This window comes from Beta vulgaris, chromosome 1 (assembly GCF_026745355.1).
Source record: "Beta vulgaris subsp. vulgaris cultivar EL10 chromosome 1, EL10.2, whole genome shotgun sequence".
NCBI lineage: Eukaryota > Viridiplantae > Streptophyta > Magnoliopsida > Caryophyllales > Amaranthaceae > Beta > Beta vulgaris.
The window spans coordinates 20,104,267-20,176,355 of NC_079202.1; the positions used below are offsets into that span (position 1 = coordinate 20,104,267).

Consider the following 72,089-nt stretch of genomic DNA (forward strand, 5'->3'; position numbering starts at 1 on the left):
TTGCTTTCTAAAGTCTCAACATTATGAGCAAATAGTTACTCTAAGAGACTTTGGCATGTAAATGACACTAGCAATCATAACAACTAAATCTGAGTTGCAATGAGTAAATGGCTATAAAGCCAGAGTAAGCATACAAAATCAATATTCTACTATCATCCATAGAACAAACAATATTCTACTATCATCCCCATATCCAAGAGACAGTAAACTACACTAAATATTTATAATGTGTGCTACCATTTGTTCACGTTCTAATCAAATGTCTAACCCTAACATAGTTATATTCACCTTATACTTTGTCACTTTAGCAATCCTAGCCAACATCATTTTTAGAGGGCCCATACAAAAGCGACAGTAGGGAGTGGATCCATATTTCACCTTCAGCATGAGCAATATGAACTGGAGTTTTTGTTGTTGTCAGAGTTATATTTTGACTATGTTCAATGTCTATGAACATCAAATCATATTGCAGTGTTCAAACAAGACTTAATCGAATCCATCAATTATGACACGAAAAATAAAATCGACATCAAGAGATCGAAAAAAGCACAAAACAAAAATCGATGGATAAAAGAACTTAACAGGAATCAAAATGTTGTTTCAAAAAATTCTTCGCAAGCGCCGAGTCGACAAGCGAGTAAATCCATTTTGAAGAATCCATTCGTAATTTGAGAGCTTGAACCTCCATTCACGACGCTGTGATTCTTAAATCTTGTCATACCAACCCCAAAATCATCATATACGTTGAATGTTTCAAGTTGTGAATTGCGAGAAGAGAGAGAGAAAAACACAATTGAATTTGGCATCTCTTGTGTTTTCGGGGATGGAGATGAAAACCCAAGAATTTGAGATTAGGGCTTTTTTTCAAAAGTGAAATTGAAAAATCAAGAGCGTAAAGAAAAAGAAGAGTTGCCAGGAGGTGTTGATGGTGGTGAAGAAAGGAGGACATGATGAATTTTGCCATTTTGGGGAACTGTTGTGTTGAGGAGAGAGAGAGTGAGAGGAGGGGGGCCTGATAGTGGTAGGGTAAAAGAGACAGGGAGTGTTAGGAAAGCGGGATTTTTTTTGGGCAATGTCATTAATCTTTTCCGGATGCGTTCCAAAGAGCCGCATAAGGTTGCTAAAAAGCCGCATCTGTTTTATAATCTAATGCGGTTGTCTTGTGGACCGCATCAAATTATTCTGTCAACTTTCCCTCTTATTTTTTATCTTGATTTTCGGATGCGGTTTTACAAAAAACGCATCTGTTACTAAGTGACATATAAGGTTTTTTATATAACTAAACTTTAGAATTTAAATATAATAAATAAGTAAAGTAACTTTAAAATCAAACACCATTGTTAACTTTACTTCACACCAAACTTAAATATAAATGTATCTACTATAAAATAATAAATAGATCAATCTGTTACACAAGCTCTCCATTCCTGAATTCCCATAATGCAACATCTACACAGCTGTAGAAATCAATACACTAAAGAATCTGCTCACCAAGAATGGGTCATCACAGGATCAATAGGATAAATCCATGATCAACACATACAAATAAGACACGTAATCAGCAAAGCTGAGTACTACATAATACTAAATGAACATTCCTAATATGATACTAATAAATATAAGCAGGGATAAATAACATCAAAACAATCTACAGATAATTTTTACTAAACTAAACTTTAACAGTCTTTTTATTACATTAATGGAATAGTTATTAGACCGAGTTGTCTCATCTAAAACCAACCTTCCCTTCAGAAGACGAAATAAGGGCACGACTCCGTATTTCATAATGAACTACGATATCGAGGAACCTTTTAATAAAAATAGGAACGTTGGTCAATATAATTCCCAGAAAAAGTCATGGCACGACCACCATAAACCCCAACTCCTAATTGTCTAACTTCAGACGTGCACCAATCTAAAGATTATATACTAGCCAAGTTTCACTTTACATGATTTACCAATTATTACTTGTTATGACACCCAAACAATACATATAATATATAATCAATCATTCACAACTTTATTCCTTTTTATATTAGGATTAAATAAGTGATCATACAACTTACAATCCAAGATTAATTCCTTATTTATTTCAATCCATCTTATTTGTTGAACCTTGCCAATAACCAACTTACCTTTCAAAGATATAATTTTTCAACTTACCAAATGAGGCCCACAATCCTCATAGAGTAGTGAAAATAATAATATAAGGGAACACATGATTCAATCATGATCCAAATGATAAATATATTAATTTCCCCATATGAATTGATAAATAAAGTTCCTAACCAACATGCTATCATCAATATTCCATACAAAAATGATATTCATCTCATAATTAAATCTCATACTTAACATATTTGCACATAGGCATAAAACATGTAAAATACAATCATAATATAAATCATATATGAAGTCACAAAGTTCCTATACATGATACTATATAACTTTTCCTTCCTAAAATTATGATACTACATCAAACAATGCATAGGTATGTACGTACCTTGTGTAGACAAAATGAAAGGCCATTTTAACAACATTAGAAGTCACCTACGGTGAAATCTCTGCCTAAAACAACCAATAGAATTTATAATCAATACTCCAACTAAATTCCAGCAACTTTAAAAGTACTTTAAATTCCGTTTAAAAAATATTTAAAAGTTGATTTTATTTGTAAAACTTTAACTCTTATTCCCTAGCATAGTAGTACTATACTAGTCATGAAAACCCATAAGACTCCAATTAATAACCTTTCTAAAATTCCAAGAACTTATAAATTATTGAAACTCCCTTTAAACATACTTAAACATGGTTAAATTCAAAAGTTAAACCACACTAGTAGAAAAATGATAATTTGCGTCGTATGCATGAAGAAGTGGCGCAAATCGCCAAAAGCAGAGGATTTGCGTCGGATTATAATCAACGTGCGACGCAAATTTTCCGACAGCAAATAAATGGCAGGAGGATTTACGTCGCGTGGCCCTAGACATCCGACGCACATGAGTAAAGCATATTTGCGTCGAACGCGCCTATTGTGCGATGCAAATACTTGTATCACGCTATTTGCATCGGACATAGAGGCCCATAAGTCGCAAATGAGTTGGGCCAATAAGAATTAAATAACCAACAAAAAACTATAAAGTGCATCGGATGAGCCTCTATGTGCGACGCAGATGACCTTATAATATTTAAAACCCACTTTCTCCTATTTCTCTTTAACTTCTCTAACCTAGATCTCTCATTCTCAGTCACCGGTTCATCCCCATCTTTCTCTCATCTCTCATTTCTCATCTTCATCTCTTTCTTTCATGCATCTTCATCTCTTTCTCTCACCTGTGAAATCTTCATCTCAAACAACAAACTTTGTGAATCTCCTTCATTCTCTCTCTGTCGCGCTTTGGTGAAGTTTTCGAAAAGCATGAAATGTTCTGGATTTGAATCAAGTCGGTTATGGGTCGACCATTTGGACCCACATTCTTCATTTCACACACCAACGTTAACGCAGATGGTTGTGCGTACGGTGCTCCGTCGCTACCGCTTACATTGACGCAATTTGCACTTCCTCTGTTTCGTTTCCTTATTTGTGTTTTAGATATGTTTTTAATTGGCTTTTGGTTTTCAGAGTAATTATTTCTATTTCTATTTCCGAGAAGAATTGTTTTGGTTGTTTGATGGATATGAAATGAGAAAAATGGCTTCGATTGGAAATCCGAATCAACAACAGCAATAGCAACAACAAGGTCTTGATTGAATAAGTTGTTTAAACCCGCAAATTTAGCATCACCTCCATTAGCTCAAACACCACAAAACCCTAGCAATTAAGGTCCGTTTCATCTCTCCTTATTTTTTTATTTTTCAATTTATTTAATTTGAGTTTCATGACTAATTTGGGAGCGATTTCGATGAAAAGGAAGATTATTTATTCAATTCATTTTATTTTGTTTCACTTTTTTCCATCCCTGTTCTTAAGATCTAAATTACTAGCTCTATTGTTCCATCTTCATCAATGAAGGTTTAGCATCCAATTTTTCAGATTTTCCTCATTCAAATTCTTGTTAATTTGAGCCAGAAATTACATTATTTGTTGCGTAATTTATCAATATTTTTTATTCCATTATTGGTATTCCAATATTTCAGAAGATACAGTGAATCTCATGGCGCATTGATTGAAGATCGAGATCCTCCAAAGCTTAACTTCCAACGTAATTTTTATTTTTATTTTTAGGTTATTGAACAATTGCACTCTTGCTGATTTCTTTATTTTTGATTTTCTGTAATTTATGTATTTTTTTGTAATTGGGGTTTGTAAAAATACCAACTTCTATTGTAGAAATTCAATATCGTTCGCTATAAATTATTTGTTGTATTTCATTGTTTTGGTTTTTATTGTTGTGGGTTGTGCTAGTCTGATAGTTCATGAAATAGTTTTTTGATGAAAAGCAGTAATTTGCGTCGGATGTTGAGACATGTCCGACGCAAATCACTTCTTAATGTGAAAAACAAGGCGTAATGTCTGGCATCATGAGGTGTGACATCTGCATCGGATAGGTCCCAACCTCCGACGCAGATGGATTAATCTTGACCCTGATGGAATGGTGGCATGTGCGTCGAACATCCCTAAACATCCTACACAAATGGTATATTAATTGCGTCGCATCCATGTCCGACGCAGATCCTACTTGGGTTATTTGCATCGAGGCCTGTGGCGTTGGACCCAGATCCGACGCAAATGATGGTCTGGGATCCGACGCAAATCATGGTTTTTGTACTAGTGCCAATTTCATAGTTTATAACATGCTACTATGATTTTTCAATCTTTAACACCCTAAAAATCCATGCTTTGATAATTAAAAATCCAATTTAAACATGATAATCAAATATGAATTTTTATTCTTTCGATACATAATTTATATAACATAAATTCATCATTAAAAAAGTAAATTAAAGCTTTTAATCATAATTAGTACTAAAACAAATCATAAATATATAATCTTTAATTAAAACTTGTAGAAGAAGGAAAAGAAATCAAACCAACACACGAAAAGAGAGGAAGAGAGGATCATCGGACAAGGCCACGACAGTGGCGACAGCGGCAACAGCCGGAAGGTCGACGGTGGTGGTGGTGGTGTTTCTTGTAGAGGAAGAAAGTGTTTCTTGAAGAAGAAGAAAGAAAGAAGAATAGTGAAAAAATCACGTGGAAGGGAACAAAGAGAATTTTTTTTCGATAAAATATTTGGGCTTAATGATATTTATAGGCAAACTTTCCTTTTGGGCTTAGGAAAATATAATTGGATCCTAATTAGGATAGGATAATGAATAGGATTGATGAATAAACTCCTAACAGTACTAGAAGTTTCTTTTCTTAGTCCAATTAGTATTTGGATTCCTCAAGCCCATTTGAAATCATTTTTGATTCAAACCCAATTAGTATTTCATTTATTTTTCAAAGCAGGCCTTAACAAAATATTTTAACTTCCTTAAATCTTTAGCATAATTCCTTTGACTTTCAAAATAGTCAACCTTTTAAATAAATAAATAAATTATTTTAAACTAAATTATATTTAATATATATATATATATATATATATATACTAAAATTTATTTATAAAATTTATAAATTTACGCGGGATTACACAGGGTATGGAGGTCAGGGTAGACAGGGTAGATCTTCAACAGGAGCAAATTCTAGCAACTTTCAAGAGAGGAATAGCTGATGTGAGAGAGAAGATTGACGTTGTTGTCTCTTCTGTCTCTATTCGCCCTGAACCCTAATTCCCTTTCATTCCATTCAATTTGTTCGAACAATGATCTTTTTTTTATCTCTCTTTTATCTCTTCCTATATCTTTTCTATTTTTCATCTTATTGTTTTCTTTGCTTCCTTCCTTCATTTTTCTTGAACTCATCTTGTGCATAACTCATGTCTTAGTGCATTTATCTTGCTTATGTCCGCTCATTAAAATGTCTGGATGGCGAGTATTATTAGATAAAATTTTTGAGCTCCTTTTCATTGATATTGTTAGTATTTGATGCACTCTTAGCATACATCTAGTTTCTTAGCTATTTTTGATGATGACAAAAGGGGGAAGTAGAGTGGCACATATAAAAGGATTCTAGTCTCCTTAGTTTATGTAGTGATGCTTTTTTATTTTTCTTTTCTTCTCTTGTTTTCAAAAACTAATTTATATTTAGTATTCGATAGATAGTTATAGATAGTTCTAGGTTTTATTTTGTCTTAGCAATCTTAGCTCTAATTCTTTTGCTTTACTTTATTTCCTTTTGTTATTTTTTATTGATTTTATATTTTTATATGGCTTATATTTGACATCATCAAAAAGGGAAAATATTATTGTATTCCATGTTTTGATGATGCCAAATAATTAGGTCTTCTATAGTTTTATTTTGAAAGAATATAAAATCACAAAAATATTGTTTTGTTAACTGTTATATATCTTGTAGATAAAGTTTAATAGATTAATCTAGTCAAGATAGTATACACTTTGAATTTTAGTACATGATATGTTTTATAAAATCTATTAACTTAGAATCTTTGAGTAAAAAATTCTTAAGTTATTGGAGATATTTTTGTTGTTATTATTGTGCGAAATAAGTTGGAGTAAGCGTGGCAAAAAAATTGGAACTAACCGCTTTAAGTTCTCTAACTACCTAAGTCCATCTGTTGTATTTGCGCCCACTAATGGATAATGGAATCTGTTTGTTACCGTTGCAATGATCATGGAGAATGTCCAGCGTAAATGAGCCATGATTCCCATAACTCAGGAAGCGCACAATATGGAGAACGTGGACTGAAGAAAAAGTGCAACAACTATTTAAAGAGGAAGAATTGCTTGAAGAAAATTAACGACTTTCTAAAGTTTATCTTTAATATTCTTTAATTTTCTTCTTCTCCGACAATACATATCATTGTAATATTCTTAGTATTTTAGTGAGAGAAAAGTTCAGAATAACCTTGTAATCAAGTGAGAGAAAGAAAGAGAGAAAAAGAGAAGACTTCGAGTGAAGTCAAGTGAGTGTCATCAGTTCAAAGGAAACTAAGTGACTGGGAATAATTTCCTAGAGGAACATAGAAGGGTCCAGTAATAGGTTTTAAAGGGAGTCCTTTATTGGCATATTATAATAAAGAGTGTATCGAGTCAAAATCCCTTGGGGTCAAGGTTTTTCTACCTATTAGTCATAGGAAGTTTTCCTTGTAGGTTGAATCTTGTGTGCTATATTCCGCAATTAAAATCGAAAATTTCCCCTCATCTACAATTGACCCCTCCCCCCTTGTAGTTTGTCTAGTATTCATACTAGAATAACATAGAGAATTCACATAAAGAACAACTAAATAAATTTCATAAAATAGAGTATGCATCTCATATATCTTCATATTACTCTTCGTTTGCTTTGTAAGAAAGCGTGAGTTAAGAGAAATCGTTTGTATTGAATGTCTAACAAATGGGTTAGAGATTGGGTAGCGTTTCTGAGTTCAATTGCGAGTGCTTGTGAGTTCAAGTGCAAAATAGCACACTGGAGTTAGTGTAGGGTGTGTTGTTTCTCTAAACTGAGAAAAAACAGGAAAGTGTGAATGTATTCTTGTTTCTCAGAGTTAATGAATAAGAAAACTAGCATAGGAGAACGTAGGCCCTTGTTTGGTTAAACCTCATTAAGTTTGGTGTGTTCATTATTACTTTCCGGCTTAAGTGTTTCCGTTTCCAAGAAGCAACACAACTGGTTCCCCATTAAATCGACAAAATTTAAATCTGTTACTAGATCGGTTGCTCAATTTACTCCCCCCTCCTGAGTACCTAATAAACCTTCATTGGTATCAGATTGGGTTCTTCTTAATAGGGTAACACCTAAAGAATTAGATCATTAGTACTTAAGAAATGAATGTTATGAGATTCGACCACAAGACTCCTAAAGTCAATGGGCAAACTATGTTTGGTGGAACAATAGATTGAAGAACATCATCATTAGCATTGAATATGAATGTTGGCTAGTTGTCAGACCATTAGAGATCACTAAGGAGGCTAATGATTCCTTAGTAACAAAGAAGTAAAGCGAATACACTTTTACTGATTACAAGAAATTGGAGAAGAATGCCAAAGCCATGTCCATATTGCAACAGGTTATTGGGGAGAATGAGAAAAACATAATCTCTGCTCTGATCTCCGCCAAAGCGATATGGAATACACTCTAACTTACGTATGATCGAACCAACGAGGTAAAAAGGTCTAAAACCGATTTACTGATGTATGAATACAAAGCTTTTAATATGAATATATATGAAAAAAAAAAAAGATTGCTTTCGTAGATTTATGACTATAGTAAATGATTTAAAATCTCTTGGTAAAAAGTTTTTCTGACGAAGATTGGGTTAGAAAAATGTTGAGAAGTTTAATAGATGTAGAGACGACTAAGGTAACAACTATCTATGAAGTAAAAGATCTCACAGATATGGAACATCAAATGGGCTTCCTTAGCTTATGACTTATGAGATGCTGGTAGAGTCTAAGAGTGACAATGGACCAGTCACATGTGTTCCTTGAAGGGAACAGTTCAAGAAGAAGATGATATAGCCATGATGGCTAAGCATTTTGAGAGGCATTTGAGATATCAACGTAAGAATTTCAATGGTAAGAACTTTAAGAAGACTATCCCTTCTAATGTAGGTTGCTTTAAATGTAGAGATTTTGGTCATATGATTCGTGATTGTCCAAAGTTGAAGACTAACCTTTCCATCTATTTTGTCATGGTATCAAAACTAAATCGGATCTTGGAGTCGTTTACAAAATTTCTTCCTTGCCGGTTGTTAAATAAATTAAACCCACTGACAGGATTCACGAGCCTTTATGTAGAACCATACGTTTTTTATTATAATCCCTTTTCAATGATATAGTTTACGCTATCGGAAACTGGTGACTATGGTGTACAATACTTTTTGATGTTGCAACAAATTTAGTTTGTTCCACCGTTGCAAACAAAAAAAAAGGAACTTTAGCTTCAGTCATATCTTATTGCTAATGCGTGAACTCCAACAATTTTTGTTGGATGATATTGGAACTTTTAGAGAAGAAGGAAATATATACGGGTCTTGAGGTCTACTCAATTTTTTTTTTTTTTTTAAAAAAAAAGAATCGGCTCTCCTTGTGTTGTGAGACAGGGATTATCACCTTGTGATATGAGACAAGTTTTGGTTCTGCTTATGCCATTAGATAGAGTTTAATGTGTTGTGAATGTTGTTTTTGCTCAGAAAAAAAAGAATCGGCTCTCCTTGTGTTGTGAGAGCTAGACTTTCCTCAAGAAAACTCAATATCTAATGTGAGCATCATATGCTCAAGAAAAAACATAAACATTGCGGGTTCCAAGAAAATGATGTTCTTGTTTTGTTAAAATATTTGGGGTGTTCGTAAAGAATGATTTGCATCAAGAAGAAAAAAAATTGGTGGATTCGAAAATAATGACGTTCCTAACAATATATTTGTTTAATTTGATTTTACTTAATTTATTTGGATGTCCAATCGTAACATTCGTGTTACTATCATCGTGATTGAGTGGGGGTGTTTGAATAGATTTAGGATCTATCTACCTAGAAGAGTTTACCTAGATATATATCTAGAAATGTTTATTTAGAGATAGTATTTATTAGTATTATATTTAGTTTAGGATATATCTTTCTAATTCTACCTAAGTTAGGTTTGATATGATATACTATAAATACCTTTTGGGTTAGTAATAATTTCTGCTTTTTTCCATCCATCTACTTTGTCAAACTTTCTACTTTATGATAGAGATTACAAGTTTACTTTTTGATAAAAGATTGTCTTTCTATATTTTTGTTTGATCAAAAAGTTTTTCTAGACAAAAAAGTTAACCTTGTTTTAAAAAAAAAATCATTGTTAATTAGTTAGCAACATACTAGTACACCACTAACTATTATTCTTGAAGGAGAACATACCAATGATCAAGAAATAAGATAAAGTGTGTAATCTTAAAAAATCCACTTAACAATGAATAAAAATAAGATTATGGATTGATTGGGATGAAAAAATTTCATAGGGTGAGTGAAATCATGAATAACATTGTGGGATGAGTGATTCCAAATGTCACTTTTTGACTGGGTTTTATAATATAGTTCTTGTTGTAAAATTTTCAATAAAAAATACAAAGTGAAAAAAAAAACCAATGGCTCTAATTTTCCGAGCTCTATAAATATAGACCAATTTTGCTATATTCTGGACATTTTTTTTCCAGATATTTTCTAATTTTCTTTAATTTTGCTTATTATATACTTCCTCCGTTTCACAATGATTAAACATAGAAAAAATACACGCATACCAAGGAATGTACAGAAAGAAAGTTGGGACCACAATAAAGTAGAGTGATGAAACAAATAGTTTGTGATTTACTCTTACACAATAAAGTAGAGTGATGAAACAAATAGTTTGTGATTTCCTCTTACTTTTTGGTGGCATATTAGAGTGATATTTGTTTTTACTATTTAGAGCTTTATTTCACTTATTGTGAATATGCAAATAAGCGAAGTGTTTCACTTATTGTGAAACGGAGAAAGTGTGAAATATCATCTATTTTTACACTTCAAAAAAATAAAAGTAAAGAGTACTCCCTCCGTTTCCTAAAGATCTTCCCTCTTTTCGTTTAAGTGCGTTTCCAAAAGATCTTCCCTCTTTTACTTTATTCTTTATTTGGAATTTTATTTCCTTTTTAACCTCTCATGTCCGTATCATATAGTCCATCATTACATTATTAATTCAATTTTATTCCCTTTCTCTCTCCTACTTTAACATCTTTTTATTTGTTTATTTATTTTAACCCCTTTCTCTCTCCTACTTTACCCACCCCATACCCCAATAGATCCTCCTTGGTATCTGTAGGAACAGTAACAAAAAAGATCTTTAGGAAACGGAGGGAGTAAGAAAGAAAAGTAAATGAATGAAATCAAAAAATAAAATAGAGAGGAAAGAGTAGTTGGAATGATTTTTTTGTCATTTATAATTAAGAGGATCGGTAGGAAAAAATTGTATGTAATTTTTTTGGGAGATAAAAAAAAATGGGACAATCTTTAATTCTTTATTTAAATGATGAATAATAGTGCTCTTAAAATTTTATGGAAAATGATATATGTAGCCCTTAGGGCTATGTATAAGGTGCTTAAAATGGAAATAAAATATTGAATCAAACATTTATTACCTCAATTGATGTGAAAATGTGTTTTGAATTTTTAAACTGTTTCTATTTCAAAAAATGTATTTAATGCTTATATGTAGCCTTTAACATTACCCAAATTTTATAACCGCCCAAAAAAAAAAAGTTACTGATAGAGTGGTAGTGGCATTTTACCCCGTAGGGGAACCCTTTTCAAATTTGTCTGTGTTTTACATATATCTGGCTACTGTCAAACTACCCTACGCTCTCTACACAACTATGACTTGTCGTGTCGCATACGGCTCAATTCAATTGAAAGCCTCCATCGCACGTGTGCTTTATTACCATTTCTCTCTACCACTTTTACTCATGCATAATGCATTAATGAATTAATAGGATTATCATTTTTGTTTTCTTTTTCTTCTGGTACATGACTAGAGTTATTTCTCTGTCTTCAGTGTTTACTCATTTGCTTTTGATTAATTGAAAACGTCATTAACCATACTCTCAAAGGCGTCAACTAATCAGAAGAAGATATTCCTTTTTTTTCTGGCTCAGAATCTACTTTTACTTTTTCATATTAAAGACTTCCTCGAAGATTGTAGAGTACCGTGACATAAAAATTCAATAAAATCTTTCTCTTTAATTAAAAAAAAAAAAAGAAAAAAACTCAAATGAACCCGGTGTATACTAATTTAGTGTACACCGCCACACCGAGTTGGTAAAATATTTACTTCATATAGTGAATTCTACAGAGATATAGTTAACTTATATACCATATAGTATATTTTATTAATGAAAAAACATAATGTGAAATTATATGCAATATAATAGAGGAATTAACTAAAATATTTTAACATACACGAAGTTCTAAGTTACGTAGTATATATAGCATGACATGTGTTCTAACATATGGAATGATTTAGTTTCTCCATGATATAGTTAGTGTCTAAATGGTATAGTGAGTTTCTGCTTGATATAGTGTATGTTTGAATGATATAGTGAGTTTCTGCATGATATAATGTGTATCTGAATGATATAGGCTATGTTTAGTTCACTTGAAATTTTCTGATCTGAACTTATCTGATCTGATCTGAACTTATCTGATCTGATCTGATATGCTCTGATCTGATCTGAACTGATCTGATCTGATCTCATCTGATCTGATCTGATTACAAGATCTTATCTTTTAGATTTTTCTCAATATATAAGAAAAAATATAGTCATGTAGGGTCTTGTTTGATTCATCTCAATGAGTACTTTATTAATAATCAATTATTATAATTTTTACTAATATGTAATGAAAGATATTTAATAGTATAATGATTTTTAAATATAAGCATGATCTGATCTGATCTGAACTTATTTTTTCTGATCTGATTAGCTCTGAAATAAGCAAAAATAAGGTGAACTGAACATAGCCATAGTGAGTTTATGTATGATATTGTGTGTGTTTGAATGATATAGTAAGTGTGTCTGAATAATATAATGGGTTTTTGGATGATATAGTGTGGGTGTGAATGATATAGTGGATTTCTACATAATATAGTGGGTTTCGCATAATATAGTGGATTGTTTAGTAATGATATGTTGTTTTGCCTGGTGCACACTAATGTTAACGTGAATCGGGTCCACACAAGTCAGATTGCTCTTTAATTAATTTATCGATATTTTTTGTAAGATATCGCTTTTGATTCTATTTTTAGAATGGACTCACTAACTTTCCATGACACACAAATTTACCTTTAATATAAATTAATCTTTTTTCTTTCTTTCTATTTATCACAAAACTATTTCTCCTAAAATTTTATACAAAATAAACGGGTAAACTAATAAAAATTGGAGGAAGTATATTGTTACATAAACATTATCAATATTATAGTATCCAAATTTTTAACATCTTTCACTAGGGGAAAAAAAAGGAAGGATTGCGCAGGAAGGGATGCGCTTTTTCTAAAAGCGCAGCCCTACTAGTGAAGGGCTGCGCTTTTGGAAAAAGCGCAGCCCTTCTGTATGTAAGAAGGGTTGCGCTTTTTCTAAAAGCGCAACCCTACTTAGTGAAGGGCTACGCTTTTTAAAAAAAAGCGCAGCCCTTCTTAAAAAAATTTGAAATAAAAAACTTGCGGGCTTCAATTATTAAGCGGGCTTCGTCAAATGATTTGCACGAATCATGCCGACGGAGCCCGATTGCCTATTGTGATACCTTTTCGGAAGCGGAACGGGCCAACGAGTCAAACTCACGGCTAATCCGTGATGTTTAGGCTTTTTAAGCCATCCGAGTTCGTTTAAGGCTCCAAATAGGCATTTTAAGTTTTTCTGAATTTTTTTTTCCTTAATTATGTATTAGGGTTTTATTTTATGTATTTAAACATTATTAGGTTAATGTTTGGAGGTAGTTCTTGCATTTTCAGATTTATAATTTCTTAATCTTTGTTTTGATTAATGTTCTTGTATTTTTCAGATCTATAATTTCTTCTCTTCTGTATATTAGTTTTTGTTCCTTTTCGTTTCTTTTTTTTTTGTTTTGGGTTTAATTGCATTGTAGATCTATAATTTCTTCTCTTCTGTATATTTGGGTGTAGTTGCATTGTAGATCTATAATTTCTTCTCATCTGTATATTTGGGTTTAGTTGCATTGTAGATCTGTAATTTCTTCTCTTCTGGATTTGGATGGTTTACTATAAAGTTTAATGCAAATGTTAAAATTCAGAAAATGTAAGATTAATAGTAAAAAAATGTCGAACAAAAATTATTATTTTTTATTATTTTTTTTTGGTAGGAAGAGCTGCGCTTTTTAGGTAAAAGCGCAGCCCTTCTAGCTTAGAAGGGCTGCTCTTTTACCTAAAAAGCGCAGCCCTTCAAAGAGTGAAGGGCTGCGCTTTTCTAGCGCAGCCCTACTTAAAAAGTGAAGGGCTGCTATTGAAAGGGTTGCTGTAAAAAAAGCGCAGCCCTACAGGTCTTTTTCAGCGCAGCCCTACAGGCCTTTTTCAGCGCAATCCTTCTTCATTTTTCCACTAGTGTTTTCAAAACTAATGTTTTAGCTTAGCCAATGCATTGCAGCGTTTAGATATGGCGAATCAAGTCAAACGTTTCTAATATATATTGGTATCACGTGCCAAATCTAAGGATTATCCTTTTTAAAACTCAATAATGCTCACCACTCACCAACTTACTATGATTCTATGAGATGTAAGAGAAGAGGCGTAATTCCTTGTTTTCTGGTGATTAAGTTTTACTAATATTAAGTTTTATAAATTAGAGTGGATGTCAATAAGTTCAGTTGGTTTAAATTATAAGTGGTTATAAAAAACAAAAGACATACTAGTTTTATTAGAGTGGACTTGAAATTGTACCGCATCCTGCAGATGAGGATGTTTTTAAGCAAAAAATAAAAAGAGTAAGATCAATTTTTTAGTAATGGACCTTTTCAAGCCTAAACTTAAGCCTGAACATTGCATCAGATGCAAATCTTAACTTTAGATCGACCTGCATACTATTTCTTGCCTATTTGACATTATTGATTGTTTGTTTGCTATGTTCGACGTGATTTCCCTTCGCATTCCCCTCGAATTAGGCTAGAAACATTAAAAAATGACACCAATTAACTGTTGAAATTATACAAAGAAATCGCTCTGTGAAGGCCATGTGCCAAACGCACAATTCTTACATTACACGCAAAGAATGTGCACCTAGCGCATCACGTTGCATGGCACACAAGCCCTTTGTGTATGACACAAGCTATACATCGTCTTCACGGTTCAATTTCGATGGTTTATTCATCGATTTTCAAACTGTCTTTACATTATCACTCATGATCGCTTTTAGGTCATCTTTTCAAACAGAAGTCACCTAATTCAAGGATAAAATTTGATATTTTCCATGCATATCATCTAAAATTGAGCCAATCTTTAAAATTTCATCTATATTAGTGGTCATGATAGAGTTTGATTCGTCATGCATCTCAGTCCACCTCATCTTATCCCTTCTTATCATAACTAACTTTTGAAGCTGAGATTATTTTGATAAACAGAATTTATTAACATACTAATAAGTACTTAAGCAATTGCGTATTATAGGAATAATAAAACTGTGAATATTCCCTGTATGAAGTTTGTATGTGTAGACGTGTTTTTATTTCGCCTACGGGGGGATGAGCGCGCATTTCACTACGTCATTGTAAAGGTTTTTATTGAAAATATTTTGAAGTCGCCAACAACTCTTTAAAACAAGACTCATAAACATAATTATATATTGGGAAATCGCAGGGACAAATTAGGGAGCTATCCAATGTAGATTTTCCCGTCCCGACTCCAAAGATTGTGTTTGAGTGTCAGAATACGAACATGGTCAGTGGCCCATTGCTCGCCTCTACTTAATATCGATTTATGTCAATTTTTATGCAAAAGAATAACAAAATAATGTTTTCATGAACCCAAAAAAAAATAGTGTAGGTTGGTTTACAAAACACATAACAGACTATAATGGTAATTTACTAAGCAATCAATATTACAGGGAACCTAACATGTTTTTCATACTATCTGATTAATATTAGAATAGCTCTTTGGGTCTTTGATTAGAAAAAAAACATGTGGGGTGATGAAAACATTAAATCATATAATCATAACAGAATGCATGTATATGTACAATACATGAATTAAAAGAGAAAAAAGGATGAACAAAGAACAATTTTTTTTTATCAAAGATCTACATCATGAAATAAATAGTTCGTAACTTCAATATCAAGATAGAGAATTTATTCAAGGGCCCTCCGAATTATACCGAGGCTTAGTCTGACAGATTGACAACCTTCAGGACGAGCAATCGTAAAGCCTTCAGATCGAAACGTGTGTATGTGAATGTCTGAATGTGTTTGTTTGTATGTATTTGTAGATTTCAAAAGTATGAAAATATGAGTTTTGTAAGAGGTTTTGTAGAGTGTTTCTATAAAGTGTATATTCGTAATGTGTAAGTGTGCAAGTCATATGAAAAACCCGTGTAAAACAGTGGGAAATCAAGGCTTATTTATAGAAAAACAGAATCTGCACATCAGACTCAGATGTGTTAGGCTAACATTAGTGCGCCTGATGCAACACGCCTAATCATCTGCGTACACGTGGCATACACTTTAAAAAAGATTGAAAAAAAATAAAATTGCACAGATGAGTGCGCCAAGCGCACGATTCTTTGTGACATATAGTGCCACGTATCAGTCGCACATTGGTGTGCCTGAGATAGTTGCAAAATGGTGTGCTTAGCGCACGATAAAATGCCTTGCTTTCTGACACTTTTTGCGGCTTTTTTTTTTAAAACGCGTTTTAATGATTTTCTTTTATCTTTTATCCTTTGAAAATATTTTTTATTAAAATAAAACAATTAATTATCATGAATAATTAATTATTGGACAATTTAAAATAATTGCGTCGAAAATGCAATTAATTATCATGAATAATTTATTGGGCTTTAAAATAGGACTTTAACACTTTAGAAATAGTTTCGGAATGGGTTTTCCAACTTCTCCCCCCTTGGGTTGGACCAATTAAGATCATAGTATGTTTTATCATCGGATCCTTAAATGGGAAGATACGATTATGTGTCTACAGAAGCCCCCACTTTAACCGAGGTTCTGGAAACTCGAGTCAAAGTATACGGTGTTGGGACGGATAAAGATTCTAAACGCCATGCAGTTTTCATGCGATTTTTCGTCCATATCAGTTTCCTTTTTCCTCGATTTAACCTCCTTTTCTATCTACCTTCTTTTTAGCAAATATGTATATGCATCCCCTTCCCCAACTCTTCCATTTGATCTTTAATGTGTAGGAACTCAAGCATTTATTACAAGCTTAGAGGGGCGCAAAAAGGGAAGCAAGCTAGAAGGAGACACGTTCAGAGCCCGCTCGAGCTCCCAGCAGCCAGCCCGGACCAGGAATCTTGTCCAAGCTACCAGCAGCCCGCCCGGGCGCTTCATTGAGACAACATTCTGCCTCCTCTAGGAATTTCAGTGCACGCTCGGGATTGCAGCGCGAGCCCACCTACCCTGCACCTCCTGGGCCACCTCGTAGCGTGCCCGACATCCTCTCCCTCACCCGCCCGGGCAACTGGACATTGGGCATTTTTCCGGATTTCTTTTCTTTTACGACTTTTGTAATTAGAGGGGGTATAAATAATCTACCCTATTTTGGAAAAGGATCCAAGATTTTGAGAATCCTAATCTTACTTACAACTGTAGGAGAGAGAAAACATTGCTCAAGAGGTGTAATTTGGAGATTGAAAATCGATGAAAAAGTGACAATTTCTTTGAAGTTTCTTATTTGCTTAGTAATCCTCTCAATCCTTTAATTCTTTCTCATTGTTTTTATGCATTTCTACTTTGTTAGTTTCATAGCAAGTCGAGCGAATCAAGCCCAGCCCAGCAGCGTCTTAGGCCCACCCGATTTGTGCCGAGCCATCCCGGGATCCACAGCCCGTTCGAGCGCATACCAATCCCGCCCAGGCTCGCGACGAGTCAAGGCACTGCTTCCTCGCAAGCTGCAGCCATGACCTGAGGAAATAGCTCCCCGAGTTGCGCCCATCTTACGCGAGCTTCTGAATTAGCCTGCCCAAGCAGAGGCCCAGCCTGCTCAGGCTCTTTTTGATAGAGCTTTATGCCCATTTCACCGAACAACGCTTCTCGCCCATTGATGATTCATGGGTCCGAGTATCCTGCACCGTCTGGGCCTTGCCTAGCCTGCCCGGATTGTTGTTGTTTGCAAAAAAAAAAATAGGCTCGTTTTATTTTAAAACCCTATAATTAGGAGGATAAATGCCCTCTTTGGACCATTTTGAAGAGAATCTAGATTATTAGAACTCTAATCTTACTTACTATTTAGGAGAGAGAAAACTTGAATGAAGAGGTGTAATTTCGATATTGAAAATCAATGAAAAAGTGACAATTTCTTTGAAGTTTCTTGTTTCCTTAGTAATCCTCTCAATCCTTTATTACTTTCTGATTGTTTTTATGCATTTTTACTTTATTAGTTTCATGTTTTCATTGTTTAATCTGCATGCTTAATAGTTAATCTAGATTAAAGTTTTCATCTTTTCCTAGTTTCTTCTTTTTTGTTCGCTAAGTCTTGATTTTTGGGTTTTGCTATTTTTAGATTGGTGATTTAATGCTAGTTTTTTTCCACGTCGAAGCCCGGCACTTAACGTGAACAAAATCTGAAAATTTCAAGCCCGATCCGCCACTACAAACTTGGGCCCAGATCGTCAATTCCTCAAACCCGTAGGCCAAGCTCGTGAAAAAGCATACCCGGCCATGCCCAGGTCTACCTGGAAGGAAGTATAAAAAGTAAGTGCAAAAATTTAATAATCTATATATATATATATATATATAAACCTAGAAAAAATTGCTGAGTTGTCATCTATTTAAGCAATCAATGTCATTTGTCATCAACACTCATTGCCTCCCATCACTTCACTTCCATGTGTCAAAGGTTCCTTAGCCCAAGCTGATGTGTCGCCTCCTGTTGCCTTCCATCTAATTTGCCTTACAAGTAGCTCTTTGCTTTTATATAAACATTATATTTTAGGAAACTTTATAAAACATTTCTTGATGTATATATATCCTGATCAAATGCAATCAATTAAGATCGATTATATTGGCAAACTTCTTTGGTATAAAAAACGCTCATATACACATGTTACTTCCTTTCTCTCACAAATCTCCCACAAAATTCATTACTCATATCTCTTTATATTAGTTTGTAGTGAAACCCAAAATTTCATGTTCGATTATTTTCAACTCATCATTTTCGTTATATTTTGAATTATCTTTCATCATTTCTTTCTATTCTATTATAATGTTAATGGAGATTCAGCACCACACAGAACAACGTAGAGGAGAGATTATGTGAGGCAGCAGGAACTTAAAAACCAAAAAAGACATTTGCGGTTCCTCTCATTGTGGAGTTTCTAAAACCTTTGAAAGGTAGTAATGGAGTTTTAGTTGAGCAATGATTTAATATTTGATGGGTGATTCTTGATTTCAAAAGAGAAAAACGTTAACACCATCATTTGCTAAAAAAAAGAAAAAAGAAAAAAGAAAATGAGGGGAACAGGGGAGATGAAGACGAGTGGAAGAGGAGGAGGATTTGGGATTCTTTTTGGGTTTGGTGATCTTATGGAAAATGATGATCAAGGTCTCTGATCTTATTTGATGGAGCATGATTTCTTGACAGCAAGATCTTAATATGTCACAACTCATGACTCATGTGTAGATAGATCCACGACAGAAAGAATAAAAAAATTGAATAGGTTTCTTTTTCTTTTTTTTTCCTAATTGGGGCAAAATTATATGTAATAAATTCATTTTAGATCAATAAAGTATATTTTGATTATGTTCCTCATAAGATGTAATTGTCTTTATATTTTTAAGTAAGTTTTACACTAAGTTCTTCTATTTTGATTATATTATTTTGTTTGGCATGGGATATTATAAGGTTTTCAAGCTTTCTTTTAGTTTTTAATGCTATCAAATATCTTATAGTTTGTCTCAAAATATGACTTTAGTGTGTTTTTATTAAATTTTAGGGAAGGTTTCAGTTTCGAATTTGCTCAACTCATTTAGATTGTTTATGAATAAGGATATTCTAGAACATAACACATTCAAAGAGATGTTTTTGTTTATGTATCTATAAAAAAAAATTAAATTTAAAGATACACTACTATCTATATCTATCTATCTATATCTATATATAAAGCTAAGTTTATTATGCCTACCTGTCAAGCTAATATACATTATGCCAAATATCGTCTTCTCATGTGGCTTCAAAATTAAACTGCCACGTGTAGATTGATAAAAAGCTAATGCTTATGTGTTGATTGCATACCACTCTAACGTGATATGATTACTAAACTATGAAGTCTAATAATCAGTTTATGAACACCAAAACTTTCGAACCAAACTCAAAGAACTCGAACAAGGGATATGAATTTAGTCAAGAACACTCCTGAACCTTGATTAAAGACTCTAAACACTCTTAAAATCACTCCTGAAATTAAGATGTTTAACACTAAGTATTCAACACTCCTGAAGAATAATTAATGGTTTCAATTGTAAGCACTAAGCACACAATCAAGAAGAAGAATTAACTCTAAAATCTGTAAGTTTATTGATGAATTTCGGCCCTTATATATAGGCTACAACTATTCTACTTCAACTAGGAAAACATAAAGAAAGTTATCCTACTCCTACTCTGATTTAGACTCCTAATAGCTCTAAAGATAACATGTACAAGTCACATGTTTATCTTTTTAACAACTTTACTACTTAATTATAAAACAATAAAGATAAACATAGCAATCCTAATTCAACTAGGATTCTATGTAGCAAGCAAGGAGTAATCCTAATTAGAGTAGGACTCCTCTTCACTTCCCTTCCACACGCCAAAGCTAATCCTAATTAGATTAGGATTCTTCTTTGCCTCCTTTCCACACGCCTATACTAATCCTAATTAGATTAGGATTCCTCTTCATCTAGCTTCCATGTTAGCACACAAGCTAAGCTTGATTTTTGTTCTTGACTTGGAACCCTAAAGTCTCCATGTCAAGTCAATAGGCTCATGGTTGACCAATGCCTTTGCATCCATATCATTCTCCCCCTCCACAAAAGAATTTGCCCTCAAATTCTCATCATCATAGTAAGGAGATAGATCACCCACATTGAAAGTAGCACTTACACTTCCATACTCATCTGGTAAATCAATCTTGTAAGCACTATCTCCAATGACTCCAACCACCTCAAATGGTCCATCAGCTCGAGGCATTAGCTTGTTTTTCCTTTTGCTAGGAAACCTTTCCTTCCTTAAGTGTATCCATACAAGATCACCAACCTTGAAGCTAGGTTGTTTGCGCCCCTTGTTTGCTCTAGTCTTGTATTGGATGTTCATCTTTTCAATCCTTGTTTAACTTGCTCACAAGTTTTGTTGAATGCTTCCAATCTCTTCTTTGCATCCATTGTATCTCATGTTTAGGAATGCAACAAAATCAATAGGAAGTAAAGGATTAATACCATACACTACCTCAAATGGTGAATGAGAAGTAGTAGAAGAATGTGCCCTATTATAAGCAAATTCAGCATGAGCAAGCTTGATATCCCAATCCTTTTGAGTCTTACTCACCAATCCCCTTAGCAAAGTCCCCAAAGTTCGATTAGTTACCTCAGTTTGGCCATCTGTTTGAGGATGATGACTTGTACTAAAGAGTAACTTAGTCCCTAGCATGCGCCATAAGCACCTCCAAAAATGACTTAGGAATTTAGAATCCCTATCAGAAACAATACTCCTTGGAATGCCATGTAGTTTGATGATCTCTCTAAAGTATAAATCAGCTACATGTGAGGCATCATCAGTTTTATGCATAGGAACAAAGTGAGCCATCTTAGAGAAACGATCTACTACTACCATAATAGCATCTTTCCCTCTTTGAGTGCGTGGCAATCCCACTATAAAATCCATGCTCACACTATCCCATGGTTGATTAGGCACAGGCAAAGGTGTATAGAGACCTTTATGGAATGTACTCTTAGATTTATGACAAGTAGCACAATGAGTAACTACTAAGTGAACATCCTTAACCATATGTGGCCAATAGAAGTTTTCTTGGAGTGTATCAAGTCTTTTGAACTCCAAAATGTCCAGCAACTCCTCCACTATGAACCTCCCTTACTAGAAGTCTTCTTACACCACATTTAGGTATACATAACTTGTTTCCTTTGAAAAGAAACCCTTCATGTAAGACATAAGCACCATCTGGTCGAATCATTTTCTCCTTGAAGTCTTCATCTTCTTTGTATAACTCCTTCAAATGTTCGAACCCTAGCACTTGTGCATCCACAATAGTTAACAAATAGAACGCCTAGACAAGGCATCTGCTACTATGTTGGCTTACCTCTTTATACCTTGAAGAAAAAGTGAATGATTGGAGAAACTCCACCCACTTAGCATGCCTATGATTTAGCTTTTGTTGTCCATGAATGTACTTCAATGCCTCATGATCAGAATGAAGTATGAAAGGTTTTGGTCTAAGATAATGAGACCAATGATCTAATGCACGAACAATAGCATAAAATTCTCTATCATAGTTAGAAAATTGAGTTTAGCTCCACTCAATTTCTCACTAAAGTATGAAATTGGCCTTTTCTCTTGCAATAGAACAGCTCCAATTCCTACTCCACTTGCATCACATCTACTTCAAAGAGTTTATGGAAATCAGGTAAAGCTAAAACAGGTGCACAACATAACTTACCTTTTATATCTTCAAACGCCTTTTGTGCTAAAGAAGTCCATGTAAACTCTCCTTTCTTCATCAATTCTGTGATAGGTACCATGATAGTAGAGAAATCTCGAATGAACCTTCTATAAAATGATGCCAAACCATGAAAGCTTCGACATTCAGAGACATTCTTAGGTGCTATCCATGTTGAAATTGCTTTGACTTTCTCAGGATCAACATGTACTCCTTCTTGTGACACAATGTATCCCAAAAACGCCACCTTGCTCACAAGAAACTCACACTTCTCTAGCTTTCCATAAAGTTTTTGCTCCCTTAATTTGCTGAATAGTTGGCGCAAATGATCCAAGTGTTCTTCCACACTCTTGCTATAGATTAGGATATCATCCAAATAAACAACTACAAATTTATTAAGGAAAGGACGAAGTACCTCAGTCATTAATCTCATAAAGGAGCTAGGTGCATTGCATAAGCCAAAGGGCATGACCATCCACTCATACAACCCTTGCTTTGTCTTGAAAGCTGTTTTCCACTCATCTCCTTCCCTAATCCTCATTTGATGATAACCACTTCTTAGATCAATTTTTGAAAAGATGGAGGCGCCATGTAGTTCATCCAACATTCTTCCAATCTAGGCATAGGAAACCTATACTTTACTGTGATGTTGTTTACTGCCCTACTATCTATGCACATCCTCCATGTTCCATCTTTCTTAGGTACTAACAAAGCTGGCACAGCACATGGACTCATACTTTCCCTTACATAACCCCTTTCAATTAGCTCTTCAATTTGTTTTTGCAACTCTCTAGAGGCCATTGGATCACATCTATAGGCAGGTTTGTTTGGTAATGGTGCGCCTGGAACAAGGTCAATAGCATGTTCAATCCCTCTTAAAGGTGGAAGTCCTTGTGGTAACTCTTCAGGGAAACATCTTTGAACTCATGCATCAAAGCTTCAAGTTGATCATTCTTATGTGCTTTTATACTTGTATTCACCTGCTTCACAACCAAAGCATAAGCAATACCTCCCTTTTCTATCTCATGGTCGAACTCCTTAGCATTTAGGAACAAACTTGGTGCTTTAGGTGGTTGTTTAGGCGCCACTTGAGTAGGGTTTAGAGGATGTAATCTAACCCTTTTTGATCCAACCAACACAGAATAAACATTAGTGTCCCCTTCATGAATAACCTTCCTATCAAATTGCCATGGTCTTCCAAGTAGAAGATGGCATGCACTCATAGGTAAAACATCACACCATAAATCATCCTTATAGCTTCCAATAGAGAATGATATAAGTGCTTGTTTCTTCACTCTCATCCAGTGCTATCATCTAACCAACTCAATTTGTAGGGTTTAGGGTGTGCCCTTGTGATTAGATTGAGTTTAGACACCACATGATCTGCAATAACATTAGTGCAAGAACCACTATCTATTATCACATTACAAGTATACTCACCTACCTTGCATCTAGTATGGAAAAGATTCTCCCTTTGTGCCATGTTAGGTGTGTGATCCATGTGTAAGGTGCGCCTAAGCACTCCAAGTAACCTTGAATCATCTTCTGCAAAAGCATCCTCTTCTTCATCACCTTCCTCCATGCTTTGCTCCTCTTCAGGGATGAATTCATACTTCTCTTCCTCCTCTTGTAAAGCTAAGTAATGCTCATGGTAAGAGCTTTCTTGGTAGGACAATTACTTGCTATGTGTCCTCTCCCTTGACACTTAAAACACTTTCTTAGTTCCTCAAACTTTCCTTAGGTACGGCTACCTTAGGCTTCTCCATGGTAGTGTCTTCCTTAGGTGGAAAACTAGGCTTATTAGGTTCGGACCACTTAGTGTAGGAAGTGGTTGCTTTGCCCTTTGCATTAGAATCAAACCTAGGTGTGTATGCTCCCTTAGGTTTCTCCTCCATGTCATGTTCTTCAAACTTCATAGCTAGTTTGGTTACTTCCTCAAAAGTGTGGTAGGAAGAAACTTCAACTCTCTTAGCTATGCTTCTATTCAATCCTTTAATGTATCTTGCTATCTTATGCTTATCTTTCTCCACTATATCACATATGAGAGCTAGTTTTTCGAACTCCATAGTGTAATCATGTACACTTTGGCTACCTTGGCTCATTGATGTAAGCTTTATGAATTGCCTTTGTTCATAATCATCTGGCAAAAACTTATCTTTGAGCTTCTCCCAACTACATAGCTTAGGTTTGTTTTTCTTGGCTCTTTGTGCTGTAAGCCTTCAAGCCAAATCCCAGCATACTTTGTGAGTCTTATGGCAGCAACTTTGAATGTTTTTCGATCATCAAAGCCCCTATACTCACTTATCTTCTCTAGTTGGCGGATCCACTCTAGTAAATCCTCAGGTTTGCCCTCACCTGTGTAATCTTCAAGCTTTAACCCTTTATCATCTGGGTATGAGGATCTTGGTGGGTGTGATTCAGCTTCATCCCTTTCATCCTCTGAGTGTGCGCCTATGTATGACACACTATTGGGGTTTAGCCTCTTGTTGATGATGTCTGCCATAGCATCTACTTGTGCATCCTTCTTGTTGAGGTGTAATGTTATAGAATCTAGGCGTGCACTTATCTCTTTTATGGCCTTAGCTAGGTCAAGTGAGTCGGACATGGTTAAAGATTGGATCTTTGAATCTATCCCCCCTAGTAGGCAAAAATTTTCGGCCCTTCAAAGGATGTGTAACCTTTGCTCTTGATACCACTTGATATGATTATTAAACTATGAAGTCTAATAATCAGTTTATGAACACCAAACTTTCGAACCAAACTCAAAGAACTCGAACAAGGGATATGAATTTAATCAAGAACACTCCTGAACTTGATTAAAGACTCTAAACACTCTTAAAACACTCCTGAAATTAAGATGTTTAACACTAAGTATTCAACACTCCTGAAGAATAATTAATGGTTTCAATTGTAAGCACTAAGCACACAATCAAGAAGAAGAATTAACTCTAGAAATCTGTAAGTTTATTGATAATTTCGGCCCCTATATATATAGGGTACAAACTATTCTACTTCAACTAGGAAAACATAAAGAAATTATCCTACTCCTACTCTGATTTAGACTCCTAATTAGACTCCTAAAGATAACATGTACAAGTCACATGTTTATCTTTTTAACAACTTTACTACTTAATTATAAAATAATAAAGATAAACATAGCAATCCTAATTCAACTAGGATTCTATGTAGCAAGCAAGGAGTAATCCTAATTAGAGTAGGACTCCTCTTCACTTCCCTTCCACACGCCAAAGCTAATCCTAATTAGATTAGGATTCTTCTTTGCCTCCTTTCCACACGCCTATGCTAATCCTAATTAGATTAGGATTCCTCTTCATCTAGCTTCCATGTTAGCACACAAGCTAAGACTTGATTTTTGTTCTTGACTTGTAACCCTAAAGTCTCCATGGTCAAGTCAATAGGCTCATGGTTGACCAATGCCTTTGCATCCATATCATAACGCATCTCATAATCTTTATAATTAAGCAACAAGATTCAGTAAATCAATTTTAATATTTCGAACTAGGAAATATTGTTATAATGTTCCTTAAATCAAGCAAAGAATCATGTACTGAATTTATGGCTTAGAACAAATTGTCGTATATCATTCAAAATTAACAGCCTTGATTGGAATCAATCATAATAGTATTTTGCCTACTATATAATAGAATCCTCCAAAATTATTACAATACATCTCCTTTTTTTTCTTAATATTTGCAATGTAATTTAGGACTTTCGTGAGTTATGGCATGTTCTCTTCGGCATAAAACAGCTGGATTGAACTGAACTGAACTGAATGAAACTGAACTGAATTGAACTGAACTGAAATGAAGTGATATGTGAAAGTAAAAGTATTGTCCAGAGCTGAACTGAACTGAACTAGATTGAACTAAAAATAAGTTGAAGAGAACAGGCCCTTAGACTGTTTGTTTAGGAATTCGCCATTGACAAATATAACAAGTAAAGTTAGAGAGTTTGTACCCAATATCAGTTCATCATTATCAGTTTAATTTCTTGATAAGCATCCAGTTAGGTCTAAAATAATAACAATAATAAATTATCTGATAAATAAATTAGGATCTGTACTGAAGTGAATTGATTGCAATCGAATTGAATTCAACTGAACTGATTGCAATTAAACTAAACTGAATTGAACTGAACTAAAAATAAGCTGAGGAGAACATGCCCTTCCTCCAATTTTGTGTTATAATATGTGTGGTGAAGAATGTGATTGAATAATATGGTTACTCTGTTCGGTTGTTGTTGTAGCCTCATAAATAAAAAAGGGTTCTAATGATGTGAAATTGAAGGTTATACTTAGGTTCTTGAATGAAAGATTAGTTTTTTTATGTTTCTTTAATGATTTTGATTCGAAAAACCTATGCCTCACGCACAAGAATTTCAATGATATGAAATTACCAACTCCTAACCAAGGGTGATAATAACTGGGTTTGCATTCACTGCTTAAACTTGGATTCACTCCTAAAACTTTAATCCCACAAGGAATAGGTTAAACTCAAAAACATCAACTAACTTTATTATGATGGCCGAACCATGTATTTATAATACAAGATTTCCTAATCCTAATTGAATTAGTAAAACAAATAAACTTATTTATCTTTATCTTAAGGATCAAGATAAATAATTACCCTATCTTTATCTTAACTACTTCACACGCCTAAATACTAATTCACACGCCTAATCAGAATATAATTAGGAAAACAAAAACTCCTACTTTGACTCAAATGATAAGGAATTAGACTCCTAAACATAATAGGATTCCTTTATCACCTAAACATTTAATTAAAATAAACTGAAAATAAAACCCTACTTTATATAGAATCCTAACAGAACTAGAATTCTATATAATTATTACTCTATTATATCATACTCCCCCTGTAGAAAAAAACTTGTCTCAAGTTTTAATCTGGAAAGCATGGTACCAAGTCACATGAAGGCAATGTTGCACATATGCCACCTCCTAGCAACACCTTGAAAGTTTCATAGCCAACTTTCTCAACAATTTCAAATGGACCTTCATCCATAGGCTCGTCATTTTTGTGATTCATATGGAGTCTTTGAGCTGCAAGGGACAACCACACCTTATCTCCTAACTCCAACTTAGAGCCTTGACGCAATTGTAGCACTTGTTCCCTTTTTTCCTTCTTATTGCTTGCGGTTTTCAAGACTTCTTTATGGCACAAACTCACGCACATATGAGCTCCTTCTTGCTTCCCTTTCTCCTTTCCTTGCGTGGCAGCATGCTTCTTTGGAGGCAAAGGCTCAAGTAGTAAGCGCCTATTACCCATAAGAACTGAATACTCATTTGTTTTGCCATTGTGAAGAACAAACCTATCACTTTGCCATGGCCTACCAAGCAACAATGAACAAGCTGTCATAGGAATAGCATCACACCATAACTCATCATGATACTCCCCTACCTTGAAGCTAACCAATGCTTGTTTTCTTACCCACACACCACCTTCATCATTCAACCAGCTAAGTTTATAAGAGTTAGGGTGTTTTCTTGTAAGTAATTGTAGCTTTTCCACCATAGTTAGAGAGCAAGCATTAGTACATGATCCACTATCAATGATAAAAGAGCAAGCTTGATCCTTTATTAAGCATGTCGACAGGAAAAGACTTTGTCTTTGCTCATCTTCTTGTTCATCTTGCAATTCAGCTAACAAAGATCTCCTTACTACCAACACTTCATGCGCCTCTTCTGGACTACACTTGGCTTGCTTGGTCCAAAACTCTTCACTAGTCATGTCCCTTATGTCGTGTGATTCCTCATGTTGTGACTCACTTTCTTCCATCCTACTTTGGATAAGGAAACTATAGTAATCCTCCCTTGTTACCATGGTTCGATTAGGGCAGTTTCTAGCTACATGTCCCAACCCTTGACACTTAAAGCACACCATCTTCTTCACAGCCGGCTCCTTAGATGCACCAAGAGGAAGAGTTCCCTTCATAGCCTCCACAACCTCTTGTGTAGTGATCTTGGCACTCACGGCCTCCTTAGCTGCACTACTCATCTCCATCTCACCTTTACCTTGCTTGAACATCCCAAAGGCCGAGCCTTTATGTTGTCTCTCAAGCTTACATGCCAAGGAACATACTTCATCAAACGTTGTGAGTGGTTGCAACTCCACATAGTTGCGTAAATTCCTATTCAATCCAAGCACAAATTTGGCGATTTTTTGTTCTTCTTGATCTCTACAATCACAAGCTATGTAAAGACGCTCAAATTCCTTGATGTATTTTTCGACAGTCATGGTCCCTTGTGTGAGTGAATTTAGCCTTAAGAACAAATCTTGTTTGTGGTTTCGTGGCACAAACCTTTTCTTCTTCTTGTTCTTCAATTCGGCCCATGAGTCAAGTGGTTCCTTTCCTTCAGATTCACGCCTAGCTTGAAGTGAATCAAACCATAGTGATGCATACTTTGTAAGCTTTAACGTGGCATATGAGAAACGAGAGTGCTCCTCCAATTGTTTGTGGTTAAAGAGACGTTCCAACCTCCTTTCCCAATCCAAATATGCCTCGGCATCTTCATCACCATCAAAGGAAGGCAAGTCCGAAAGTTTGAGATCATCATCCCTCCTTCGGTTTCCTACACTAGATGGAGAGGTATTCCTTCTATTACTCCTTAAATCTACCACATCACGCCTTACCTCAGCCACATCTGCGTGCACCATGGCATTCATCTCCATAAGGTCCGCAATCTGCTTAGCTAGGGACGCAAGAGTGATCGTAGGTTCAGTCATCTTGCTCAATCTATAACCTTCCAATTCCAATGAAGCACCTTTGAGATCCCAGCAGCCACACCAATTGATGTGAAATTGAAGGTTATACTTAGGTTCTTGAATGAAAGATTAGTTTTTTTTATGTTTCTTTAATGATTTTGATTCGAAAAACCTATGCCTCACGCACAAGAATTTCAATGATATGAAATTACCAACTCCTAACCAAGGGTGATAATAACTGGGTTTGCATTCACTGCTTAAACTTGGATTCACTCCTAAAACTTTAATCCCACAAGGAATAGGTTAAACTCAAAAACATCAACTAACTTTATTATGATGGCCGAACCATGTATTTATAATACAAGATTTCCTAATCCTAATTGAATTAGTAAAACAAATAAACTTATTTATCTTTATCTTAAGGATCAAGATAAATAATTACCCTATCTTTATCTTAACTACTTCACACGCCTAAATACTAATTCACACGCCTAATCAGAATATAATTAGGAAAACAAAAACTCCTACTTTGACTCAAATGATAAGGAATTAGACTCCTAAACATAATAGGATTCCTTTATCACCTAAACATTTAATTAAAATAAACTGAAAATAAAACCCTACTTTATATAGAATCCTAACAGAACTAGAATTCTATATAATTATTACTCTATTATATCATCTAACCAACAGAATATATATGTCTATAAATTTATTTTTCTTTTTTCAACAAGGTGCATATATAAAATGATTGATATATAATATCTACTAAAAGAACTAAAGTGATGAAGGCCTAAAGGGTCTTATTTTGACTGCTTTTTAGATCTACAAATTAGATAAATGTAAGAAATAGGCAAATACAAGCTCTTAAATTTATAAATTTAAAAGTTAATTTACACATAGTTTACATCCTTAGATTTCGTACCATGTACTCTATCCCTTTCAAAATATAAGGCATGTACGATGTTCGAGGTCAGACTTTGACCGCGAAGTACTCTCAATCTATGTTGATAAAAAAAATTAAAAAAATAATGTTATTATAGTATTTTCGAGACGGATCCAATGGTATAATTTTTGTTTACCATATTATGAGATATATTTTTGGTCAAAATTTTTTTTCGTAAAGTGTGAATGCCTTATATTTTGAAACGGGTGGAGTACTTGGCAAATATTACAATAATTACTTGATGTTCTTATCAAAAAATAATTACATGGTGTTTATTTTCCCAAAGTGATCCTAATACTACCTCGGTTGTTTTAGATGTAACATTTGATTATTATGATCTACCCACTAAAAAGACAAATGTTGCATATAAAGAAAACAAAAGAAGTATATAGTACTTTGAGTGTTATGTAACCTTATTTCCTGAAAGCCATTAACTAATTCTTACTACGAAAATAAATTGATATTTTTAATAAATAACATGTTTACCGTTCTTTCGCAAAAATAAGACTTACTATGTACTAATATTTACCATTATAGTGAAATTTAGAATTTTAAGTTGGTGGGTAAGAATTATATTAAGGTGGTCATTTGAGCTGCATAAATATTGATCCGGTGTATGAAAATTATTCTTTATCAAGATCAGATGGACGACGAAGTTGAACTTGATACCATTTTATAAGGCAGATGAAGAGAATTGGTTTCGGAGTTCCTGAAGTAAAGGAATAATATCCTTAATGAATTATTATCAAGTTGTTGTAACAACATATCTTAAGATTATTGTAAGTGTATCTTAGCTAGCCTTATCTTCACATAAGGTATTATAATTAAGTCACACTAAATCTCCTGGGTTATCTCATATAGTTATATAAGTTGTAGTTGATGGTTATGTTGCATATATATATTGTACTGAATTAATTTAATACAAATAAGGTTTTTTTATTTGTTGATAAGAACACATAAGCTTTCCATAACTCTTAAATCTGAAACTCACATTTTATGATAATGAATTGATATACGTTTCCAAAACTCACATGCACAAGTTATTAAAAGAGACGGTCTAATTTTATGTTAAAATTAGACTAACTTAAATTTATCACTTTATTCAAAAAGCCCATTACTTATCTTCTTTCTATTGAGCTTAATATGTTGCCTAATTTTAAATTAAAATTAGACGGTCTTTTATAAGACCAACTCTTAGAATAAGAAATATTGTATATATAGTTAGCGATCTTTTAATCAATATTATTGAATCATTATCAATAATATATCTTATTTCATAATTTAGTATGGTGTACTTAGAATATAAAATTATCAATATCTTTCCGATAGTGGTAGTAATATAGTGAAGTAATATACAATGATTAGCAAGACATGCATGTAGTCATATGTACAAATTAGTGTGCTAATTTTGCATGTTCTTTCCCACTTTCAAATGAAACAACAAGTAATGTGCGCTCTGGATAAATAATAAATTTATTGTCAAACCAATTTACTTAGTTTTAGTCAAAATATATCGCTTTTAAGCCAAAGTGGGTCATTTTTCAAGTTTAAAGCTTCCCGTGTATTTTATCATGACATTAGCTACACCAGTCACTAAATGCACGGGTTATAAGCTGATTTTAAAATATATTATATTACACAATATGATTATAAAAACTTTAAATCATGAGCTAATATTCAGATCATGATTTTAGGATAAACATCCTAAAATAAAAATCTATAAAACAAAATATTTCCGCACGTTAATTTTTTTTTTTCATTTACGTATTTATAGACGTATATATCACAATTATAAGATTTTTAAACTTCAAAATGTTGTAACAAAGGATTTGTATATATCCTCTAATATGATTTTAATTTAAATTTTAATAATTATGGATTCAATAAATTAGAAAAAAAACTACTTAATAAACAAAACAATTTTTGTGCATTTTGAACTGATCCAAATCATATCTAAATAAAAGTTCCCGTGTATTTTTGCACGGGTTAAAAGCGAGTAGTTGGTAGTATAAATTTCATAGGATAATATGGTAACACCCGCACGCAAATATCTTTCATCTCTGCTACTCAGCAGTCAGCATTTATTACCTCTCTAAATCTCTCTGTCTCCTCTTCTCGGGTGCGCTTTTTTCTCTTTGTTAAACTATTCGCACACTTATGACAATCAAATCAAATTCAATGCAATATCTAAATCTAAAACATTACTCATATTACAGAAGTATTTTGCTCTCCTGCCCAGCCGCTGCTTATCATTATTCCACTAACATTATTATATCAGACTCTCTCTCTCTCTCTCTCCTTCGTTTTCAGTGCACAGTATAAATATTCTACATTACCACTACTACACTCTTCTTTAACGCTTCATTTTTAGTATTCTCTCTCTTTAATTTATCTCCCTAAAAAGTTGATGAAAAAAATGTGGAGGATGGAAGATGTTATAAGGGAGCTTAAGGAAGAAGGAATATTAGAAGATGGGATTATTGGCAAGTGTGAGAAAAGAGGTGGGTTACCACCTGGGTTTAGGTTTCATCCTACTGATGAAGAGTTAATCACTTTTTATCTTGCTTCTAAGGTCTTTAATACTACTATTACTACTAGTGTTCCTAATAATTTGTTCTTGTCTGATTATTATTCCGGGGTCCAAATTGTTGAAGTTGATCTCACTCGATGTGAACCTTGGGATCTTCCAGGTGCGTGTTCCTTCACTTTCTTCACCAAATTTTTACTTATAATTTCACCATTAGAAGCATATTCTTTTTCAAAGCATAATTTTGACTAGTGTTTATAGTAACTACCTAACACTTTGAATTTCAACTATTGTGTGGAACTTGTAACAACGAGTCATCAAAGTGAGAAGTTTAAAACTAACTAATTCTATATTACTATCAGTTCCTATATTTTAATTAAGTTGTATAACAAATTTAAAATTAATCATGGTTTTTTCCGACGTAAGAGTATATCCAATGGTTGGTCCTCTGACAGTTTATGAGGAGAGAGAATGCTAAAAAAACAATAAACAATTAAGAGAGAGAAAAAAAGGGAGGAGAGAGGGCGTTGCCCAGTTCACAAATATGAACGGTTTACCAAAGGAAAAAATCTGAAAAGCATCAATTGGGTGTGACAAGTGGCAAAGTATAAATGGTTCATGGGGATTGTGTATTTAGATCTAAAGGTTGATAATTGATTGTGATGAATGGTTGAGATTGTGAGCCAATTTGTTCATGCTTTTTTTGACCCTTTTTACAATAACGGTCATATTTAATAATTAAAAATTAAATTTAAAAAAAAAAAACTTTACCAACAGCTCTATTTTTCTATTCTCTATAAATAGAGCCTAATATTGAGGTATTTCCATATATTTTTCATACACCTCTTTTTCATTAAACACTTATTTAAGATATGAATCCAAAAAATGGGAGGAAAAAAAACCAACAAAAATCCAAAAACACTCCACAACCCCAAATTAATCCAAATTTGCAATCTTTTTGTAATTCTCAAATTGATCTCAATAATTATGTTGAACCCAGTTCACAAAACTTTCCACAATATCCAAATTACGGAATGCAAAATATGAGTTCTGCTACTCAGTATTCCCAACTATATCCGTCACAAAATATAAGTTTCTCTAATCCTAGTTCTTTCTCCCAATTGCCTCCTTCACAACAAAATTTTGTTATCCCAAATCATATTTCTGTAGATGAAACAATTTTTCCTACGTCCCAACATTTTCAAACATCACAAGGTGGACGTTCACTTCCGAACTTCAATAGTTCATATCATACCCGTGCTCCATCTGTTGAAGGTGACGACGCTAATGAAGAAGAAGAAAATGATGAAAATAATGCTGAAGGTGGAGAGTCACAAGTTGAAAAGGGACAAAGAAAATATTGGTCTGAAGCTGAAGAAGAAGTTCTAGTAAAGTCTTGGCTTCAGGTGAGTACTGACAAGTTTCAAAATACTAAACAAAATGGAGAGACCTTTTGGGGTAGAATTACAAATATGTATGAGCAGGTTAGAGTATACAGAAACAAAATGTGGGCAGAAAGAGCTGAAGGGATGAGAGAAACTGATCTATTAAAAGAAAGGGAATTAGATCCTCTAAGAAGTCGTTGGAAACGAATAAATGCTAGTGTATCGAAATTTGTTGGTGCATTTGCTCAAGCAGAGTCAAGGAGAAAAAGTGGTGAATGCGATGATGATGTTATGAAGACAGCTTATGCTATTTACAAGAGTGACAACAAGCCTCACCATAGGGATTTTAATGACCGACATTGTTGGGAAATTCTTAAGAGTTGTGATGTATGGAAGCCTTATGGGGATATTGTTAACAAGTGCAAGAAGAAGGCAACAACTCAAGAAAGTGGTTCAAAGAGGTGGAGGATTAATGAAACAGGAAATTACTCCACTTCAACTGACCCAAATACACCAACTAGTGGTGATATAGGGTGTTCTGTCCAAACACCAAGCGATGGGTCCAAAAAAATAAGGGAAAGGGAAAAGTTGTGAACATGCCATCAGAAGCATTCCAACAATGGTGGATAATATTGAGAAAATAAATTTATCAAAAAATTTAGAAACTGAAATGGAACTAACTAGGCTGAAGTATGAAAGAGAATCACAAATTGAGAGGTTGAAATTCGAAAGGGAAGCTCAAAATGAGAGGGTGTTGTTGGAAAATAGGAAAGTTTCTATGAAACAAAGGAAGATCAATTTGGAATTATTCAAAGTGCTTGCATCAAAGGACTACTTAACTGAAGAAGAGGAAAATTTAAAGAGTCATTTAGTGAAAGTTTTATTTCCATGAGATGTGATCTCATTTATTAATGTAATTTTAAATTCGTAGGTGTGTGTATTTAGTTGTTGAATTATGAATTTAGTAGTGGTGTTTTTAATTGTTGTTCTAATATATGTAAACTCTATTAACGTATTTAGTAAAAGTTAATTTCAAATAAGAAGTCTTTTTAGTTGTTTTCTTCAGTGTATTATTGCTCTGATAAATACTGTGGTGAAATGACCATTCAATTGTTTTTTTCAGTGTATTATTGCTCTGATAAATACTGTGGTGAAATGACCATTCAATTGCTTTCTTCAGTGCATTATTGCTCTGTGGTGAAATGACCATTCAATTGCTTTCTTCAGTGCATTATTGCTCTGATAAATACTGTAGTGAAATAACTTTTTACTTGCTTTCTTCAATGCATTATTGCTCTGAAATGAAGTGACAATTCAATTGCTATATTTAGTGTATTATTGCTCTGAAATGAAAAGACAATTCAATTTGTATATTCAGTGTATTATTGCTCCTCACCTTTTCTATATATTTACTTCACAATGCTTTATACTTCAATATACTCAGCTTTCCACACAATATCTATTCTTGTAGCATCAAATAAATTCTCTATAATGTCATCTGAATCAAGTTATAATAGTTTCATTTCATCTTCAAATTCTTCTAGTTCCGATGATGTCAATTTATTCCACCAGTCATATAGCAGAAGAACAAAACAATGACTACATGCAGCGTTTTGGAAGACGTAGACGTGCAAATCGTATGATGGACCAAATGATGGAGCCCTTCATTTTGGCTAATCCAACTGAAGTATATGCAATGGTAACTCAAGTTCCTAGGGCACCTAGGCAACAAGTTGATCGAAATCGTGTGGATGCACACACTCGCTTATGGAACGACTACTTTGCCGACAATGCCCTCTACCCCCCACGATTATTTCGCCGCCGATTTCGCATGCAAAAACATGTTTTCCTTCGTATAGTAGACGTGCTGATTAATAAGAACACGTTCTTCCAACAAAGGCCAGATGCCACAGGGAGACTTGGTGCATCAGCATTGCTAAAGTGCACTGCGGCTATAAGGTTGTTAGCATATGCCACATCAGCAGATTCAGTGGACGATTATCTTAAAATAAGTGGCTCTCTTGCTAGAGATTCACTACAACAATTTTGTTGAGGGTGTGGTTGCCGAGTTTGGTGACGAATACTTAAGAAGACCTAATGAAACAGATTTAACGAGATTGTTATATGCAGGTGAGGAAAGAGGATTTCCGGGAATGATGGGTTCTATTGATTGCATGCATTGGCGATGGAAAAATTGTCCACTACAATTTAAAGGACTCTATTCGGGAAGAGCTGGTAAGCCAACTTTAGTTCTCGAAGCTATTGCGTCATATGATTTGTGGATCTGGCATGCTTTCTTTGGAACACCAGGTAGGTGCAATGATATAAATGTTCTTGATAGATCTCCAATATTTAACGATGTATTTGAAGGTCGTGCACCTCCAGTAAACTATGTTATCAACGGCCACCAGTACGACATGGGTTATTACCTAACAGATGGTATATATCCTCAATGGGCCGCGTTTATTCCCACAATATCTCTTCCATTGAATGAGAAGGAAAGCCTTTTTGCCCAAAAGCAAGAGAGCAAACGAAAGGATGTGGAGCGTGCATTTGGAGTATTACAAGCTCGTTTTGCAATAATTCGTCAACCAGCATTAGCTCGTGATAAATATATGCTAGGAAAAATAATGTTTGCTTGCATTATAATACATAACATGATAACTGAAGATGAACGAGATTCGTACTCCCTTCGTTTTGATCCACATGATTATGACCAAGATTTTCGCCCATCCTCAAGCCGACGACAAAACGCCGATGAACCTTTTATATATCATAATAGTGATAATCGCATCGGAAATTTGCAGACATTCATGAACAATAGGGATCGCGTCCGTGATCAAGCTATGCATAGACGACTCAAATTGGATCTCGTAGAAAATATTTGGCTTAAATTCGGGCTAAACAACGAGCAAACTAGTTAAGGTGTTGTTTATTTATATTTTTTAAATATGGTGTATCAATCTTTATTTAAGAAAAGTCGGTAATGTCTAGTAAAACATCTATGTATTAATGTTTGATTAAATGAAATAATTTTCTTGTACTTAATTTTTCATTCATATAATTTGAAGAAGATTTTTAAATAATTTTGATTAACATAAATAATTAGTTATGATACAAATAAAAAAATTATAAATATTATAATTACTCCAAAATGATAAATATGGTGAAGAATTGAGATGAATCAAATTGATAAGGAGAGAGAAAATATAATGGGGTATGGTAAATAGTAGGAGAGAGAATTTGATGACCACAAAAATTGGTCTAACCATTGGGAGTAAGAAAATAGAGGTTTTTGAGTAGATTGGGTATGAGTGATGTGGAGGAGAGAGAAATTAATATAGTATTTGATAAACCCTTTGAAGAGTCTAACCATTGGATATACTCTAACTTAATTATACTTTTAATCTCAAGGAATGTTAAAACTGGAAATAAAATGAGGTTGTGTGTTGGGAAATTGTAGACAGGGCAAAGATGGGAGAAAGAGAGTGGTACTTATACAGCTTAAGGGACAGAAAGTACCCTTCAGGGCTGAGGACAAACCGCGCCACTGAGACTGGTTACTGGAAAGCTACTGGCAAGGACAGGCAAGTCTACGCCAGCGGCGTTACTACTACTAATACAACAAATGCGGGTGGAGGTGGAGGTGGAGGAATGTTAATAGGGATGAAGAAGACACTGGTGTTCTACCAAGGCCGAGCTCCACGTGGTATTAAGACTAGATGGGTCATGCATGAGTACCGCCTTGATGGCCATTTCTCCTCCTTTCGCCTTTCCTCCAAGGTTTGTCTTTTGTTTTTTTCCTAATTACTACCTTAATTAATCACAATCAAAATGCTATTATATGTATGTTAAGGATCATATAAATTACCCTATAATCACTATCATTTTCTGATAGAGAATATATATGAATATTTACTATTATTTTCTTTCATCACTACAGAAAAAACTTGTTTTAGCGATGAATTATTGCAACTGAAGGAGGTAAATATATTTTCTATTTTGCACCAATAATAATTTATGGTTCAGTCTCTAGGCAACCAATAAAATTTTGATTGTTACAACCTTTTTATTTTACAAACTAGTTATTGGGCCTGGGCTATGTCCCAGGTAAGAAAATTTTCATTTATTAATATTGCACTTTGATATGATCACACTAAATACAACTTAATCTAATAGTTAAACTTTAGTATATTTGTACTTGAGGTCTAGGGATTAAATCTTATACTATACAATTTCTAAATTTTTTTATTAATGTATATGGATTACATGAACTAATACTCCCTAGCGAGAGTGTCACGTGGCACATAGACGTTCCGTACCCAAAACTTAGATTTTAATATATTTGTATAGATTTTACAAATAAACAATTTGAAACCCTCTACCCTCCCAATGTCTCACTTGGTTGGTTCCGTACCCAAAACTTCAAAGAAAGAACAAGGTGAAAAAATATGAAGGAAATTCATGTTTTATATTCTCCTCTTAACAGGTATTTTTTTTTTAATCTAAATAATCACAAACCATATTAAGGAAATTAAAATGGGCAAGTCATTTGTCTGGAAAAATGATTATTACTCCAAAAAGCATTGTGTAGCAAGGTGGGACATTTATCTTGCTAATTACACCCTATTCATGTTGTAGAATCTTAAAAGTGAAATTAAGATACTGTGGTTTGTTTTACATGGGGACTGTTAAAAGAATCTATATTCCCTTTAATTTGTTAAAAGAGACAGGATATATAGAAAGTGATGTGATGATAATTTTACCAGATTGAATCAAGTTCTATAAAAAGGTAGAATATTCTCAGATTGATTTGATGAACATAGTGTAAATTTGCAGGAGGAATGGGTGATATGCAGAATATTCCACAAGAATGGAGAAAAGAAATCTCCACCAATAATTCATCCACCACCACCATCAGCATCACCGCCACCGTTTTCTCCTTTTTTAAACAATTTACCACCTCTACGAGAACCAAGCACCACCTCAACCACCCCAGTAGTAGAAAATACTCCCTCTCAAACTCCTCATTATGCAAATCACAACCTCCTACACTCTTTATTACTAGACCCCTTGCCTAATTTTTCATCCATCTCCGGGTCCGACACAATATTCCCTCATCACACCACCACTACTACCTCTTTCGACTTTGGTTGGCTACAACCTAAGCACAAACAGCTCTCTACCGCCACCACTGCCGCAGCCACAGTAACAAAACAGTTACAGCAACAACAATGGCTTCACAAAATATGCCCTCAATCTCAGAGTCGGTACTTCCAACATCAATACTATGATCCTTTGAATTTTGATCACATGTATCTTCCTAATAGTTACACTACAACTACTACTAGTACTACTGTTGCACCTGTTGCTAATGATGGCGACGAGGACGACATCGACGTTGACGAAGCTGAAGCTGAAGCTGAAGCTGAAGCTGCTGTTCATATTGATATGTCTCCCTCACTTGCTGTTGCTGCGCTGGATAGGATGTTAAATCATAATCCTATCAATCACCCTGTAGAATCTTGGTCTGTTCATATACTTCCCTAATCCATTTTTATTACTATTTCAAAACAGTTAAATCCTTCAAGGATCTATCTGTGTTTCACGAGTCCTACCTCTGCTAATATGTAGTAGTATCTACTATCTATATTAGAAATATAATATGTATGTCTAGTACGCTCTTAAATTTCCTAAATCCTACGTATTGTTGTACATAAATTTTAAATTTTAATGGCAGCCCCACACCTGGAAAAAAAAAGCTAGCATAACCAAGCTTGGTTGAGGTGGTGGGAAACTCACCTTGAGACTTTGAGTTCACAAATTCGATCCCGACTATTTGTACTTAGGAGTAGGGATTTCTTTATATCTCCTCTACTCTCTAGTATTGACCTATATAGATGGGCTGACAACTTGGGAGAGGTGTTAAATTTGCTGGTCTATTAGAGTCATTTTCCTTACTGAAAGGATCCTAATTTGAGGTCCAAAAATAAAGTTGCATTTACGTATGAAACCCACTCCAAAACTTAGAAAAAGACGCAAGTTGTACGAAGGTGAACATTATGAGATTTCGTAAGAATTTTTTATATGGAAATAAAAAAAAAAAGAGAAAAATTGAATATATATTTTTTTTTAGATATTTAAACGTGAAATAGAGAAATCGGTAGCTTCTAGTCTCAAAAAAATATATACGGGATAACAAGTTTTGGAAATTTGAAAATTGCAAATTTGATATTGATAAAAACATAGAAATCTAATATTTTGAAATTATCCTTATAGTTGCATTGGTTTATTGACCTCATTACTTTACTATTTGAGCTGGATGGGCACAAAAAGTAGCATATATAAAAGGTGATCACTTCAAGATCATAAATTATGAGACGTTATGGTTCAGATCACCTTATTTTTGCTTATTTCAGATCTAATCAGATCAGATCAGATCAGATCAGAAAAAATAAGTTCAGATCAGATCAGAAAAAACAAGTTCAGATCAGATCAGATCAGATCAGACCAAACCAGATCAGATCAGATCAGACCAGATCAGATCAGTTCAGATCATATCATGCTTATATTTAAAAACTCATTATTATTAAATATCTTTCACTACATATTAATAAAAATTATAATAATTGAATATTAATAAAGTACTCATCGAGACGAATCAAACAAAACCCCACATGACTATATTTTTTCTTATATATTGAGAAAAATCTAAAAGATTATCTCTAATTGTGAATAGTGTCAAGATTCTAAGTGAAAAAGATAAAAAAATACAAAGGGAGTATTAATATTTACTAGTACATTTGTTCAAAAGAATTATTATTGTTGTTTTTGTTGTTGTACTTATTAATTATTAATATTGGTAATTATTATTAATCTTGTTGTTACCATTATAAATGTCATTGTTATTATTAATTAAGTTATTTTGTTGTTATTAAATAATAGAAAATTAAAAGCCACGTGTTAAGAACATAAGATTGACGCAAAAATAAAAAATATATAAAATATGATATCTCAAATTCATGACAACGAAACTACTAAGTTCGGATTACATTTCAAAATAAGCTAAGTTTGAGATACAAATTATAAATTTAGATTCGGTATACCTCTTCCTACCGAATTCCAAGTCTCTCTAGCTATTTGAAGTTGCACGATATTTATTTATTTTTTGCTCAATCATAGTTGTTTGTATATCTTATTTTATTTTATATGGAAAAAAAAGAGTTCAGTTTGCCGACTTCTCAAGTGTGAAACTTTTTTTAAAGGAAAGTGTGAAATATTGTATAAGTGCTCTTATAAAATAATGACTTGAGTTATATAATTATTTTTAGTAATAATAATAATTATGATTATAATTATTATTGTTGTTTTATATAATGATAATAATAATAATTATTATTAATAATAAAATTGTGTAAAAGTTGTAATAGAAATAAAATGAAATATAGTAATACTATAAAGAAGATCTTATAATGTATTGCATAATAATGATTTACAAAGTAATAATATAATAGTAATAATATATTTTATAAAAGATAAGATCTTGTAAATCAGATCAGTTCAGATCAGATCAGATCAGATCAGTTCAGATCAGATCAGATCAGATCAGATCAGATCAGATCAGATCAGATCAGAAAAAATAAGTTCAGATCAAATCAGATCAGAAAAAATAAGTTCAGATCAGATCAGATAAGTTCAGATCAGAAAATTTCAGGTGAACTAAACATAGCCTAAACCATCTCATTTGAGAATGTGTATACCACTTCTAGCAAACGAAAGCGATTTATTCATGGTGAGGAAGAGTGCATATAAAAAAAGCAACAAAAACAATCGTTTCAATTCTTAAGAAACTAAACTATTGGAAAAAATAAATCCTATAAAACAATACTCTATATGGTCAATTAAATGACTAGCTTGTCTTAGACAATCAACAGTTGGAGTCCTAAAAAGACTCCAACAAGATCATTTTAGAATTTGGACATATCATTTATAACCTACTCTCTGTGTTTTGAAATACTTGACACGCTTTGAATTTTACGCTATTCACACACTATCATTTGAACGTATTTATTAATTAGTCTGTAAGGAAAAAAAATATTTATGTAAGATCTTATTAGATTAGTCTCGACATATACTGTCAAGATATCAACTTTCTATAATTTTTACTTATACAATATAAGAGATCGTATAATGGTTAAATATATGTATTGTCAATCGTGTTAAGAGAAGTGTTACAAGTTTTTGGAACAGAGGAAATATATCTTTCACTTGATATCATTTGGTACCTATATCTCCTCAAATTGGTAGTGAAATGATACTACATGAGTACCAAGTGGAGAAGAATCAAACCTTCTCATGGAAGGTGAAAATGAATGTTGTTGGAACATATCACAATATTAAAAATACTAATTCAGTCCCGGAGTCTACTTCTGGGGAAAAAAACGTAATCTACAGGGTCTAATTTTCGATTTTCAATTCGGAAAGCGCAGGATACCTATTTGCATACCCCCCCCCCCCGCCTCTCAATGTACAGGGTGATGTCAGCGGGGAGAACTTTGCATTACTCTTGCTCTTCCCAAAACCAAATGATCAGCATCCGAACTCTAAATCCATCACAAAAGATGGATTACAGCACAACTACAGATTCCCATACGCCCATAAAGATGAGACACTCCCCTGTTGAAAACAAGCTTCACATTTAGGCCCCGAAGGTGAGGCTACAAGTATGGATTCTCAAAAATCGTCTTGCATCTCTTTATTAGTACCTCCAAGCACCTCCTTTTGCTCGCCAGTGAAGTCTACTTCACGAGTCAACAATGAGTCTACCAACAAGATGAAAATCTCCTCTCGTTTGCACTCTAGAATCAACAAACAACATAATATGGTAAAGTGTCGAAGTTTCTCTTTTTCTAATCCTTTGTTATGCAGGGTGCGTATTGGATCCAGGAGAAGTCCATCCTACTTTACGGAGGACATCTGCTGTCCTTGTAGGAAGAAATATTATGTCTCATCCCCCTTGTTTTAGTAGCTAATCTTGTTCATGATGATTTACTTATGTATGGTTAGTATGCTCTCTAGGATGTAATTCGAGTTTTGTTAATGCAAGTTTTTCTAATGTCAAAAAAAAAAAGTACCAATTGAAAGATATATATGTATGAAACCAAAAATATCCTCTTGCCAAATAGACTCCAACAATTAGTTACTAAAACTTTCTACAACAACTTAGGTAACACAATAATTATATACCCTTTTAGCCAGCTTAACTTCTAAAATTTTAAGTATTTTCCAAAAGAGACAAAGGGTAAAAAAAAATTGAAAATATTACCAAAAAAAAGGTCAGGACATGATTTTTGTCTAATAACCCGACAACGCACGAACAATGATAAAGCACTAACAGTTAGTGGAAAAAAAAGCCACTAACAAAGACTAATCTGCAAAAAGATAAAATTGTTGTTGGTATATCAATAATGTGTCAGCATAGGCAGCTAAAGTATATTTTTAGCATTAAAAAAAAATAAAGGTACCTTAATCTGTTCATAAGAAAAAGTGAACTTTCTCTCTCATGTACTTTAAGAACCCTTGTTTGTGTGTTCAAAACACTTGTTCTTCATAAATTAATTCATGTTTATGTGTTTAAACACTTGTTACTTATACTACAACCCATGTTTGTGTGGTAATATCTGAAAAAGTAAAAGTTACATTGATTAATGTGATTCGTCAACTTTTTTTCCTATGAAAAAGTAAAAGTTATATCGATTAGCATGATTCGTCAGCTTTTTCCCCTAGACAAATATAATTTGTAAGAAATCATGTTTGTATGTTTAAGATACTTGTTTGTTATATACCAACCACCGTTTGTCTTATATATGTGTGACATCATATACGTTGTCAAAAATTACAATTGTAATAAAAAACCATGAGTTTTCTATTAAAGCCTCCAATAATTTTATTTTATTTTTTATTTTTTTTGCAAATTGGTTCTTATTAGTGTTTTATCATGTCTCATAAGTCGTAATGTACGAGGTAGAGAAGGAGTGATAAAACACTAACCATAGATGGTTTCGAAACCACTAACAAAGGTAAAGTGCAAAACAAAAATAGTCATGGCAAGTATAAGTCCCGTCCCAAATTTCACCTAACGCGTCTGATGTGATCGTGATGGATTGGCAAGCTAAATGGCAAAACGGTCGCTTGGTTTTTCTCCTCTTCCCGGATGACGTCATATAGGGGGGGGGGGTTTATTCTTTTAATGAAGAATTCAAGATATTTGTATGGATGGCCTAAATTTCAGGAAATGAAAAACAGCAGTAGTGTACTAGTCTAAAACTCTATAGGCCAGCCTACGTGCAAACTAAAGCACAAATATTGATGACACGTCTTCAAATATTTTTAGATTAGTCTGTAGGTGTAAAATTAAATCAATTTTTAATTGCATCTAATAAATCTAATAAATGAGGAGGTTTTAGACTTTTAATCATTTTATCCCACTAAGGCTATATTTAGTTCACCTGAAATTTTCTGATCTGAACTTATCTGATTTGATTTGATCTGAATTTATTTTTTCTGATCTGATCTGATCTGAACTTATTTTTTCTGATCTGATCTGATCTAATTTACAAGATCTTATCTTTTATAAAATATATTATTACTATTATATTATTACTTTGTAAATCATTATTATGCAATACATTATAAGATCTTCTTTATAGTATTACTATTATTATCATTTTATTTCTATTACAACTTTTACACAACTTTTATTAATAATAATAATAATAATTATTATTATTATTATCATTATTATAAGAACAACAATAATAATTATAATCATAATTATTATTACTAAAAATAATTATATAACTCAAGTCATTATTTTATAAGAGCACTTATACAATGTTTCACACTTTCCCTTAAAAAAAAGTTTCACACTTGAGAAGTCGGCAAATTCAACTCTTTTTTTCTATATAAAATAAAATAAGATAAACAAACAACTATGACTTGAGCAAAAAATAAATAAAATATCGTGCAACTTCAAATAGCTAGAGAGATTTGGAATTCGGTAGGAATAGGTATACCGAATCTAAATTTATAATTTGTATCTCACACTTAGCTTATTTTGAAATATAATCCGAACTTAGTAGTTTCGTTGTCATGAATTTGAGATATCATATTTTATATATTTCTTATTTTTGCGTCAATCTTATGTTCTTAACACGTGGCTTTTAATTTTCTATTATTTAATAAGGACAAAATAACTTAATATAATAATAACAATGACATGTATAATTGTAACAACAAGATTGATAATAATTACCAATATTAATAATTAATAAGTACAACAACAACAATAATAATATTTGAACAAATGTACTAGTAAATAATAATACACCCTTTGTATTTTCTTATCTTTCTCATTTCGAATCTTGACACTATTCACAATTAGAGATAATTTTTTAGATTTTTCTTAATATATAAGAAAAAATATAGTCATGTGGGATCTTGTTTGATTCGTCTCAATGAGTACTTTATTAATATTCAATTATTATAATTTTTATTAATATGTAGTGAAAGATATTTAATAATAATGAGTTTTTAAATATAAGTATGATATGATCTGAACTGATCTGAACTTATTTTTTCTGATCTGATCTGATATGATCTGATTAGATCTGAAATAAGCAAAAATAAGGTGAACTGAACATAGCCTAAATCAGGGAGTTTTAAATTTTTTCAAAATTTAGTTGACAAGCAAGTAACTAATTGTGGTGTAAATTTTCACTAATTTCTCTTTGTTACAACTTTTTTTAATATTTTTTTAAAATTAAATAGGTAGTTACATCTTTTTTTGTTTTTAGTTTTTTCCTTTTTGCATCTTTTCGTGTCACATCTAGTGGTGTTAGAAACGGATCTGGCCGTTGAGTTAACCTGATTCTGACATGACTTGAACCTGGTTCAACCTGTGAAGGTCAGTCCCCAAACCTGACCGAAACTTGACTAGGAATTACCCAGACCTGACTGGCACCTGACAAGATTATATGTTGGTCTGACCAGACAGACCTGCATTCAAACTCGAACCCGACCGTACTAAACCAGATATTACTAAAATTCAATTATTATTTTATATCTACAGAATCATTTAAATATATTAATTTATAAAATTTATTACATTTAATAATTAATTAAATAAAAATTTAAATTACATTTAATTTAAGGGTTAAACTTTGAATATCATGTACTTGTTTATATTTTCATTTAATTACCCAATGTCCCATTTTCAAATAATATTAAAAAAATATCTGGTTAAACCCTATACTTCAAATTTATTATCTCATTTTAATATTCTACCAAAATTTCCCCATTTGTCTACCATTTTTTCTACCAAATATTTTACCAAATTTTCTGCCAGATAATATCTCAAATTCTCGTAACCCTTTACTAAATAATTTGCAATAACCAAATTAAAACTTACAGATTCACAATCTCCAATATGCCAAATTAAACGAAAGAAAATCATTGCCAAGCACGAAATTTCTTACATTACCATGAGCAATAGAAAAAAAATCCAAACCCATATGGCAAACATAGAAAATTCAGATACTAAAACAAAATAAAACAAAATTACGGATTCATTTTTCTTTATACTAAACAAACCCGTATGAAAAATTCAGATAAGACCTACTTCAATTTCATGACAAACAAAAAAAAAAATACTGCAAAAATAGATATGTTTATTGAATTTGAGAATGTCAAAAGAAAATTACAATCCCAAAAAGAAAAAGGTGAAATAAAAAGGAAAATTTTGTTATCTTACAAGCTTTCTCGCTATCACCACATGTTTGGCTTGAGTTTTTTTTGCCTTCGGATCTAACATTTCAAACCCTTACATTGGATCTTGAAAAAGGAAAAATAAATTACAAAATAGTTAAAAAATGAAAATGGAACTAATAAACTAGCAATAGTAGAGTTGAGCGACGAAAGTTGAGTGAGGATGCGAGATAAGCCACAACGACAATGGTGACGCTGGTGGAGTCAAGCAAGGATGAGAGAAGAACGAAGGTGAATGAGGTTGTTGAGTGGCAACGATGACGACGGACTTGGTGGAGTCGAGCGAAGATTTCGTCAATCTGCAACGAGAATGACGTCGATGTTCAGCGAGGATGATGTATGAGAGGCGAACGAAGAGTTCGTCGATATTTAGCGAGGTAGTAGAAGACATTGGTTGTGGAGGATGAGCGAGGCTAGCAGATGAGAGAGAAAGAGCAGAGAAAAAGGGAGGAAGGGTGGTGGTGGCCGAATTTCGGAAAGGATGATGGAAGGAGGGAGCAACGCAGAGAAATGGAAGGAGCAACGAGTGTATTAGGATTTTTAGGTTTGGAGAGATGGGAGAAGGTAATAGGATATGAGACTCTCTGACGGTTCAGTTTATTTTATGACATGTATGCAACGGTTAACATTTATGATCCGTGTGCTTTGTGTTGTATTCTTGTGTGCCCTTGATTATGATGATCTAACAATTTAGATGTTGCTCATTAGATGATTTTGGATTTTGCCTTAAGAAAACAAATAATCCTACCAAATTATTATTCATAATAACTAATTTCCATGTTCCACATCCCTAAACCCCAAATCTCATACCTTATAACCCCATTTTCAAATAATAATATAATTATTTATAGAAGTAATCTCATATCCACTAATTGATTGTATATTCGTAGTTAATATATAATAATACTCATTAGTATTGTCGGTACTTATACCATTAGAACATATTAATAGTCTATACTCATTAATAATCAATCGCTTATTAGTTAGAATGATTCCAATATTATTATATCGTACTAAAATATTTAAGTCTATTGATAAAATAGTTTGTTTATAGTAACTATATACAAAGTTAAGACATATAGCTCAAATGTTTTTTGTTTCAAAATGCATTTCTCATACAGACGATTAACTCAAATATTATATTATTATCTTAATTAGCCTATCAACTAACATTGACACATTTATTTAGTATAATATGTAATTTGAATTACTCAAGTAGATTTTTTTGTTTATGAAACGCATTACACTCGAAGATGATTATCATAATGATTACCCACTTACATTGGCTAATCTATACACTAATCCATTTGTATTACTTTGTGTTTGTACTAATGTCTACTAGCGAGAAATGCAATACATTGATCTATACACTATCTATACATTGACATATAGTCGAAATGCAATACATTGATCTATATACTAATCTAGCTAGTTTAGCCTAGTGATTACCCCTTACATTCGCTTCCGTCACGTTATACTTGTATTAGCTTGTGTTGATCGACTTTAATCATCATTATCACCAATTATGATCACATTATACTCATATTGTTTTTTGGTCAATGATATGAGATTTGAAAAATGATAATTTTTATGAACAAGGGAGTAACCGAGTAATTGACTAAGTGTTAAGTTACTATATGGTTGTGCAATATATGAACCCTCGTTATAATCATTTAGGCCTCATATGAACCATAGTTGTACACATATGAATGTATGATTGTCACTTTCTATAGTATTATAATATATCAAGAGTCATTATACTAATTTATAATCAAAATAGTACTAGATTGGTTTTACATTTATTTTGATACCAATTTTATACTATGATTAAACATATTGATAAAATAGTTTGTTTATTATTGTTATTGTTAGTATTCCTGTTCTTATTTGTATTAGTATTGCTATTGTTAGCATTGTTTTTTTTGGCAATTCAAAATTGTTATTGATAACCAAAAAAATTGGGTACAACCTACAGCATTAGAGTAACAGACTACTCCTAATGCCAACCGAACAATCCAAAGCAGCTGCTTACATCACTAACATTTGCTTTTGCTTCTCATTACATCTAACAACAATTCTAAATATAATGTTTCTAACAATTTGATTGTGGTTTACATCTGAATCCCTAAAAAACTTAGCATTTCTCTGTAACCAGATGGCATACAAAGTCTCTGAGTACATTATAACAAACAACTTACTTCTATCCTTAGTGCTGCGAGCTCTTTTGATGGCCAGCTCCAGTTCATTTTGAGCATTTACCTGAGGCTGGGTGTTCAAGAATCTAAGGACCTTGCACCAGACTGTCTTACTATAAGAGTAGTTAAAAAACAGATGTTGCACATTTTCTATCTCATTACCACACAATTTGCACAAGGGACTCACATCCCTACTCCATTTGCTCACTCTTTCAGCTGTAGCTAGCCTATTTAGCATGGCTAGCCATAGAATAAACTTACTTTTTGGAGTAGCTTGGTTATTACAAATTAACCTTTTCCAGACCACATTGTCATAATCATCTTGGAGGAGCTTATATGTTTTCTTTATGCTGAATTTCCATTGAGTACTCACTGTCTTCCAACCTCCAATCCTTACCAACAAGTCTCTAGCTTCAAGAATTTTTCTTAGAATCCATGATGTGTTACTGCTAACAGTAACATTTTCTAGTCTTTGTCTCTTGATGTAATAGGCATTCACCCATCTAACCCACATCTTATCTTGTTTGAAAGCCAAAGCCCAAAGAAGCTTAAGAATTGCTGCTTTATCAGTATCATTTAAGCCACCAGTACTCTTTGGATGTTGCAAGAAGTCCCAGGCCACAGGAGCTTTAGAGCTAGTATCCACTGATCCAGTCCATAGAAATTTTCTACAAGTTGATTCAACAACCTTTATCAGCTTCGTAGGTAATGGAAATATTTGGGCCCCAATAATTCTGCATGCTGCTGAGAATAATTCTACCAGCTGTAATCTTCCAGCATATGATAGCAAGTGAGCAACCCAACCTTGAGCTCTTGCTGTGATCTTATCAATGAGGGGTTTGCACTGAGAGAAGTTAAGTTTCTTTGCTGCAAGTGGAACTCCAAGGTACCTAAATGGCAGGGTGCCAATAGGCATCTGAATACTTTAAGCCATTTGACTTGCCTCATCCTGACAAACACCACCAAAACAAAATACAGTTTTTCTCAATACTTACCTGAAGACCTGAAGCCTTTGAGAATAAATTGAAAGCTTTCATGATCTTTGTAATGGAACTTGCATCTGCTCTAGCAAACATTAGCAGATCATCCGCAAACATGAGATGAGTAAGCTTGATTCTCTCACATTTGGGATGGAAATTAAAATCAAGATCATTACACATATCACCCATGCACCTACTCAGATACTCCATGCTCAAAGCAAATAAGAAAGGAGACAAAGGGTCTCCTTGTCTTAGACCTTTCTTTGCATCAAAAGGGACAGAGGGCACACCATTCAGTAAAATGGAATAAGAAACCGTCTTCACACAGGCCATAATCCACCCGATAAAAATACTAGGAAAGCCTAATTCTTTGAGCATACTTTCAAGAAAAACCCATTCAACAGAGTCATATGCTTTCCTAATATCAACTTTTATCACACACCTAGGAGAAATATGTCTTCTACCGTATCCTCTTATAAGCACAGTAGCTAAGAGAATATTATCACCAATGTTTCTCTCAGGAATGAATCCTGTCTGTGCGCTATCAACCACCTCTGTAATCACAACTTGCAATCTCTTTGTCAGTATTTTAGAGATTATCTTGTATAGAGTAGAGCAACAGGCAATGGGCCTATAGTCTCTAGCATATTGTGCATCATCAATTTTAGGGATCATTGTTACAGCAGTACAATTACAGGCTATGCATGAAACCATTATTAAAGAACTCTAGTATACCTGCATATACCTCATATTTAATCACCAACCAACTTTTCTTGAAGAAGACAAAGTTAAAACCATCCAAGCCTGGTGCCTTTGCATCATCAATAGCAGCCAGAGCTTAATCTATCTCCTGTATAGTGATAGGCTGCACTAGATGCTCACAAGCAGTAACACTTAGTTTAGCCCCACCTCTCACTATATTCATATCTATTGCCTCCAGCTGATTTGAACTTGTGCCCAACAAACTCTTGTAAAAATTACAAATTTCATTCTGAATCTCAGAAGTTTCTGTCAGCTGTTCTCCTCTGTCATTCTGTAGAGTCACAATTTTATTCGTAGCTTTTCTCACTTTTATTGCAGTGAAAAAGAACTTGGAATTAGAATCACCCAGTGACAGCCACTTGATTCTTGCTTTCTGCTGCAATATGCTTTCATCAATACTGGACCACTTCCTCAGCTGGGCAATCAATCTCTTTTCTTCCTCTTGCAATTCACTAGACTGTATCACCTCAAGTAAAGCTTGAACAACAACTAATTTTGTAATAGCCCTGTTTTTAAGAAAGTTTATTTAAAAGCTAATTATAATTATTAAGTTAATTATGTTTCTGATACTCTTATTTTATTTGAGTTAGAGTTGAAATATATTGACGTGTTGGTTATGTAATTATCTATTTAATTGTATGTGCTTATTATTATTATTATTATTATTATTATTATTATTATTATTATTATTATTATTATTATTACTATTACTATTATTATTATTATTATTATTATTATTATTATTATTATTATTATTATTATTATTATTTATTATTATTATTATTATTATTATTATTATTTTATATTTTGGGTTTGTGCAATTAGTTGAGCGGTATTTCACAAATTTGAAAAACCAAAGTCGGTTTTATTTTGTTGGTCTTATCCTTACCGTTTCTTTAATTGGGAAACCAAACCCCAATTTCTTTTTATCTCTCTCTCGTGTCTTCTATTCCCAAACCCCAAAATCATAAAGCCGAAAACCCCAAACCCAAAACCTCACATTCTCTCTCCTCTCCCGGTGAAACCCCGACCCCCCCTCTTACCCTCGCTCACTCACCTACGCGCCTCACCGGCAGTGGCGGATCCAGCGTGGGTTCAGTGGGTTCAACTGAACCCACGTGGATTAGGAAAAAAATCGGGCGAAACTGGAAAAATTAGGAAAACAATAACAGGCTATATATTAAGCGCGCGTAGTATTTCAATGTATAGTATTGTGTTCCAGTGGTAGAGTCCGCGTGTTTTTTTAAATCCTTGCGTTCAAGGTCACGGGTTCTACTCTTCTTGAAGTTCGCTTCATTGTTGCTTTTTCTTTCCTTTTTCCTTATCCTTTATTACTACAAGTCTAATTGTATATAGCTTTATGTTTTATATCTTAGTATAACCTGTGATATATTTACAAGTATTATATTTCGTTCTTTCAGTCCGTCCTTTATTAATTACCTCTCATTTATCTTTGTAAATATATCACGCTCCCATTAAATATTATACGTCAAAACTCAAAAGGTATTGAGTTGAGGTTAGTTTCCATTCTCTTCTCAGTTTTCTTGTTTAAGGAATCAAATAATCATACACTAATTATATTAATTACTTGACATTCACTGCTCATATACTTACCTGATATGTAATGAAATGTGTGTTAATATTTATAAAAAAATCATAGGTGCATTTTATAAACTAAATGTGCGAATATTAACATTTGACATGGAAGAATATATACATCAATTCTGAACAAAAATCATGACAAAGCTCATTATCACCCAATCTATATTAGTGTTGAATTTGTTGTTAGTTGTCATTTTAGATTTCATTTGTGCTAGTTTCTATATTATTTCTTTTTTTTTTCATCGTTTCATATCATAGATATGTAATTACTTTCAACACTTGGTTGGTAGTGCATTTAAAGAAAATTGTCGTAATAATTGATACTCGATCCGTAGTTCGTTTTATAACGACTTTGTATTTGTTTCAGAAGATAATGATAGTCTTTTGTTATACAAATATTTATTTTGTCATTTTTGTAACGATATACTCTCTCCGTTTCCTAAAGATCTTCCCACTTACTGTTCCTACAGATACCAAGGAAAATCAAGTTGTGTGGGGCATGGTGTGAGTAAAGTAGGAGAGAGAAAGGGGTTAAGATAAATAAACAAATATAAAAGGGTTAAAGTAGGAGAGAGAAAGGGAGTAAAATTGAATTAATAATGTAATGGTGGACCATATGATAGTGACATGAGAGGGTAAATAGGGAAATTTGTTTTGCCAAATAAGGAATAAAGCAAAAGAGGGAAGATCTTTTGGAAACACCCTTAAACGGAAAGAGGGAAGATCTTTAGGAAACGGAGGGAGTATAATTAAGAATGGAACCTCCGCTAAGTACAACTGTTGAAAGTTTCCCTATTCATTAGAAAAAATACAGCTCTAGATAAGTAAAACGTAATTCGGAACTTATGTTTGAACTACTCCGAACCCACGTGGCTCAAATCCTGGATCCGCCACTGCTCACCGGCGTCCCTAAGCTTGCCGGAGCTTCGCTGTGCTGTTTCCCCCTACACGCGGTGTTGATGCTCTACTTCCTTCCCATCTCCTCTGTTCGTGCTTTGTCGCCACTGCACAACTCGCGTACCGTCGCGGGTGCTGCTGGTGGTGGCTGTGTGGTGGTGTTGTTTCGTAATGAAGCGCTGCTATCTTCGTTGTTGATGTCGCGGTGGTTGATGTTGTTGTTGTGATGTTGCTTTGCGGTCTGTTGGGCGATGGGTACCGCCACCGCGCCCCCCTGTTGGTACTAACCCTTGATCTTCTCTCTGTTTTTGATTTTATGAATTTTAGTTTTGGAATCAAATTATCAATTTTTGTGGATTTGTTGTTGTGTTATGTTTTACTGCTGTCATGGAACCATAGTTATGAGTTGTTAGTAGTTTTGTTCTACTTTTGCTCTTGAATTGTTGGTGGTGATGTTATGTTGTTGGGGACTTGGGGTAGTAGTTGTTCTATTGTTTTTGTTGCTACTGTGGTGACTCTTTTTGGTGGGTGTGGTTGCTCTTATTTGCAGTTGCTATTGCAGGAGTCGTTCTTAGTTTAGTTAGCTAAGTCGCAAAAGAATCCATTCTATGATTATGATTATGTTGTCTGAAAGTTTATCGAGTTGAGATGAGTAACTTGGGTATATGGTGAGTTTATATTTGTAAAATATATAATTTATATTCTTGTTTTGGCTATAATAATAACTTGGTCTTTGATTTGAAAATAATCTGATTAGGGAATGTCAATTGATGAGTTTGTTTAGAAAACTTACATCTACGAAGTATGATGTCATTCTAAACTCGCACTTTAAAACTAATACTTGGAGTTATGTGAGTTTTATATGTCACCTTATAATTAGAATTTAGCTAAGGGTATAACTATTTAGATGGAAGAGTATGAATTGTGCATAACTAGTATAGTAGCTCTCGTTAGTTTACTCTAGCTAAAGGTTAAATTGTTATTGTTGTTAGTATTGATCACGTATGTGTTTATGAGTTGTGGTAGTTTATAAATTTATGATTGGATTGAGTTGAACCTAAACGCATAAATATATTGAACCTGAATTACGTATGAAGGTACTAGATTTGAATCACTAGTTGGGGATAAGTTGTTAATTACGTTAATGAAGTCTTAAATATATGTTTTAAGGAATCTTTGTTAGCGTTAAGAGGCGTGTTGTTTATAAATTACATTAATGTAAGAATGAAGTCATGTTCTTGGTTTTGTTTCTACGATCGATGGAAGTCATTTATATGTTGTTATTGATGGTATTTTATTGAATTGTGGAAAGGTGACATACCTAATATAGAATAAGAGTTTTAGTTATGAGTTGCTAGTTTATGAAAGTCTTTATTATAGTAATAAGTAGAGGAATTTGGTAATCATACGACAACGTACTAATTATAATTAGATTGGTTAAATGTAATTCTAAGATGTTGTTTACTTAGATGAGAATTTACAATATAGTGTTCTCATGAACTAAAAGCATTAGTTGTGAGAGGATTACATGATGTGATAGGTGTTGTCCTATATTGTTATGAGAAATGATTATTGGACTAGACTTTAAGAGTTAATAAACCAAATAGTTTCGTCCAATAAAGTTAGAAAGGGATTACCCAATTACTATTAATAATATGAAGACGACTGATGTTAGTTACCAAATTATGAATTAAATTATTAAGGATGTGTTCAATAAAGAGTTCCAGTCCAATGACTATAAAGGGAGTAATATGATAAGTTATGTTGTTTAATTAGAATTACTAAGCTAAGTTAATACTTTATATTACTGAAGTATAAGCTCGTAGATTACATACATATAGCTATGTAATCTAATTGGAATGAGGTCGACTCGCTCTATATGACTATGAGTTTGGTTTGTAATTGGGTTTATTGTTGATTATGTTAATTAGAACTCAACTAATGGTATAACTTGGATCATATTTAGTTACTTATAATCAACCTATGATCGAAGAAGCTTGAGTTGTGTGTTTTAAGTTAACTCTCCTTAGTTAATTCTAAGAGAGAGACCTGTATATTGTGATTGTTGTTGGGACTTGTTAAATGATTATGGTTATCTACGGGGGAAATCACTTGGTTTGGTTCGTATTCAAAGCTCGTTATTAAGAACTACTAAATCATTGGATGAGTTATATGAATGATCTAATTGAGTTAAGAACGATAATCGAAAGGAATCTAAAAGGGGAAAGTAGCCTCGTCTGAGTCGACGGATGAGGTAACATGAACAGTGCCCCATGGCCTGTGAACCTTGGGGGCCCCACAGGGAAACCTGCCCATTGCTCTGTGGGGCGATAATCGGGCGTTATATCAGATAATGTGAAACTTGTGGATGGCTGATGAAATCAGCGGAAAAATGTACTCCGGACTAGTCACGATTATTGGCCAAAAGTAAAGCGAATGGTTGGGTGATGACCCCCACTGTCGGAGTGTAAGCTTTGTCTCCTCCGCTGCGTTCTCTTTCCCCCTGGTTAAAAGAAAGTTATCTCAAGTTGTGAAAGTTATATCGATATTGGATTCTCGATAAGGAATCGTATCGTGGTAAGTTGTTTCGACATCGGATTCCCGATAAGGAATCATATCAGGTTAGTAATGAATGATTATTCAGTATATGAATGTGAATATCGATATTGGTTTCCTGATAAGGAGGCATATCATGGTAAGTGATACTAACGTTAGATTCCCGATAAGGAATCGTATCTTGTTGTGTGGATTCCCGATGAGGAATCGTATCTCGTTATTGGATTCCCGATAAGGAATCGTTATGATGAAAGTTGTTATGTTATTTATTGCCTGATAAGGGTTTGTGTAGGACGGTATAGAAGAATGATTGATAGAGTATGAAAACATAAGTTTGGATTTCTGATAAGAAATCAATTAAAGGAAATAAAGTTTATAGCTTGTATCAAAGTTGGTGACCTCAAACTCCTATTGTGGAATCTGGTAAGTTGAAAATGATCGATAATGAGAATATAGAAACATGTCATGTGTTGAGATTTACCTTATCGTGTTTATTACCATGTGATTGATGATATGATATGAAACGTGGAATTAGAAATGTAATATGTATGTTCAATAAGAATATTGCTGCTAAGCATGCTATGATTGGTATGATTGTTGAACTTATGTTGATTGCGCGAGAGTCGTTTTCAAGTAAAAGCCACCAAAGCATGTGTTACTTTTATTTACGGGTTTAGTACTCAGCTTTGCTGATGTGTGTACGTTGTTTTGTCATTTCTGTGGCCTGTCACTTGGTGGGTGGCAGTATCTTATATGTTTCAGGTTGAAGCCGTGAGTTATTCTTTTGCAAGTTGAAGGCGATACGAGATGGTGCAGTATTATATTTGTTATTGACGTGAGGACGCTCCACTTGTAATAGTTAATCGTTTATTTTCTATAATTTATTTTCTCCGTTTAAGAATCGTTAGTGATCCTGATTCTCTGTTGGTTGTTGCTCCGCGAAAGCGTTGAGGTTGATGAACTTTGGGATTTGAAAATATTTTACAAATTGAATTTGTAACAGGTTCATATTATTTCTCGCTTTAGCGTTCTCCTATTTTCAAAGGAAACTTTGTCGGATTTTCTGTAGAAATTTATGAGGATAAAGTCTGAGAATTAGGACGTTGTTGTAATAGTTAATTAATTTGAATAGAGATGGGAATTACGTCCCACACTCTCCGATGTAGTTCGGTGAGTGTGATGGTAATAGTCCGGGTTATCTCGACTAGAGTCTCTTTCGCTGTGCTTAATCCTTTGTAAGCTGGTCGGGAAAAATCGGGCTGTTACAAATTTCCTTCTTAATTCCTCCAACTGACAGTGAGCTTTAGAAAATCTTTTTGAATGAAAACCTTTCAAAGCTTTTTTTGGAATGTATATATATATGCCGATTATAATACTTTTAATAATATGATTCTTACAAAATCCATAACAAAATCAAAATGATCCGATTAGAGTTAGCCAAAGTTGATGAATTGACGTTCAATTGCGAATAGACCCGATGCTTCATAATGATTGAACTAAGGTCATTAGTGATTCAACCCAAATACATTTAACTCTACCCAAGTGTACATGAAACCCAAATACGGCCTATAGAAACCCGGTTAAAAATTATCCACAAGATCATACCCTGGAATAGATTGGCTTGTAAATGGAACGTTTAGACCTGTCCGACACCCGGCAATCTCATGATTCAAATGTGATCGACCCAATTGAACAAAACCTAACCAATCACGACCTGGGGCATTGACTGTCATAATTCTGACCTGTTCGAATATGACCTGGATTGCCGTGGGTATTGTTTATGCTAAAATTTATCGCTAACGATGAAATTGAAGTTTGTGGGACGTGTCAACCAGATAATGTTAAGGTCAATGAGACGAAAGAATGCAAAGGGGAGTCAAAGGGGATGAACACACAAAAATGGTGACGTGAAAAACCCCAATGAAGATGGATAAAAACCGCGGTTGGTTAGAGATCCACCAAACTAATATCGTTCACTATCTTTCTTTGTGACTGAGTGTCGTTTACAAGAATGCCAAGTTCACCTTAGTGTCTTTCTCACAATGTTGCGTAAAAAACATGAAAATGACCTCTCTCCCTCTTTTATATGCCTTTTCTTTCCTTTGGCTTTTTTCCAACGAATACAACAATAAATCAACTCATTATTACATTGATTTCCTTTCTTAAATCACGGCGATCTCCTTCACTTGTGTGCCAACGTCTTGACCCACGCTCCTCAACGGCTGAATTTATGGCTGGTTAATCTCTTTCCTTATTTAGCCAGACCGTTACTCATTCAATGTTCCAGCTTCAAATTCCGCATTACCTGCTACGTCTTCAGGTCTAACTTCCTTCGACACTGTGCCGTAGGTTGTCATGTCGTCGCGTCATCGCGTCCTTGCGTCAATGTCAACCTGTAAAAATGCAGCCATAACAGTTTTGCCCCCAATTGTTGAAATCGGGGTGACACAAAGCCCATGAGACAATTGTAAAAAATTCCTTTAAATTAATCAAAGAAGTTCTGTCTAAATCGTCAGGAAATCAAAAAATCATAAGCTAAATCTTTGCACTTGTCAGTTTTTAGAAAAAAATTCCGAAGGGAACATAAGGAAGGAAAGGGGATCCTCTTGAACGGTTTATCTTTGGCAACTCAAGAGTCGCCAACTACAACAAGGTAGTTTTTTTGTTTAAAATGCCGTTTTAATTATAACCGTTGGTCCCATTGTCATGATTGCTTTTAGTCGGCATAAATAACTAAGGCGGTTTTTAAACAATCTCAATCCCCACTTCCAATTTCATCAAATCTTTCTCTCTCTTTAAGTAAGGCAACTTCCTTAACTATCTTTATTCTCTCCGCCGGGAAATCGATCGCTGATACCAGGTAACTTCGCACTTTCTCGCTCGTTTTTTCCTTTGATTCACTCTATCTTTTCTTCTCCTACTGTTCTCATGGCTCCAAGTAGACGCAGTATTAGGACTTTTGTGAAAAATCAAGAGAAGTCGAAAGGAAAGGAGAAAGTTGTAGAATTAAGGGTAGAGAATGAGGACGAACTGTCAACGATGTCAGAAGATTACCTTTTAAGATTTTTAGACTTAGGAAATTTGCCTGAGAGTACTGTCATTAGGAATGCCGAACCTGACGAACCCCCAGAATCGTGTCCCAAAAAATGGGTAGTGATTTACGAATACCCTTTCAAAATAGGTCTTAGGCTTCCTTTTACCCCCCTGGCAAGGGATTTGATGCAAATTTACCAGATCAGTACTGGACAAATCAAGCCCCAAGTCTGGAGGATTCTTAGCGTCATCGACAGGGTGACAGCGTCTTGGGAAGAGGCCTTCACCCTTCACGACCTACTGTTGCACTATGAAATTAGGGTTAAAGCAAAAAATAGGATAGCTCTACATGGAAAGGCGAGGTTAGAACCTCTGGTCGGGGGAATTCAGTCAAATGACAGGGGTTGGAAGAACAGGTTTGTTTTTGTGAAGAGGTCGTCGCTAGGGGAAGCCGGGGCGTCTCTGGTCGGTGGCTGGAATACAGAAGGTGTGTTATTTCCAGTTTTTCTAAGTTTGCGACGTGTCATTAACACCATTCTTACATCGTTTCTTCTGCATGTCTTAATCCAAAACTATTGTCGCATCGCGACGAGTTTCAGAGTCTCTGTGACAAGTTTCTGAAGGTGTCAGAAGACGACAGACAGTTCAGAAGGGTTCTCTTTGCTTCTCAAGATAGTTGTTCATCTATGGCATCTGGTTAGTCCATCTGTCTTTTATTTCTAAGTAGGATTTTCTAAGGAAGGTCCTTGCGTTACTAACTTGCTCTGGTATTCTGCGGACACTCCAAAGGTGCACTTAGTAGGATTTAATTTTATGCCATACCTTCGTAATACGTCGAAAGCCTCCGACATGTGTTGAATGTGATCGCTCGCTCGCTTGGATTTGACGAGCATATCATCGATGTACACTTCCATGGTGTCACCCAGTTGGTCTTTAAACATTTGATTAACTAGTTGCTGATACGTGGCACCTGCAATTTTCAAACCAAAAGGCATAACCTTGTAACAATATATACCTTTAGCAGTGACAAACGCGGTCTTTTCCTGGTTGCTCGGATGCATCAATTTTGGTTGTACCCGGAATACGCATCCATGAACGTTAAAATCTGGTGACCGGCCGTCGCGTCGACCATTGCATCGATATGGGGAAGAGGAAACGGGTCCTTAGGACATGCTTTGTTTAGGTCCGTGAAGTCGATGCAGACTCTCCACTTTCCGTTCTTTTTGCTAACCACCACGACATTAGCTAACCAATCTGGGTATTTTACTTCGCGGATCTTTTCGGTATCGATCAATTTTTGGACCTCATCGTTGATGACCTGGTTCCTTTCAGGAGCGAACTTACGTCTTTTCTGCTTCACAGGCTTGTGAGCGGGATCAACGTTGAGCTTATGCGTGATAACGTCAGGACTGATACCTGCATATCTTCATGGGACCAAGCAAAAACAATCTTGGTTAGCTTTCAAGAAATCGATTAACTGACCTCGTATCTCTGTGACAATGTCGCTCCGATTCGAACGACGCGATCGGGGATGGATGGTTCGAGCATTACTTCATCCACGTCCTGCTCGCTGGGCGCGTCGGGTGCTGACCCATCCTTTAATTGCTAGATAGCTGCTTTGGGGCTTGAGCGACGAACTATAGCATTCCCTTGCAGACTTCTGCTCGCCTTTTATTTCTTGGACCCCCCACTTGGTAGGAAACTTCAGCGACTGATGATAGGTTGAAGGGACGGCCTTCATCTTGTGTATCCACGGGGTACCGAGAATGATGTTGTATGCTGACGGCCAATCTACGACGTTGAACCTGGTCGGGAGGTTGACGCCTTTGGCTAGCATTGGCAGCGTGATCTCCCCGACAGTATGCTGGGCCTCTCCACTGAAACCTACTAAAACAGTAGATTTTTTCGTAATATCTTTATCACACAGAACCATACCTTCGAGGGCGCTTTTGAATATGATGTTGGCTGAGCTGCCCCCATCGACCAACACTCGCTTAACAGGCAGTTGCTACAGTCAGGGATATGACTAATCCGTCATGATGCTCCACGTCGCAGACGTCATCGTCATCAAAGGTTATGGCCATCGCTTCGAGCTTGCGCTCCTCGGCTGACCTGCAAGATTTATAAACGGCAGACGAGGGGTACCCTCTCTTGCTAGCCTTTTGGCTGCGGAATACGTTAGTCCACATACATCAGATCCACCAGAAATGACGTTAATTACCTTTACGTGTGCGGGCGACGCAGGAGGGTCGGATTGCGCGGTATTTTTTCCAAAGGACGCTTTACCTTTGTCGCTCGAAGGTCCTTAAGATGCCCCTTATTGAGCATGAACGCGACTTCGCGTCGCAACGCAATGCACTCCTCCGTCTTATGCCATGATCATGATGGAACTGACACCATTTTGACTGATCTTTTTGCCCTCGGGGCGGTCGCTTTTCTTCGGCCAACGAACTGGCGCTCCCATTCTAGCTAAGGCATTCACAACGCCTCCGACGTCGACGGAGAATTCGTAGGAATCTATGGCAGGGAAGGTTGGCGACTCCGTCCTTGTGCCGTTACCTGCACTTTCTGCGATGTAGAACATTGTTTACCTGGTTTGAACGGCTGTAGGGGTGACTTCGCCAGTTGTTCTTCTTAGGGACGAAGGCCTTCCGATCAACGGGAGTATCCGCGCGCGTCGGTGGATATGGTGTTGAGGATGGCGTCGTCTTCCTCCAACCTCATTTGTGCTAATGCTCGCGACTTGACTTCCTCGAACGTCTGGCACGGGTACTTCGTCAGGCATTGTATAGCTTCGACCGCAAGATTAGTCCTTTCCTGAAACATTCAATAGCAGTCTTAGTATCAAGATTTTTAATGCTAATCATTTCTTTGTTAAAGCGATTATAATAATCGCGAACGGATTCTTTGGGTCCCTGCACGACGCCATATAGGTCGCTCGTTTGCTTTTCCAGGCTGCGACTGCCTTCAAACTTCTCATAGAACTTATTGACGAGGGTGGAGAAATTGCCAATGCTTCCTGGCTTGAGAGATCCCAACCACTTGAGAGCGGGACCGGTGAGCGTGGCTCCGAACGACTTGCACATGCATGCTTCTACTAGATGCGAGGGGATCGACGCTTGCCACATCCGTTGCTTGTATTGCGCGACGTGTCGCCCGGATCGGTTGAACCATCGTAAGTAGCAGCTAGGGTAGGCAGGTTGAGCTTTTTTGGGGAGCACGACTCTTGAGATCATGTCAACGAACGGTGACTCTGCGTAGCCGTCGGGGTGCTCCACGAGTGGTGTTGGGGCTCCGGGGAGCTGGGACATGAGCTTCATCAAGCGTCTGTTCTGCTTTTCGATCTGAGTCAGGCGCTTCGTCATAAGGTTTGCTTCTCCTCCACCTTGGTCGTTTCCTTCATTGTTCAAGGGCTCTTCGTCCTCGGGCTCTTCATCATTTTCAGGTTCTTCGTCATCCGACTCAGAGAGATTCCCCATATAAGGGATGTCATTCAGATTTTCTCGACGTCGGGCTTTCGAGGCCTTGGACGATGCTAACTCCTCTTGTAATTTCTGGATCCTCTCTTGCGATGTCGTAAAGTCAGTAGTTAGTGACTTGCCTCATTTCGAGCATCTCTGCTCTCATTTGCTCGTACTGCCTTTGCATTTCCTCGAGGTTAGGTGTTTCTCCCATTTGACAGATTTTGAATAGTAGATGGTCTGGTTATGCCCCACGGTGGGCGCCAAATTGTTTATGCTAAAATTTATCGCTAACGATGAAATTGAAGTTTGTGGGACGTGTCAACCAGATAATGTTAAGGTCAATGCGACGAAAGAATGCAAAGGGGAGTCAAAGGGGATGAACACACAAAAATGGTGACGCGGAAAACCCCAATGAAGATGGGTAAAAACCGCGGGTGGTTAGAGATCCACCAAATAATATCGTTCACTATCTTTCTTTGTGACTGAGTGTCGTTTACAAGAATGCAAGTTCACCTTATGTTCTTTCTCACATGTTGCGTAAAAAACATGAAAATGACCTCTCTCTCTCTTTTATATGCCTTTTCTTTCCTTTGGCTTTTTTCCAACGAATACAACAATAAATCTACTCATTATTACATTGATTTCCTTGCTTAAATCACGGCGATCTCCTTCACTTGTGTGCCAACGTCTTGACCCACGCTCCTTAACGGCTGAATTTATGGCTGGTTAATCTCTTTCCTTATTTAGCCAGACCGTTACTCATTCAATGTTCCAGCTTCAAATTCCGCATTGCTTGCTACGTCTTCAGGTCTAACTTCCTTCGTCATTGTGCCGTAGGTTGTCATGTCGTCGCGTCATCGCGTCCTTGCGCCAATGTCAACCTGTAAAAATTCAGCCATAACAGGTATACCCATAACCTGTTTGAGAACCTATTTTGACAGCACTAATCACATCCATACTACCATACATAATTGAGATGTATCTATTTTAGATGTTAACCATTTTTCTCCCAAAAATAAGGAAAAAACACACCAACACTATATTTGTTTTCGGGACTTCCACTAAGGACTATATGGTAAGATGAATGAGCTTGCCAAACCGACACCTATAACAGGTTAACACGGTTTGTATTTGATTTGAAGGCATACACTTTGAGATTGAGGGAGATATTAAGGGGAAATCCTCTCTCAAAGTGCCATTAGTGGATCGAACCTGCAAGCTTGAGGTTGGAAGATGGAAGATTCTTTCCTTACCACTAGGTGAAACCTGGTTTGGTCCGAAATAAATTGGGACGGAAAAGGGGTGTAACAAAATGAATTGGGACGGAAAAGGGGTGCAATACGAGGACTTCCCAGGAGGTCACCCATCCTAGTACTACTCTCGTCCAAGCACGCTTAACTGTGGAGTTATGATGGGATCAAGTGCGTTAGTGCTAGTATGATCGCACCCAATTCGATAGAACTGAAAATGGATTTGGGCAATTCAAAGGAAAAGTTTAACCGTTAATCCAACATAACACCATTAAATTAATTAGAATTAATCTAACTATTATGGGAGGTGCATTAGTGTTCGTATGATCTGTTTACACATAACGCTACTTTCTTCGTTTTTTTTATTATTATGCTTTCTTCTGTCGTTTTTATAATTGTTACACTTCTACTTTCCTTATATGTTAGCATATCACATTAATGTTTTGCACATTTCCACCTCATATACCACACCACCAATTTTAATAATCCATCCAAAACCTTCCCACCTATCATATTTTTCTCTCGTACATCATTTTAGTACTTCTTTTACATTTGCCAAAATCAAACATTTTTTTATTGTACTTCTTCGTTTTTTTGCACAACTTTTTTGTTCTCCCCTAAAGTGAAGTGTAACAATTGAAAAAACGGATGTAGTATTTGTTTAGATGGAAACACTATCTATTTAGAGTGCATTTTGTGTGTAACATATATATTACACTATAACTTATTGTGTAACATCTTACATGTGATAATTAATATAACTGTTTCATGTCATTGTAAAACTTTTTCTTGTCATTGTTGGAGTAATCCATATCATTTTGTAGTTGTTTTATGTCATTTATAAAACTCTTTCATATCATTATTGGTATGTTTCATATTATTATTACCGACTTTTATGTCATATTTGAGCAAACTTGTATCATGTTCTTTATTTTATATTTTTTCAAATCTTCATTTATTTTATAATTATTGCACAAACTTGTATGTAAACTTTTATGTCATATTTGAGAAAACTTCATTTATAAGAAAAATATATCATTGCTACTCACTTTTATGTCATTCTTTCAACAAACTTGTATTATTTTTCTACTTTTTATTATTACACAAACTAGTATCATGTATAAAAGAAATGATATCATTATTAATCATTTTTATGTCATCTTTTAGCAACCTTGTATAATTTTTCCTTATTCAATATAACTCTTTATATACCTTATTAATTATTACACAAATATAACATCATTTATAAGAAATATGATATCATTATAACTCACTTACAACAAAACAAGCACACTATGTCAATTTCTTTTTTAAATGAGATAAAAAGGTAGAGAGAGTCTAGTCCTATGAAAACCCAAACCCCGCCCTCCAGAAAACCTAGCCCTAAACTATACTCGAAAAAATCCCCAATTCAAACTAACACTCCAAATCATCTCAATTCTTTCCTCAAGTCTCGCGTCTATGAACTCCTTTTGTTGATTATTTTAGTTTTGCCAGTCTGTTTAGCTAGTATTCTAGTAATCTCTTCACCTTTCCTCTGTAAGTTTAGGGGTAGGTATGCAAATTTCGATAGAGTTGTTAAGTAGAATTTCGCTTTTTTGCGGGTTTGCAAGTTGGATAGTGTAGTAATTAAAGTGGTTTTCATCATTAATCTACTTAATTTTCCTTCAATTTGGGTCAGGGTTTTTCTGACTGGGGATGAGAAAGTTTTTTTATTTCCCCAATTGAGTGCGTAAAATTTCAATTCTTTTGGAATTAAGGTCATCATTTTTTCTTGTTGCATGATGGTTGTTGTACAATTTATACAGAGTACTATTCTTGCTATTGGAGTTTTGGTCATTACTTTAGCTCATGCATTTAATGGGAAAGGAAAGTTCCTAATAAAGCTCGACTTTATCTGTAATAACAAGTCGAATTTTCCCGACCAGCTTACAGAAGATTAAATACAGAGAAAGAGACCTTGGTCGAGCAAACCCATACTATTACATCCACATTAACCGAAAAGCATCGAGAAATGTTGAACTTAATTCCCAATTCTATTGAGATTAATTAACTATCATAACAAGCCCTGATTCCCTAACTCTATATATTCTAATAAATCTCTCTAGGAAATCCAGCCAGAGTTTCCTTTGAGAATAGGACAACCCTAAATCTAGAACATTTTAAACTTGTTTACAATATTAATTAAAATATTTCCAACTCAAAAAACCAAGCAGTCTCAACGCTTTCGTGAAGCAACAACCAATAGAGAATTAGGAGCACTATCGACTCTTTAATATCAAAATAGAAAATAAATAACTAATACAAATTCGAGTGTCCTCGCCTAGAAAACAATATAACACAACTAGCTAGTCTTCCAAAATGTAGTGGCTTCAACTTTAGAATGATTAACTTGAGACTTCAACCTGAAACATTTAGGTAAATTACCACCCACCAAGTGACAGACCACAAAAATGACAAAACAATATACACGCATTAGCAAAACTGAGTACTAAAGCCGTAAATAAGATTAACACATACTTTGGTGGCTTTTACTTAAAAACGACTCTCACACAATCAACATAAGTTCAAAAATCACATACATCATAGCATGCTTAGCAACAATTCTTGTTGAACCTACCTATTAAATTATATCCAATTTCTTGTTTCATAATACACCATCAATCACATCGTAACAAACACAATAAAGTGACTCCCAACAGAGACATGTTCCATATATTCTCATTTAATCAATCTTTCAACTTACCACGATTCCTTATATGGAATTTGAGGTCACCAACTTTGATAAAAAAATATTTTTCATTTCCTTGAGTCGATTTCTTAACGAAAATCCAAACTTATGCTTGAATCACTTTCTTATATTTTATTAGATAAACTCTTATTAGGAAATCAATATCATAATAACTTTCTCTATAACGATTGCTTATCGAGCATCTGATCACATGATATGATTCCTTACCAAGAACTTTAACTTACTATGATATACTCCCATATCAAGAGGCCAATATCAATATTCATATTCAAATACTGAATAAACATCATTTACATTGATACGACTCCTTATCGGGAATCAAATATCGAAATAACTTAGCATGATATGATTCCTTATCGCGAATCCAATATCAAAATAACTTTCATAATTACAAATACTTTCTTTTAATCAGGGGGAAAGAGAACACGACGGAGGAGACAACGCTTACACTCCGACAGTGGGGGTCATCACCATTATTAAGATTTCTTTTTCCTTCCATTTGCCATAAAATTTGGGCCCCTAATTTTTGGGGCCTTGCTCTTATGAACCGGTTAGACTGGTATTGAGCCGGGTCTAGTAAGGTTATTTGGTTGCCAAAATACAAAAAAATTTAGGAAGTTATTTAGAGCACCATTATTAAGGATTGAAAGAAAAAAATTATTCAAACTTTCTCTCTAACTTTTGGTCTCTGAAAACTATCACCTCCACAATCTTTTTCGCATCTATTGTTTTCTTAACAATGAACAAAAAAAATAATCATTCCAACTAATTTTTCTCTCTGTTTTACCTTTGACTCTACCCAACAACTTTTTTTCTCTCCTCATTCAATCATTATTATAGAATAATCTTTATTATGTACTCCATCTGTCCCTGAATAATCTTCCCTTTTCTTTTTGGGACAAGTATTAAAGAGAAATAATAATCGCGACCTTAATTGTATTATAACAGAATTAAAAATTAAAGTTGGTAGACTGTTCATGAATTATTTGTTGAGTTAAGAGAATGTAGGGAATTGGGTAACATAATAATAAAAAAAAGCTAAATAATATTTTCCTTGACGGGCTCATACCTAAATAAGAAAATGAAAACTCTATTTAGGACAGACATGAATTGAAAAATGAAAACTCTAGTTAGAGACGGATGTAGTATTTCTTAATATTATGATATATTCATTAATAAATAATATTAATTACTAATAAAATAGATAATTTAATTAATTGCATAATGAATATTTTTTAGTATTTTGATTAGTGTTTTTGGAATGTGAAAATGGAGATATATAATATAAAATAAGCAAAACAAGAGGAAATTATTAAAATAGTAGAAACAATATTTCCAAATTATAGCAAAATGTGTCTCTATTTATATAGCTCGAAATGATAGAGCTAGTGGTATTTTTATTTTATTTATGGCTTTGTAACTTTAATTTAAAGTATCGCATCTTCAATATTAACTAAGATATTATTTTCTCTTTTTTGTCGGATTCGCCAAAACTAATTGGGTTTGCCATGCATCAGGAAGTAAGGAAACAATAATGTATTTTCGCTTCAGTTTACTAAAAAAACTAAAACTATGCATTTGAGTTAAGTAAAAGAAAAAAAAAATTATTTTTCAAATACCCACAGATGTGGCCCCACACCACGATAGTCATAAAACTTATCGTCCCATGACTTAGTATGACGCCAATCACCCCTACAATCTTTATTTCACTCAACATAAAGTATCGCATCTTCAATATTAGCTAAGATATTATTTTCTCTTTTTTGCCGGATTCGCTAAAACTAATTGGGTTTGCCATGCATCAGGAAGTAAGGAAACAATAATGTATTTTCGCTTCAGTTTACTAAAAAAAACTAAACTATGCATTTGAGTTAAGTAAAAGACAAAAAAAAATTATTTTTCAAATACCCACAGATGTGGCCCCACACCACGATAGTCATAAAACTTATCGTCCCATGACTTAGTATGACGCCAATCACCCCTACAATCTTTATTTCACTCAACATTTAGTGGGTAAATAAAGACATGACGCCAATCAGTAGTTTGTGAGTGTTGTGAGAATTCCAATACTAGCAGATTTTAAGCCTTAGTTTAGCATCAAGAACCGAGTTCTTGAAACTTAACTAAACGTTCCAAAGAATATAGTATTCTTCTTTGATTCACTATCGTTCGAGTTGTAAGGTGTAAGATTACTTCTTCACGTTACACATCACATCCTCATGGCCAATAACTTCCATCAGATTTGTTTGGATAAGCAAAGTTCAGTGGAAAAAACACACCCTAAATGGTCAAAGTACCATGATTCCAGTTGAGTTGTTAAATTGATGTAAGAATTTAATTTATTAGGAATATTATCTAAAAATATTAAAGAAACCATTTTAAATGGTCGTTTGGTTGAGTCAGCAAATAGTATATTTTTAAAAGTTGTTTTTTCCTTGGAATTTCATTTCCTAGAAAATTGCACAAATTGCTTGGTCGCTCCTGAAAACAAAAACTTCTAATTGAGGTAGCAGTAGCAAATGAAATTCCAAGGAAAAAACAAAAATTTCAAGAGCGACCAAGCAATTTGTGCAATTTTCTAGGAAATGAAATTCAAGGAAAAAACAACTTTTTAAAATATACTATTTGCTGATTCAACCAAACGACCATTTAAAATGGTTTCTTTAATATTTTTAGATAATATTCCTAATAAATTAAATTCTAACATCAATTTAACAACTCAACTGGAATCATGGTACTTTGACCATTTAGGGTGTGTTTTTTCCACTGAACTTTGCTTATCCAAACAAATCCGATGGAAGTTATTGGCCATGAGGATGTGATGTGTAACGTGAAGAAGTAATCTTACACCTTACAACTCGAAGGATAGTGAATCAAAGAAGAATACTCTATTCTTTGAAACGTTTAGTTAAGTTTCAAGAACTCGGTTCTTGATCCTAAACTAAGGCTTAAAATCTGCTAGTATTGGAATACTCACAACACTCACAAACTCTTCGAAGATTTACTTGCAAACTCACAAGAAAATCCCTCGGCAAATTAATCAAACAAGCAAACAACCTAGTCGCCAATTTGATGCATAAATTTTGTTAAACTCTTGATATTATTTCGTGTGTAAAATAATGTACAATCTAAGCTATTTATAGGAAAAGAACATAACCCTAATAGGCTTAGAACACGTCTCTAAGTCCTAGACTCCTAACACCAATGAGTCACGTAAAATCCACCGTTTTAAGAATGTAGGTAAAACCATGACTCCTAAGACTCCAAACACAACAAGGACTCTAAAGACTACTACTACTAATCCAACATGGATTGGTATTCTCCTAACAGACTAGGAGACTAAGTATTAACTTCTCCTAACAGAACTAGGAGACTAATACCTCAACTTCCCATGGCACAGTGGTTAGCACTGTGTGTCCGACAGTGGTTGGCACTGTATTGTGACCACCATGCACACCCTTGCAGCTTCCAAACTTGGACCATGTGCTTCACTAAACCTTCCTTGGCTGTCCCCCATTCCTTTAGCAAACAACACCTCATGATCACCACTTGATGAGCTCCTAGCAACCTCATCATTCCCTCTTTCTTGAGAAGGAATTGCCCTCAATTCCGCTAGGTCATCATCCCCTAGATAAGGTGATAAATCTCCTACATTGAAACTTGCGGAGACATTGCCATACTCACTAGGTAGCTCCAGCTTGTAAGCACCCTCACCTAGTCTTATTTCAACCACAAAAGGCCCTTCAGCTCGTGGCATGAGCTTGTGTTTTCTCTTCCCTGGAAACCTTTCCTTCCTTAGATGTAGCCATACTAGATCCCCTGGTTGAAATTCGCTGCCTTCTATTCTTATTAGCTCTCTTCTTATAAGCCTCGCTCATCTTCTCAATTGTAACTCGAACTTGCTTGTGTAGTTTAAGCATGTTAGCAGCATGTTCCCTTGCTTCCTTGTGTACATACTCATCCTTAGGTAAAGCAATGAGATCAATAGGTACATAGGGATTCACCCCATAAACTACCTCGAATGGGCAATACTTTGTGGTGCTTGTAGGTGTTCGATTATATGCAAACTCAGCATGAATAAGTTTGATATCCCAATCCTTACCAGTCTTGCTCACCAACCCTCATAGCAACACCCCAAGTGTCCTATTTGTAACTTCAGTTTGCCCATCTGTTTGTGGATGATGAGATGTGCTAAACAACAACCTTGTTCCCAATAGCCTCCATAATGTACGCCAAAAATAGCTGAGGAACTTGCTATCCCTATCCGAGACTATGGATCTAGGAACCCCATGTAGCTTCACAATCTCCCTAAAGTACAATCCAACCACATTGATTGCATCATCCACCTTGTGACATGGTATGAAATGAGCCATCTTTGAGAAGCGATCCACTACCACCATAATAGCATCTTTACCCTTTTGTGTGCGAGGCAATGCCACCACAAAATCCATGCTCACATCCTCCCAAGGCCTCTCTGGAACTGGTAATGGTGTATATAGTCCCTTATGGAAGGTGCTCTTGGCTCTTTGACACACACCACACCTTGCCAAGTGTGCTTGAACATCCCCTAGCATGCGTGGCCAAAAGAAATGCTCATGAAGAAAATCTAAGGTTTTATGCACTCCAAAGTGTCAAGCCAAACCTCCTCCATGCGCCTCTTTCACTAATAGACCCCTTATAGCACACTTAGGTACGCACAACTTATTTCCTTTGAATAAGTACCCCTCATTCACCATGTAGACTCCTTGTGGTCCCTTCGAGCATTCGTTGAACATCTCTTTAAAATCTGGGTCCTCCACATAATACTCCTTTATTATCTCGAATCCAAGGATTCTAGAATCAAGTAGTGTCAATAGGCTATACCTCCTAGATAATGCATCCGCCACAATATTAGCCTTCCCTGCCTTGTACTTAGCCACAAAGCTAAAAGATTGCATGAACTCCACCCACTTTGCGTGCCTGGCACTGAGCTTATGTTGTCCATGAATGTATTTCAAGGACTCATGATCCGAATGCAAAACAAATGCTTGGGGGTGCAAATAATGACTCCAATGATCCAAAGCTCTCACCATAGCATAGAACTCCTTGTCATAAGTCGAGTAGTTTAAATTTCCCCCTCCAAGCTTCTCACTAAAGTAAGCAATGGGACGCCCTTCTTGTACCAACACTGCCCCAATTCCCTTGCCACTTGCATCACATTCTACCTCAAAGGGTTTAGTGAAATCTGGTAATGCTAAGATAGGTGCATTACACATCTTACTCTTCACCTCTTCAAACGCCTATTGAGCTTGTTTGGTCCATTCAAATCCTCCTTTCTTAGTACATTCAGTGATGGGAGCCAACAATGTACTAAAATTCTTAATGAACCTCCTATAGAATGAAGCTAAACCATGGAAAGACCTTGCCTCTGTCAATGTCTTTGGAATAGGCCATGACTCAATAGCTTCAACTTTAGATGGATCCACCTTGATGCCATGATCCGTCACAATGTAGCCAAGGAAACTAATCTCTCCTTGCATAAAGGTGCACTCTCCATCTTTCCAAAAAGCTTCTGTTTTCGAAGTACCTCAAATAACTCCCTTAGGTGCTTCAAATGTGTCTCCTCATCTCTACTATACACCAAGATGTCATCCAAGTATACCACAATAAACCTCCCCAAAAAGGGCCTAAGTACTTCATTCATCAGCCTCATGAAGGTACTTGGCGCATTAGTGAGTCCAAA

At 34.7% G+C, this 72,089-nt stretch overlaps 1 protein-coding gene and 1 non-coding gene across 2 annotated transcripts; one reads left to right on the forward strand and one right to left on the reverse strand.

Annotated features, from left to right (window-relative positions):
* The first annotated feature begins 32,221 nt into the window (after positions 1-32,221).
* LOC109135729 (protein CUP-SHAPED COTYLEDON 3) lies at positions 32,222-39,858 on the forward strand. The gene is made up of 3 exons (XM_019251271.2): positions 32,222-32,829; positions 37,515-37,834; positions 38,891-39,858. Exons 1-3 carry the CDS (start codon positions 32,547-32,549, stop codon positions 39,599-39,601), a joined length of 1,314 nt encoding a protein of 437 aa, XP_019106816.2. The 5' UTR covers positions 32,222-32,546; the 3' UTR covers positions 39,602-39,858.
* A 23,837-nt stretch (positions 39,859-63,695) lies between these two features.
* Positions 63,696-63,814, reverse strand: LOC125494552 (5S ribosomal RNA). The gene has a single exon (XR_007270799.1). It is a non-coding gene; the product is annotated as a 5S ribosomal RNA (ribosomal RNA).
* Between the last annotated feature and the right edge of the window lie 8,275 nt (positions 63,815-72,089).

What these genes read in the sequence shown, in the direction of transcription:
- LOC109135729 (XM_019251271.2), top strand. Translation starts at nt 32,547, where the DNA reads ATGAAAAAAATGTGGAGGATGGAAGATGTTATAAGGGAGCTTAAGGAA. An exon ending in TGAACCTTGGGATCTTCCAG is followed by an intron (nt 32,830 to 37,514) that starts GTGCGTGTTCCT and finishes GGGAAATTGTAG; the next exon opens with ACAGGGCAAAGATGGGAGAA. An exon ending in CCTTTCGCCTTTCCTCCAAG is followed by an intron (nt 37,835 to 38,890) that starts GTTTGTCTTTTG and finishes GTAAATTTGCAG; the next exon opens with GAGGAATGGGTGATATGCAG.